Consider the following 72089-nt stretch of genomic DNA (forward strand, 5'->3'; position numbering starts at 1 on the left):
GAAGTGGACCCCAATGCCTAAAGACCACCTATGATTTATTGCTGTGGGTATCAAATTGCCTGTGCTATGTATCATATTAGATGTCCTTTGATTGCTGTGAAGAGTGACTTTTGACAATGGCCTGTGTGGGATATGGAATTCTTATAGAAGTACTCCCGATGAATATACATAGGCATACCTTCTGATGAAAATATAGAATTGTTATATAAACACATGTGTGTGTGTGCATGCACACACACACACACACACACACACACACATTCCTCATTATTTTTATTCTCTATGGATGGATGTTACAGTCTGGTTGAAAGGCTTTCCTATGCCCAGTACTTCTTTTGCGAGGAATATACTAACTGGACATTGTTCTTTGAATATTAAGTGAAACTTTGATAATTCCAAAATATGGAAACAAAACTAATTTTACATCTTTTCATGTCATCCCTTCATTTACATTTATATTCTTTTAAAGGTTTATCTATTTAGTCTTATAATGTTTACTGTACCATTTCTTTGATATTTTAAGCTGTATTTTTTTAGTTTCAATCATTATTCAGCAATAAAATTTATTTTTTTCCCAACATTATTCAAGAATTTCCAAGCATCATACATCTTTAAAAGATAAGTAAACTTTCACAGAACTGGACTCTGAAACTACCTGACCTGCAGCAGGTACTGCTTTGCCTCATGATTTACATTATCCAGGAATGTTCACATTTTATTTACAATGAAATGAACTCTAATGATGAGATTCATGATACATGCTACTACATTGGTTATGCACTATATCTATACATAATCATAACAATAAAATTGTGATTGTTTTGGATTGGGTGAGAGTAAGATTTGTAGATATGTCAGATACAAGTCATTGGGATGCAAGTGAGATGAAAAATTCCTTGATGGTGGGAACTGCCTTTAGAAATCCACACATTTATTTTATTTTCCTTCAATTAATTTTATGTTGGATTTTCAAAATATTCATTAATTTGAGGTTAATTTTAAAATTAAAATATCATAAATGACTTCATTTTCTTGTTCATGTGCAAATGAGTTCAAATATGCTGACCATGCATGCATTGGAATTATTCTTAGTCACGCCTTAAGGAAACCATTTGTCTCAATTTAATTTTTCTGAAGAAAATAGCAGTAATGTTAATTGCCATATATTGTAATTTGTATCATGCCACCATAAATCAAAGTTAACAATTTCTCTCATATAATATGTTTTCTGTTATTTCAAAGGGAACTGAGAAATATCTATGATATAGAAACCATCAATTATAGTTTATGGTTTAATTTTATTCATATATATACACATATGTGTATATATGTATATATGTGTGTATATATATGTATATAGATATACATATATATGTATATATGTGTGTATATATGTATATATATATACTAGAAGCTCATGTATACATGAAATTAATTTTGACAAACCTTATAATCTGATTTCCCTGTTCTAATATGCATAATATTATATTTTAATTTATTTTCAATTAAAATTATACCTTTTTATTGAATTGTTATAACCCTTAAGGACAAAATATAGCTTATGAGGTGTGAATTGCCATTGATTTACTTGGTAAATAAACTTGCTCTGAATGCAAATATCTTATATTCTCTATTTTACCTTACTGGAAATAGGCTTAATAAATAATTAAAGTATTAATTACTATAAGCCCTCACATTCCTAAATTTCTATTTTTGTCCACAAATTCTGTATTTATTGAATAGCTAGACTTTCTACTGGGATTGTTACTAATAGGTTGAAATAAAACCATTTACTTAAAAGAAATTGCATAATCTTTCATAGTAATATCAGATATAAAAATATTTGCTCTATAACTGAGAAAAATGTAAGCAGTTTATAGATCTTTGCTTATTTTGATGGAATGAAATATATCATCAGTGTAATCCTCTATTTCACATTATCAACATTTTTTTCATCCAAAATTGATAAATGATCTTCACAATTATGTACTAAATTTACCTTTAGCTCTCTGATAATATCTTGATTACTGCTGTATTCTAATCAATAATAATAAGCAAGAGTAACAGAAAACCCATTGGACTTGGTGTCAAAATATTCCATAGACTAATGTCAAATTGGACATATGGTAAAACATCGTTATAGTTAAGAGAAATCATCTTGATGCCTATTTTCATAATCCCTAGCATTAATCTTAAAATGTAAGTATAACAATGCCATAGATTGAAAGAGTTCTAAATAATAATTTGTATTTTAAAATAACTCTACACATACATTGAATATTTTTAAAAGAATTTGCATGGTTTTAATGTAGGCAAGAACGTTCAAGGATGCTATAAAAATAACAAGAGGGCAGAGCTGTATTTCTCATTCAGAAATCATTTATCAGACATTTACATTATGCTACTGTTGCAAACACTGTAGAATTAATAATGAATTATGGTCTCTGCCTTGAATCTGTTCAGTCAAGGGGGACAAGTAAGCAGAGTTTCAATTCAGCATGACAAGCGTTTTGATAGAGATTACTTTAGATATTGGCAAGGGAAAACTCCTTAGTGGGTTATCAAAAACTTCCTGGAGAATATAACTGACCATCAATTTTATAAATTAAAAATGTATCTTAATCTAACATTTTGGTTGTTCTCTGCAGAAGGATCTTTTAAGATAATCCTATTAGTCATATACTTTTGGAAAAAGAAGATTGATATTGGCCTTAACTCATCTTTTTTTTTTTTAATTAAAATAGCATATTCTTTTGTATTAAAATCAATACCCATCAATTTTTAACATACTTACTACATTCTGATTAGGATATTGAACAAATTAGAATCTGACATTTTGACCTGTAACTCTCAAACAGAATAATTTAGGTTACATTTCATTAGTTGTAACAAAACATTATATTTTTCTTATATTTTACAAATGAAGCTAATTTAGTTTTTTGTTTTTTTGTTTTTGTTTTTTAATTTTTTTTAATGTTTATTTATTTTTGAGACAGAGAGAGACAGAGCATGAACAGGGGAGGGGCAGAGAGAGAGGGAGACACAGAATCCAAAGCAGGCTCCAAGCTGTCAGCACAGAGCCCGATGCGGGGCTTGAACCCACAAACCACCTGAGCCGAAGTCGGACGCTTAACCGACTGAGTCACCCAGCGCCCGGCTAATTTAGTTTTTAAGGAAAAAAATGGTCAGTTCTTTTTATGAAATCAGTATTTTCACCATTTATCAAAATCTTAATGTTGACAATATTTTCTTGAGAACAAATCTATCTACTTTTTCTTACTGACATGGAAAATTCAAACTTTGTAGAGGTTTCCTATACTCCAACTCTGTATTTCTCCAGATAAATATTCAATTATTTTAATGTTCCCTCAAAGAACAGGGTTCAAATCCCTGAATTCCCTTACTCAGTTCTTTTGTAAGTTCCTTTAATTCAAGGAAACTTTTTTTTTGATGGCATGCATTTATATAACTCTTGAGATAATATCTCAATATCTTAGAGAATTTTGAAAACCTACTTGGAATATGTCATGTACTCATCTAAATACCTTTAATTATGGGTAGTTTAACTATAAATTAATCCACAATTTCCATACTAGTTACCATAGTAGGCTATTGTTCTATCAGTGTTTAATACACAATAGGTATACAATAAGTAATTATAAAATAAATTAATACACTATTGAATAAATCATTTGTAAAGCTAATCTTTTATCAAATTCATCTGCTTTGAAATTTTACAAATATATTTAGGAATAAATATTCAAGTATTTATATGCATTGCTTTTAAAATAAGTCTTATAAATTTATCCCATTATACAGATTAAATTTGATGCTAATTTAGCATCAAAATTGTTACCAGTTCTCATCATTAACACCTTTTTTTTTTTTTATTTTTTTTTAACGTTTATTTATTTTTGAGACAGAGAGAGACAGAGCATGAACGGGGGAGGGTCAGAGAGACAGGGAGACACAGAATCTGAAACAGGCTCCAGGCCCCGAGCTGTCAGCCCAGAGCCCAACACAGGGCTCGAACTCACCAACTGTGAGATTGTGACCTGAGCCAAAGTTGGACACTTAACCCACTGAGCCACCCAGGCGCCCCATCATTAACACCTTTTAAAAGTATATCAAATACAGTAATGTTCTTATTCAGGTAATTAATTAAAAATTTAGAATAGGTTAAGGCAGAGAATAAATCCTAATACTCTTTCTGGAAGAGAGTATTTATTCTTTAATCAACTCCCTTTAGTGGAGGTCATTTGATATGTTATTAATTTGGCTAATGGAATTGGCATCAAACTCATAATTCTTCATTTTTGCTATAAAAATGTGAAAGACTTGGGGTGCCTGGGTGGTTTAGTCGTTTGAGCATCTGACTTCAGCTCAGGTCATGATCTCATGATTTGTGGGTTTGAGTCCTGCCTCAGGCTCTGTGCCAATGGCTCAGAGCCTGGAGCCTGCTTTGGATTCTCTCTCTCTCTCTCTCTCTCTCTGCCTTTCCCCCACTCATGCTCTCTCTCTGTCTTTCAAAAATAAATAAATGTTAAATTTTTTTTAAATATGAAAGACTTAACATTACATTATCTGTAGATTTTCCAATGATATAACATTGCTATGTGTAAATTTTAGCTTTGAATAAACTAGAAATACAGGAAAATGTTTAGTGTTAACATGTCATAAATAAAATGAAATTTGTGTTAACTTTAGCATTTTGCTTGACCTATGTCTATTTGTCATCATCACTGACTTTTAGTGAATAATCAACCCATATATAACCATTAATAATTTTTGAATATATAAAATATTGGTTCTCTCAATAGCACTTAATAGCACTTAATCTTCAATGAAATTTTTCTGAGAATAATGTCTGATGTCAAAGAATCAGAAATGTGGAAAACCGTGGAATAGGTTTTCTCAGGAGTAGGATTACTAAGAGTTGATTTATGCTTTATAATTTGAATCATTTTTAATTTTTAACAGCAAACCCAATCCATTACATTAAAATTATTCTATGAATTTATATACTTTCATAACATTGGTTCATCAGAGTGGAATTGTAAGATGTCCAATGCCATGTTATTTCAGATATTAAAAAACAACTTAAATACCTAAGAAGAATAGATCAGTTAGGCTCATTTTGTTAAATTCATACAAATCAAAATATGTAACTAGTTTTAAATATGATATATTTACATACATTTTGACTCAATGATTCCACTAAAAGCTTCATAATCAAATAGAAAGGTAGGCAGATATACAGATAAACAGATACAAAAACAAGCATACAGAGAGATAATAGATAGATTAAACATATGATAGATGATAGATAGATAGATAGACACAAAAGACAGAGAGCTATATACACACAGGTACACACACACACACACATATAGTAAGAAGTACGTATATGGATGGAAAGAAATAGGTGATAGAAAATCATATAGGTAATCTTAATCATATAGACTTATGGTCAGACAGAAAGGAAGAGATCTACAGATAACTAAGACATACAGAGAGAGAGAGAGAGAGAGAAAGAGAGGTATGGATAGACAGAAAAATAAGCAGACAGATAAACAAAATGACATACACATATTCATATAGCCTGATAAATAGAGGTATAAGACCCAAATATAGAAAGAAAGAGAGCGAGAGAGAAAGGATGACTACGTATTATTCCAACACCTGGGGATAAGAATTTTTTTAGTAAGGCATGGTTATCTTTTAGGAGGAAATTCATTAGCACTTGATGTAGAAGTGAAAAATCTCAAAATGCATTTCACGGGAAGCATGACAAAATAACCATGGAGATAGCTAAATTGCTCACGTGAAAGAATGAAAATTTTTTTCACCAAAAAGTGAAAAGTAGGATGAAAACCCCAAGTGTGGAGTGAGATGGACGTATGTCGATTTATACTACCTATGTAAAGGTTCTGCTGACAAAAACGGTGAAAAAAAGGGAAGTTTGGTGTTAATTTTGAATTTATTTTCTACAATTAAAATTACCTCTTCAGCAAACAAATCTACAGTAAAGTCAATCAAGCTCAAAAGTCTTGGGAGTAATTTGTATTTAACTGATTATCTTTTATAAAGGTGTAACATTTGATTAAATATTATCAGCTTTTCTGGAATTGATTGACTTCCAATAGAGTGCTCAATGACTAAATGTTTATAGAGGATCATATCCTTCCAGGACTGATATGGATTCTTTGGATATATTAATAAAAAAAATCCTTGTCTCTATTGAACTTACTTTCTAATGGAAGTAGATAGATTATAAACAAATAAGAAAGTTAATATATAACCTATGATGAGTGTTAAGTGCTATGGGAAAAAATAAAAGTTGGATAGGAAACACTGATGTGTATAGGATGATTGAAAAGGCTTCATTTAAAGAGAGACTCGAAGAGGGAGTTAATTTGTTAACACGAAAAAATAAGTTTCTGGTGGAGAGAAGCATGCAAAAACCCTGAGCCAGATGGTTCCTGGCATGGTAGGGGAATATTAAGGAAACTTAGATTACAGAACAGTCTTCAAAAGCAGTAGGAGGGGGGAATAAAGGTAGGGTTAGCAGGAGGTGAAGTAAAGAGATAGCAGGGGGCTAGATCACAAGTATCTGTTAGGCTATTATGAGGATTTCAGGAGATACTTAGTCAAGGCTGATTATGCTATGGTTCTGTAACACATGTACTCGAATTATCAGTGACCTAGCTCACACAATATTTACTTGTTTGCTCACAGAAAACCTTATAGTTCAGATAATCATCATATAGGAAAATATAGCATGATTCTTGGTCCAGTATCCTATTGCAGATGAGATGAGGTAGGATCTAACACACAAGTAGAGGGTTGGCTTTATATAGAATCGGGGACAGTTTATGTGAAGAGAGAGGACAGAGAATATGGAGATGTATTTGGGGGTGTAGGTAGGGAGATATGGCACTCAGGGAATATGAAAATTCTTGTGATTGTTTCTATTTTCTCAGTGAGTTTGGATATACTTATCAGCTGATAGTATGAATCTGAAGACGTATTGGTGATTTCAGGAGAGAGAAACCGAGAAGGTGCCATTGAAAGAGATAGCAAGGAAATGGATTAGGGATACACAGGAGATTCCTATGCATGTTAGAGTGCCCATTTGAAGTTTATAGTCCAGAATTTAAGGCAAGGCCTGGCAGCAAACTTGTGTGATTTTCTCCAGCCACATTCATTTGCATATGGAAGGAGATAAACAAAGAATTGGGTTTTCTTTCCAGGTGAGTAAAATGAGGAGCAGACTGAGCATTAAATTGAGGGTTAATGCAAGTGAGTGGTTACAATAATGGTCATTGGAATCTCAGCTATGTTAACAGGGAAGTGAGCAAAGGGGGGGTGTGTGGAGGAATTGTTAAAAAGTGTATGTTCCATTGTATTACAGGTTGAGCTGAATTTGAAGACTTTCTTGGCAGGGTAATAAAATGAGTGAACTATATAGATCATGGGTGACACAATACTGATGCTTGAAATTGGGAGAAAAGATTCGTTGTATTTATTGAGACAGGTGGAAAAAGTGGATAAGTGATTTTATCAGTGAGAGGGCCAATAACAAACAGGAGAATGATGAAACAAATAGTTTGAGGTCTTGCTTGTAAAACTGTGATTATAGGGGAACCAGAAGGGATCGTGTCCTAATATGAGGATTAGAAGCAGCTCACTCTGAGATCCAGAGAGAAAGAGTTTATAAGAACGTGAAGGAAAAGAATCAAACAGAGTGAACATTTTTAAACTTGGACAGCAAACAGAAGGTATTTTTGCATTCAGATATAGACAATAAGTTTCTTTTTTAAATGAGCAAATGTACTGAGGGCACTCTGACTGAATATTGGAAGGATTATCTGTTTGGATATTGGGATTAGTTAAAAATATGACCGAAGTACATTTGAATAGTGTGACAGTTAGAGGAGAAGAAAATAGCGCTTACAGAATTAGGAAAAAGGTAAGTAAAGATTTAAGGGTTTAATGTACATTCCTTAGATAAAGAGCGTTTTTGTATAGTTAGAAAATAAAGCCCAGGGGCGCCTGGGTGGCGCAGTCGGTTAAGCATCCGACTTCAGCCAGGTCACGATCTCGCGGTCCGTGAGTTCGAGCCCCGCGTCAGGCTCTGGGCTGACAGCTCGGGGCCTGGAGCCTGTTTCCGATTCTGTGTCTCCCTCTCTCTCTGCCCCTCCCCCGTTCATGCTCTGTCTCTCTCTGTCCCAAAAATAAATAAAAAACGTTGAAAAAAAAAAATTTAAAAAAAAAAAAAAAAGAAAAAGAAAATAAAGCCCAAGAAGACTTGTTTGGGTACAAAACCGAATATCATGTTTTGGTTCTTAGTGGATTGATCCTTTTGCTATTATGTAATGTCCATCTAACTCCAATAATTTCTTTGCTATGAAATCTACTTTATCTGGTGTAAATACCCACTTCTGTTTTGCATTTTACCATGGTTTTTCTGATATATCGCTTTCCATCCTTTTACTTATTCATTTTTTAAGTTTTTTTTTAAATTTCAGTTAATTAAAATGCAGTGTAATATTAGTTTAATATACCTATATTGTGTTTTAAGTCAATTTCCTATAAATAGCGTAGTGTTGGGTTGTGTTTTTCAATTAGTTTTAGAATAGTTTTAGATTCATAGAAGAAGTGTTAAGACAGTATAAAGTTCCCACAGATCCCACACCCAGTTTCCCCTATTAAAATCTTACATTAATGTCACATTAGATATTTTGTAGATATCTTAAAATTGGGAGTTATCTCATTTGTTTTTATAATTAGGTTGGAACTATGTGTATTTGGGAGGAAGAACACAGAGGTAAAGTGCTATTTAAAACACAATATTTTGACAGTACCTATCATAACATGACTTACCAGTGTTATTATCCTTGATCCCCTGGCTGAAGTAATGTTTGTCTGGTTTCTCTATGGTAAACTTAATCTTTTTTTTTTCTCTTTTCATACCTCCCTCTTTGAGGAAGTGTGCAACCTACACGTAAAGAATGGGGAATTAGACATTATATTATTTCATTTATATGATATGTTCAGAACAGACAAATTTAAACAGAAACCAGCTCTGTGGTTACTTAGGACTGAGGGTAGGAGAGGGAATTAGCTGCAAACAGGCTCACTAGAATTGTTTTAGGATAATGAACATGTTTTAAAAGTGGACCATGATGATTATGGTTATGATTATGATTATTATGATTATTATCATATTAGTTATAAATAATTAAAATGCATTCAATTGAGAATCATTATGTGTGAATATCATGTATAAATTAGACCTCACTAAAGCTATTGATACTATCCCCAGAAAGTAAAAGTTGAAGAAAATCATAGAAATAAGTTTTACTCAGATAAATGTACTTTTCAGATCTTTTACAGTAGAATGCAGTTACAATATGGCTCACATTCTGTGTTTCTGTGCACTCAGTTTTATATGGCAACTACTGTTTATTCTTATGAATATTAGCATAATAAAAACTCAGCCATGAATTTTTCAATCATTTTATTTTGCATATGGCATACTTAAAAGGGAAAAAATAGGGGCGCCTGGGTGGCGCAGTCGGTTAAGCGTCCGACTTCAGCCAGGTCACGATCTCGCGGTCCGTGAGTTCGAGCCCCGCGTCAGGCTCTGGGCTGATGGCTCGGAGCCTGGAGCCTGTTTCCGATTCTGTGTCTCCCTCTCTCTCTGCCCCTCCCCCGTTCATGCTCTGTCTCTCTCTGTCCCAAAAATAAAATAAAAAATGTTGAAGAAAAAAAATTTAAAAAAAAAAAAAGGGAAAAAATAGTGTATATGGTGATATATTTATTGAATGATTACTTTATGGAACGATCACTTGCCAGAACTCTTAAAAATATATAAAATGAATGATGGCTGCTAGCCTATTTTCTGTTAGCCTATTTCCAGAATTCTAATATGTAATGTTAGTTCCAAAAACAATGCTTCAGAAATCCTTATTACCGGTCTATATTACTAATCTCAGCTATTATAATAAACAGCTTATTGTTAACATAATTTAGGAATTCATCATTTGCATTAACCTGTTCATTATCACTTCTTATTGATACAGGTTTTATATTGTTTCTATGTAGTTGTCCTTACATGCTTCGTTAATATTAGATGATAAAAATGAATTGAAGAAAAACTGATATGAAGTTTGAAGTAAAATTTTAATATTTAAGGCAAAAAAGGTGATAAGATATGGCATTCATTCCATTTTCCTCCTGAAGACAGAGAAAAACACATTTTTTACTATCTAGTTCTGGCCGATGTAATGTAACAAAAAGTGATATAAACCACCTCCAGTCTGGGTTTATAAACACATCCTACACAGAATCCCACCCCATTGTTTCCTTTTCTAGTGCAATCTTGGATGGGAATGTAAAGGATGGTGATAATCCAAGAGTGAATAAATTAAATCTCTTAATAATTTCATGGAGAAGAATCCTTACCATAACTTCCAATCTCATTGAGCTGTGAAGCAATTAGAAACAAATTATGTTAAGTCACTAAGATTGGTGAGGCAGATTTTCTATTAGCTTGTTTACAGAATTCAAGTTTATGTCATTAGTTCCAACCTAAAATAAAATATTACATCAGAAATACCTACACATGCCCATATTTCCTGGTTAATATTTTTACCATCCTTCTTTAGAGCTTTTTAAAAAAAAATTTTTTTAATGTTTATTTATTTTTGAGAGAGAGAGAGAGGGAGAGGGTGAGCAGGGGCAGGGGAGGAACAGAGAGAGAGGGAGAGAAATAGAACTTGAAGCAGGCTCCAGACCCTGAGCTGTCAGCACAGAGCCTATCAGGGGGCTTGAAGCACAGAGCCTGTCAGGGGGGCTTGAACTCACAAACTGTGAGATCGTGACCTGAGCTGAAATCAGTCGCTTAACCGACTGAGCCACCCAGGCTCCCCCTTCTTTAAAGCTTTTAAAATGCAGGGGTGCTTGGGTGGCTCAGTCGGTTAAGCTAAGCGTCCGACTTCGGCTCAGGTCACGATCTCGTGGTCCGTGAGTTCAAGCCCCGCGTCGGGCTGTGTGCTGACAGCTCAGAGCCTGGAGCCTGCTTCCGATTCTGTGTCTCCCTCTCTCTCTGACCCTCCCCCGTTCATGCTCTGTCTCTCTCTGTCTCAAAAATAAATAAATGTTAAAAAAAATCTTAAAAAAAATAAAATGCAGATGAGGATGCTGTGAAATATTATATAAATGCACACACACATTAGAAATTGATTTTAGTGTATCGAGCACTTGCTGTGTGCTAGATACCATTCTAAATATTTTATGTGTTCATTTATAAGATCTTATCAGCAACTAGTGAGATCAGTGCTATTATTATCATCACAGAACAGATGAGAAAATTCAGGGAGAGTGAACGTCTATGCTAATGTTAGAATATGTTTCTAGAAAGCGAAATTGCTAGCACTGGAACACAGTCAGACTTGAAAGCACGAGCTCCTAACTACAAACTAAGAAAAACCAGGGGATACAAATCTATACATGAAACTGGTTTTACATATTTTATCCTCTTGTAATTTTAGTGTAGTCTCATCATCTTACCACCCTCTAAATGTATATAGATTTATACATAATTCTTTTGGTATTAATGAGTCATAATAGCAATGGCAATAATAATCACAAAAATAGCAATAAGAGCAAAAAACCCTTGAATATAGTATGCCAATATATAAAAGATGTGCTCAGGGCTAATATTGACACAGGAGTTTCTGAGGTTAGTGCTAAGAGTAAAACTAAATCTGCAGACCAGGAAACCCAGATGACAGGACCCCATACCTTATGCTCTTAACCACTACAATATCTCTTCCTGGTTAATGCATCATCCGCCATCATCAAATGGGAGACACAACTGTGACTAAAATGGCAATCATGTGAACAAATCTTTTTGTAAGAGAATTATATTTTGTGTGGTAGGTACATACCTGTGCCTGTGTTTTACAATTACATCATTTCAAATTCCAGCCAAGATGACCAGTAACAGGCTTCCCGAATGGCAGTCACAATTCCTGTATTAATCAGCTGTATTCAGCATGGTGAAAACAGGTTTTACAACCCTAAACTATGAAGCAAAGTAACCCTTTAAGATTTTATGTATAAAACACTATGTTTTAAATTGGAATCTCAACTTGTAGATTTGACTAGGGAACTTGCTGACTCTGTAGGAATTTCCTGACATGTAGATCAGACCACATGATACACGTTGCCATTTAAGACTGCCAGGACTTTTCAGTTTCCAAATACTTTCTCATTGACTTAATGCATAAATGCCAGCCCTAAAGTTTTAAAGATGACAGTTAAAATTTAAGTATGTTTTCTGGGAATGATAACACTATAAGCCATTGTCAGCCACTTATCAATTCAATTATTAATAAATGCACTATATTATTTATAAAATGAACCCACATATTTAAAATATGATGGATAGAATCTTTCTTTTATCATAGCCTCTTTTGCGTTTTATTTCACAGTATCTACCAAAATAGATACTCCCCAAAACTGTAATAAAAATTTGCTTGCATAGAGCTTATTTAGAGCAAGTCACTTTTTTAAAAAAAATGTTTAACGTTTATTAATTTTTGAGAGACAGAGACAGAGCGTGAGTGGGGGATGGATAGAGAGAGGGAGACAGAAGCAGAAGCAGGCTCCAGGCTCCAAGCTGTCAGCACAGAGCCCTATTCAGGGCTCAAACTCACAAACCGTGAGATCGTGACCTGAGCCGAAGTCGGACGCTCAACCAACTCAGCCATCCCGGCGCCCCAGCAAGTCCCTTTTTTTTTTTTTTTTTTAAACATTTATTTATTTTTGAGACAGAGAGAGACAGAGCATGAACGGGGGAGGGACAGAGAGAGAGGGAGACACAGAATCTGAAACAGGCTCCAGGCTCTGAGCTGTCAGCACAGAGCCCGACGCAGGGCTCGAACTCACGGACCGTGAGATCATGACCTGAGCCGAAGTCCGACGCTTAACCGACCAAGCCACCCAGGCGCCCCAGCAAGTCACTTTTAATACAACCAGAACAGGTGTGCCTGGGTGGTTAGGTCAGTTAAGCGTCCAACTCTTGATTTTGGCTCAGGTCATGATCTCATGGTTCATGAGATCAAGCTCCTGGTTGGGCTCTGTGCTGAGCTTGCTTAGGGATTCTCTCTGCTTCTCTCTCTGCTCCTCCCCTTGTTCACACTCTTTATCTCTCAAAATAATTGAATAAACATTAAATAAAAAAGAGAACCAGAACATACCTGACACCAGAACACTTGTAAGAAAGGCAGGTTCAGGTTAAATATTACAGTAGGTTCCATGCAGGTGGAAAGACAGGAGGATACTGATCAGAAGAACCACAGGGGCGCCTGGGTGGCTCAGTCGGTTAAGCGTCCAACTTCAGCTCAGGTCACGATCTCACGATCTGTGAGTTCGAGCCCCGCGTCGGGCTCTGGGCTGATGGCTCAGAGCCTGGAGCCTGCTTCCGATTCTGTGTCTCCCTCTCTCTCTGCCCCTCCCCCATTCATGCTCTGTCTCTCTCTGTCTCAAAAAAAAAAAAAAAAAAAAAAAAGAACCACAAATTCCAATGTAGGGAATAATGTTAAAACTTAAAATTAAGCTAACTCAAGAATAAAAATGCATATGGTAATAAACTATATTTATATCCAAATTATGTATAGGAAATATTTTTATGGGGTCATTCTAATGAATTTTAGAAATGCAGATATTATACATATCATCCAAAAAATCTGACCCGGAGATTTTCGTCTGATCTTTACCAAATATTCGAAGAACGGATACATCCAATGTAGCACTTTTTTCCCCAGGAGAAAACAACAACAAAAACCACAATTTATTTCGTGAGGCTAGTGTAACATTGGTCACAAGAGCCTGACAGGCTAGGTAAAAGAAGGGTGTAATAGGCCAATCTCAATATTCAATATACAATTCTGATACAAGGTATTCACATATACTTTAAAAAAAATCTAGCATACAGAAATAAAATGCCACTTGCTTAACTTTGAAGAGGTAACTAAAATAAAATTAAAATACTAAAAAGTGGGGTGCCTGGCTGGCTCTGTCAGAGTGTGTGGCTCTCGATCTCAGGATCATGAATTCGAGCCCCGCATGAGATGTAGAGATTACTTAAAATAATTTTTAAAAACCTTTTAAAAACACTAATAAGTATTAGGCAGTAACAACAAATATATTTGATGACACTTTTTCTATTTAATATTACAGTTTTAGATACTGGCTATATGCACACAGTATTAAACATATGCAAGTAAAACAAACCAAAGAAAATGCAACAAAAATGTAAAATACTTCAAATGAATATAAAGCATGTTCATGATCTTATGAAGATAATTTCAAACATGTCTTGAAAGATATTTTTTAAAGATGAAAATAAATGAAGTGGCATACTGCATTTACAAAGGGAAATGTTAATATTCCCCAAATTCATCTATCGATACAATGCAATTCCAGATTCATAAATAAGAAGTTTCATGAAACTTAAGCTGATTCTAAAACTTATATGAATATCCAACAATCAAAAACAGCCAGGTTATTCTGGAGGGAGCAAGGAAGGGGAATTTGTCATAATTGCTTATGCTAATTATGAAACTGTCATATTTAAGATAATGTGCTCTTATGCAGGAATAGAAAATTAAGTGAATTAATAGAATAGAGAACCAAGAAAATGACCAAAATTTTCTATAAACTGAAGGAAATAGGTCACATTTCAGATCAGTGAGAAGTTAGAATATAAAGATATGGTCCTGGGAAAATTGATCCCCCATATGCTTACAAAAAGTAATTTGATCTCTTCCTGGCGTTTCACAAAAATTTAATTTCAGATTGATTATAGACTTACACTACTTAATTGTGGTTGGAGGATAATTTCTAAACAAAACATAAAATAAAACCACAAACCATAAAGCAGAAGATTGATATATTCAACTGCATTATACTGAAAATAGTAAGTATGGATGCCACAAACAGAGATATATTTATAATTCCCAAATAACATATATTTTACTCTTAATATAAAATATTTACTATAAACTAATAAAAATAATGTATTCAGTAAAAATGGGGAAAATGATAAGAATTGTCATTTCATAACATTGTTGCAAAAACATATGATAGAAATACTCACATTAGAAATGAGATGTGCAAAATAACATCATGGGATAAATTTTCAGACCTACCAGGCTGGCAAAAAAGAAAAAAAAAGATACCAAAAGTTAATGAAAATAATAGTGAAATTCTTTCACTGCTACCCATAGTTTAAATAGGTAAAAGTACATAGAAAACCAATTTTTTCTTTACTAAATATACTTAAAAATGCACATATCAAGTGATCTAAGAATTCCAAGAATAGTACATACTAGAAAAGCTTTCACAAGTGGTATAGGAGATATAGGCAAGATTACACATAGTAATTTATGTAGTAAAAATAAATCTGAACACAACCCAAATCTCCATCAACAAAATAAAGTGAATAAGTAAATTGTTGTTTATGTATTCAAGAGAATCTCACATAATTGTGGAAATAAAGGAGCTAAATTAATCTCAGAATATCAGTATGGGGTAAGCAAACCACAAAAGTCTCTTTACCACGTAATTCCATTTATATGTATATTTAAGTCCATGAATGAAAAAGAATACTCTTTTGCGTAAAATATCAGCTAGGAATTGTTAAATTCCTACTAATAGAGACCTTACTATAGTAGCTCAGATAATTTCAGATCTTATTTTTCAGTTGAAAGAAGCCTGGGAGGTGAGTAATTCAGGGACTGCATGCTTTTTTTTTTTTATGCTCCTCCTTACTACCCATTGTCTATGTTCAAGTTCAAAAGGTGATCATTGAAGCTTAGACATCAAGAACATATTATAGATAGTAATAAGGAGTAGAAAAAGAAAAATGGACAAATAGAGAAAGAGTTCTCCTGAGAGCCCAACTCGATGCCTTTCACTTGGGTCTTTCATCTCAGAGGTCACAGAAGCTAGAAAATGCAGTAGTTTAGCTGAGTAGACTGTCACCTTCAGCTCTGTTTGAAGAGATGGAAGGGGAAGGATATGGGATAAGTAACTGGCAATCTCTCGTTCATACAGTGCAATGGCAAGGAAAAACAAGATTAATACAGAAAGTATCTGTGGAGACTGGAAAAATGGATGCTTTGCACTTGGAGTGCACGTGGTTTGATAAATACATTGGTATCATTTTATATCTAAAACTTGATGGTAAGTGCATGGGTGTTTATTTCTAAACTTTATATATGTTACCTACATTCTTCTCTACTCTGATAAATAAGTAAAAATAAAATGAAACAAAAGAAAAAAACCTTTCCAGTTTGTCTTTCCATTCCAATGTGCGAAAAGCAAAATTATGATATCCTTTCTTTTAATGATTGCTGAAAAAAAAATACTACAATTTTTTTTTTTTTTTTTTTTAGAGAGAGAGCCTAGGTGTGAGTAGGGGGAGAGAGGCAGATGGAGAGAGAGAGAGAGAGAGAGAATCTTAAGCAGGCTCCATTCTCATGTGGTGGAGCCAGACACAGGGTTCAATCCACAACCCTCAGCTTATAACCTGAGCTGAAATCCAAAATTGTAGAGTGAAAAAAAACCCTAATATTTAAAGTTATGACTTTATAGATTATTTTCTTAAGTGTTAAAGGCTTTAATTTCTTCAAGGCCATGAGATTTCAATAATTCAACAGAAGTTAGTGTGTAGAAGGGCCCAAACTTAACCAAGCGCAGTTTTGTCTGCTATCTTCTGTCCACAGTACACAAGCACATATGAAATAGATCCAAAATCATAGTTAAGGGCCTATAGCCTAAATCTTCTCATAAAACTTATTGACTTGTGCTTGAGATAACACATTATATTACCAATAAAATAAATCCTACTTCAGATACATTTTATAGATTGCTTGAAATTTTTGAACCCCATCTTTCTTTGCCTTTGCTACAAAAGTTAATACATTTTTGCTTGTCAAAATTGTCCTCATCTCCGAGAAGGAACCTTTCATTGCCCTGGCTTAAACTTCTTTCTGTCAAGGTCCTAAAACTTAGAAAAGTAGTGGTGATCTTTTGAGAGAAGGAATTTATTATATTGTAAGCTGGCAAGTAAACCTACTAGATGGTAATTTATCCTGGAAACAACCCAATGAATTCAATCCGTCAAAACTGTGGTGGCAGACTTCACTAAGATATTAGTATGTTTTTTCCTCTTTGTTAGGAGAGTAAAACTAGAGGTTAAGCATTTATTCCTCTTCCCCTTCTAAGAAATCTGTACAATTTACCTCAAGTTACCTCTACGTGCTTCTTAAAAAACTGAATTATTTCCCAATTTATTCTCCCACATTCATAGAAACTTTTATATATTCACCTGGAAAAACCCTTTCCCCTATCACAGCCATGGATGAACCAGGTTCTTATATTACTGTGATTACTAGATGCAATCGAAGGTAACTTGAATATATCTTCCCCCCCCCCCCCCCCATATATACCCTACCACTTGTTTCTGTGCCCACTTGTTCTGGCCTTTTTTCTGTTACTAGGGCTCTAACATCTCTGCTTTGTTCTAAAACCAATTTCTCCCCCTTCTCACTATATCCCACCTCTTTCCTCCTACTCAAAGGCAGTGTCAGTAATTTGTTTTCACCTACATCAATGTTTTTTTCACGTACATTATGAACTCTTATCTCTCGACTGGATAATACCTTCAAGCCCACACATAAGCTGTATTTTTTCACATCTTGAAATTTTACACCTTCTCTTGGGACCTCTCTCCTCAACTGAACACATATATATTTAATTGCTTACTCTTTATTCGAACGTGCACTTCATACTTGACCTGTTCAAAACCTAAACCATGTTGCTCTTTTTTAAAGCACGTACATAGCACCACCTTTTCCTATGCCTGTTTTATTGCACTGGCTTCTAACAGGCCCCCTTGCCTCTGCTTTTTCTTCCTAAAATCCATTTTCACCCAATAGAGAAATCATTTCAGTGTCAAGAGAGACTATGTTACTCCTCAGCATCTCTAATGGCCTCCTCTCAAGCTTATAATGCAAGACAGAGTCTTTGCCATGGTCAATCCTGGTCCCACTATTTCTCTCTGGCTGTTTTCCACTGTACTTTTCCTTTGTTTTCTTTACTCCATTTGCTCTATCTTGGTGTTCTTAGAAAATGCCAAACATGCTCCCATTTTAGTATTTTCACAGTTATTCTTCTCTGTACTTGTAACACTTTTCTTCCATGTTTTTCAGGTGTCTACTCAAATGTCTCATTATCTGGGTCTTCCCTGACTTCTACATATAACAACACATGCACATTCAAAACACTTTATCCTCTTTGTATCACTTATATTTCTTCAAATCAAATGTTTTCTCTTTTCCCCTACAGAAATATATCTTCATGAGGGAAAGTACTTTTACTGTTTTGGTTTCTCATGTATTTCAAGTGCCTTGTTGGTGCTTGGCACATGATACATTCTCAACATATATTGTTAAATGGATGGATGCAATAATGTTGGTCTGTTTCAGATGTGCTATTCTTTATTTATCAGGTTCTAAGCCATGACTTTCTAAGATAGTTTTAAACTCTGAAATTAGGTAAAATCATTCAGCCCCAGTCAAAATGGCTAATGAAGCACATATAGTCTTTTTAGACACTACATATATATATATATATATATATATATATAGTGTATATATATATATATATGTGTGTGTGTGTGTGTGTGTATTTATATATATTACTGATTATATTCTCATCTTTCATAACATTTATAAACTGCAATGCCTAACAATAGAAATTATACACGGTACTCAGAAGGAGGAATAAAAATGGGAGCAGTGAAACAGGCTTATTAGAGGGTAAATGACGATGGAGAACAAAAGTGAGCACAAAGTAAAAGTCAAACAAATGAAATTCTCAGAAGTCTGAGTTTTTTGGTTGAGGGGTTTTTTGAGAATTATTACCTTAACATAACACAAGATACCTATTCACGAAGACATCTATAATACCATTTTATCAAAATGTAAGAGATAAAGTTATGAGAATCCATTCCATCAAGTCATTCACTGAAAGTTAGATTACATATTTTTAGAATTGCTTTAACATGGCCATGTTTTAATATAGTGTGCACTATATTTTAATGATTTTTTAAAACTTTATTTATTTTGAGAGAGAAAGAGAGTGCAAGCAGAGAAGGGGCAGAGAGAGAGAGAGAATCCCAAGCAGGCTCCAAACTGTCAGTGCGGAGCCCAGTTCAAAACTGGAACTCACGAACTGCAAAATCATGACCTGAGCCAAAATCAAGAATCAGACACTTAGTTGATTGACCCACTCAGGTGCCCTCACACTATATTTTAAAAGGTGTTTCAATTAAAAAATTTATTTAGACGCCTTTTCTGGATATGTGTTTTTATGTACTTATTTTCTGATATTACTGGGTGAGTGAGACATTATTGGATTTTACTTTATGCAAAGTTCTATTCATGGTTGTCTCAACAAAATGGAAATTATACATTTGTACTTTCGTAGCCAACACTGTACCTGAGCATTTTTATGTATAATTTTCATAATTGTGTTCACATAGATCTTTGTGAAATCTAAGATATGAAAAACTGGAGGTAAGCTATGTATAAATAAACTGGATTAAACATTTTGTCAGGAATATAATCATCTTTTAATCACCAAAATATTATTCAGCTACAAATTAAAAATAAGGAAAGATAAAAGAATTTGGAACACCAGAAGAGGGCAGTTTAAGAAAAAGAAACAACTAGGAGAAACTGTTGTAACTTTCCCCTAGTCTATATACTTTGGACTCTCCTTGACCCAAGGTATATAGCTTAGGTATAAATTTAACTGAACCTTTCCTTATATATCATAAAATCACCACCAATTTTCTTGCTCAGTTGGCTACCTTTATCTGCAGAGCAATTCCACGTATGAGTTATATGTGATGTTAGAAAATCAGAGTATCACTATTTCTCCCATTTGTAGTAGAGACAAATGGAGGCTTAGGTATCAGCAGCTGCTGATGTCTCTTCAAATAAAGTACCTCTGTTTATTAGATATCCTTTATTTAAGTCTTAAAAATCTTTTATTTTTCTTTCTTTCTCTGGGCTTAGAAACATCGTGAGAAAATATTCTGAGGGTTTTCTTTTATTTATTAAAAAGGTTCTTCTGTTTAATAATAGCATGATGATTTTACCTTCCAATCACTTATTTATTGAATAAATATTTATTAACTGTAAATATATATGCCTGATACTGTACTTGTTTGAGATAAAACAGTGAGCCAGAGGGAATGTGTTTTTGGGCCCATAGTGGTTAAATCCCAATGAGAAATAGGGTTAGCTGAAGCACTAAAACTGAAATGATAATATTAAATATATTGGGAAAGTAGCCACGGATAATAGGGTAATTAAATGAGCAGTTGGTGGAGAGTGTGAAATAAGAAAAAAAGATAAGTTGATAAATATTTATTGCCCAAAAGTGTTATTTAAAAAAGCCCAAATAATACGGGCTTACATTACCCTGAACAATGTTTCAGCTATTCCAGATTAAAGTAATTTACAGATTTTTACAGTAATTTACAGTATTTACAGATTAAAGTAATCAAAGAGAAAATGTTAATTGTATTTCCCTTAGAGTCCTTGCATGCTACTTATAACATTTAAGGAAATGAAACCTTGGTAATACCTATACCCAATGTATTAGTTGCTATGAAAAGATTTACCCAAAACATAGCAGCATCAAACATTAAATATTCATCATTTTAAATAACAATGAACATTCATTATTTTATAGTTTCTATGAGTAGGGAATTTGAAACAGTTTGGTTAGACGGTTCTGGTCTAAGGTCTCTCATGAAGTTGCAGTCAAGATGGCTGCTGAGGTGACAGTAATCTAAAGGCTTGATTGTGGCTGGAAGATGTACTTCAAAGGGGCTCTTATTGAGAGGTTATCAATTCCTTTCCTGAGGACTGCTAGAATGTCATTATGATGTATCTGCTGGTTTCCCCCAGGGTACATGATTCATGAGCAGAGCAAGGCAGAGGCCATAATGTCTTTTACAATCTAGCCTCAGAAGTCATACAACATCACTTCTGCAATATACTGTTGGTTACACAGCCCTACTGAATGTGAGAGAACACTACATAAAAGGGTGGATACCATGAAGTGGGCATCATTGGGGGCCATCTTGGAGGCTGGCTTCTATATCCAGGATCATTTCCTTTACTTTTTCTTTCAACTGTTTTCATTTAAAATCTGTCTTACTTAGAGTAAGTTGTGATCAGACTCAGCATATTTTCAAATCTGTGTGACAGATGCTATCTTGTCTGTAATTAGATAAGTTCTTCCAAAGCCCTAAGGCAAGGCCCTCAGAACTAAACACCTGTTGTACTTCCTTTATTTATTGGGTGATTTAAATTATGAAAAGGATGTATCTGTTTTGGAAATTCCTAGGATGTCTTTTGTCCCTGATGTTAACATGTTTCCATGCAATGCCTTTTAAGCTAAAAATAACATTTGTTATTTAGAGATTGTTTTCCCTGCCCTTTATTTTACATGTAAGGTTACTAATAATCAGAGAGGTCCAGTAACTAAGATTGTAAAATTTGGAATAGAATTCAGGTTGTGACTCTTAATCCTTTGTCTTTCCTTTACAACTTGCTAGCAGCTGAATAGTTTTCAATAATTTCATTCTAGTATAAGAAAGCATCCATAAATTTAGCAGTAGAGATTTGCAGGCTTGTTATAATGGAACACTTCAACAGTGCCAGCAGCTATAAACTTTTTCATGTATGATTTTCTTCTTTTCATTATGCTGGAATTTCTGCTTAGCATTTCAAAGACATAAAGCAATGAAATGGGACTTCCCTCAAAGAGAAAACAAAAACAGTGAAAATGTATAGGAAAATTGCAATTTTAGAAATGTGTTGGTTTCAAAGTTCTGACAACAAAAGAAAATTTTAGAAACATATCCGTGTAATTATATGTTGTTTTGACTGAACAAATAACAAGACTATGGAATCATTAAATTTGAACCCACACATAATGTGGTTCTCTCAACCATTGATATCTACTTAGCACATCTGTGTTTGAAAATATATTTCATTCCCTTCCAAATGAAAGTGATTTCCCCCTTTCCAAGCCAGATTATTGATGTTAGAGGCACCATGCCTAAGGGTTGAATCACTTCAAAGGTGTGAATCAACTGTAAAATGAAAATTAATTTATCCATGAACAAAAGTAATAAGGATAGAATAGTGGATCACCAACTATTAAACTCTATTATTTGCTTGGTATGTTAATGTCTGACATGATATTTTGTGATTCTTTACCACTTCTTCTGTTCTTGACATTTTATTCTTCATAATAAGATTTAAAAACAGAAGAAAATGCCACAAAGCTAAATAAAATACAATTATATGCTAGAATATTTTAGGCTTTGTTTTTAATTGATTTTCTCATTGGAATAACTGCTCTTAAGTGGCCCATTTGTAAAATTATCAGAAAGGAGGTAAGAAAGAAAGAACTGCCTTATAACTCCCAAATGTTTTGCAAAGAAACTTGTCATTATAGTCAGAATTAAGTTTTTAACATTTAATCTTTTATAACAAATATAATATTGCATAATGCAGCTCCATTTTAAAATAAACTTTTATTTAAATACTAGTTTTAAATTTAGATAAAATAATTGAGTAGTCAAAAGAGTTCCCATACACCACACACCCAGTTTTCCATATTTTTTACCAAACAAATATTGATATATTGCTATTAACAAAAGTCTATATTATATTCATATTTCCTTCATTTAATGTCCTCTTTCTACTTCTGGATCCCATTCCAAATATCATATTATATTTAGTTATCCTGTCTGCTTCTGACAGTCAGCCATGACAGTTTCTCTGACTCTCCTTGTTTTTGGTGACTTTCAGAGTTTTGGTGTGTACTGGGTAGATATTTGTAAAATGTGCCTCTATAAAAGTTTGAGGCTCTTCTTATGGTTAGATTGGGTTACATGTTTTGGGGGAGGAAGACCACAGAAGTAAAGAGTGACCCCTTTTTAAAGTACATATATAACTGACTATTCAACGCTGTTGTGATCTCTCATTCTATCCGATTATGTATTCAACTTTATGTTTTCATGAGCTTTTGGACCTGAATCCAGATAGTTTTATTACTCAAATGTGTGGGATTAACTTGATATTCTTGAGGTATTGATGCCTACAAACGAGTTTGACAAAGTCTGTAGACTTTCGTATATATGATAATAAAAATGTATGAATTAAATACTCAGCTTTCTTTATAAACTTTTGGAACCTGAAGCTCTGAAAATTATGCTCAACTTGATGACTGTAATATAAATGTCATCTTCACCTGTATTGTAAATCTATAAAAACTTTATGTTAGTTTTCATTGAGAATAAATTTCCCAAGGTAGATTTTCTATGAATTAGTTTAATGAAACCTCATGAATGGTATTCATTCAATTTTATCACTCCATCTATAAATTCTTCCCCTCATAACTAGTAAAGTTCAATTTTGATTAAGTAAGTTCTGAATATATTAACTATATTGTCTATTAATTTTGCATAATTATTTCCTGACAGTGGAATTTCAGAGGGCATGTATATCAAATATAGTATGTGTATATAAGTCAACTGCTATGGAAGTCCTAAGTAGATATATGGAACATAAGCATCTTTATGAAGTATAATAAAATTCTGAATTATACTTAACATTATATTTTATCTGTCACATGAATTAATAATATGAAAGGTAGGAAATTATGTTAAAATTTTCGGGCGTTGAAGCTAATATCAGAGTATTATTGATAAGGTTGATATAAACTATAAAATTCTATATTGAAGTGCTATGTATACACAATTGGTATGACAATAATCACGATAGCTGAATCATTCCTTTTAAAATCACATCCAAAGCATCTAATCTTCCTTTGCGAAAGAAAGTTTTGAGAATGAGTGCATTAACTAGTCACTATTGATAGTACTGCTGAGTTGAAACACCTGACCTTGGCTTAGTTAGACACAGCTTCTCAAAGTCACCAGATGTCAAAACACAGATTTCTGGGCCTTATCCCTAGAAATTCTCATTCACTTGTCTGACAAGGGGCCTGACAATTTACATTTTTAGCAAGTCTCATGTTGATATTGCTGTCTCCCATCCACTGGATACTTTAAGAACAAAAAAGCTAGTGTATGAGATGTTCTACTCATTTATGAGAGTAGTAACTTCCTTTTTAGGGACGGTATTCTGGGGAGGAAGTCAGAGAAGTCCATTAAAGAACAAATTCCACGGGGAAAATGAAGTTAATTCCTCCAAAATTCAACTTATTTTTTATATAAAAATCAACTGTCTTCACAAGTATATAATCTATTCTAAAATACCTTGTTCCAAAGGGCATAGTGGCTTTTATACCATTGTGGTTCTGGAAGGATTTTGCAAGCAGTTTTTAAAAATGTTTACATGCCCAGTCTATATTTGTCATGTGTATAGGTTGGTGTCCTAAGCGTAACAAAGATAGAATGTATTTAAGTAGAAAGAAGAATCAGATTAAAATTATATAGAAAAAAAATTTTAAGTGTTATGAATTTATTTTTCAATCTTTGCTTTTGTAAACAAGAAAAATTTAACTGAGTGATTAAAAGATCAAACTGACCTTCTTGAACAATTCATGAATCAGGCCACATCCCATCTAGCAGAAAGTAACTGTGTCCTTAGGAAAGGAAGGGTTTTTTTTGTTTTTTTTTTAAATGTTTATTTTATTTTTGAGAGAGAGAGAAAGCGCGTGAGCAGGGGAGGGGCAGAGAGAGAGGGAGACACAGAATCTGAAGCAGGCTCCAGGCTCTGAGCTGTCAGCACAGAGCCAGATTCTGGGCTCAAACTCATGAACCATGAGATCATGACCTGAGCTGAAGTCAGACACTTAACTGACTGAGCCATCCAGGCACCCCAGGAAAGGAAAGGTTTTTAAAGGTGGTGGGGGAGGGAGGATAATTATTAGGAAAGAATGCATTGTTTTAGGCAAGGTCACCCTCCTAAGGGGAATAAAAGTGTTCTATCAGTAAATGTCTCAGTACTGACTGAAAATTGCATGTTGACTCATTAAAAGTTACACTGGTATAGGGATTAGAACTATAGTTAGGTGTTAAATTTTGGTTTGCTGATGTGGGCTCTTAACATAGGTGACTCCATTTGGAGTCTGTTTTTTTTTTTTTTTTAACAGTTATTTTATATTTTATTTTATTTTATTTTATTTTATTTTATTTTATTTTATTTTTTTAATTTTTGAGACAGAGAGAGACAGAGCATGAGCAGGGGAGGGGCAGAGAGCGAGGGAGACACGGAATCCGAAGATGGCTCCAGGCTCTGAGGTGTCAGCACAGAGCCTGACGCGGGGCTCGAACTCTCAGACTGAGAGATCATGACCTGAGCTGAAGTTGGTCGCCCAACCGACTGAGCCACTCAGGCGCCCCTTTTTTTTAACAGTTTTTCAGGATTTCAATTATTTTCCATGAGACTAATGATTCTGTTAAAATTAGTATTTCTGACATGGTTTTCACATAATTTAAACAATCAAAATTTCCATTTCTAGAGAATTGAATAAGGCAATTGTGTATGTAACATTTCAAAAATAAAATATTGTAAGCCATTACCAAGCTATTATTTTAGTTGAAGCTGTCATGTAAAAGAGTTAAAAAGGGAAAATAAATATCATGTTGTAATAGAAATATTCATATGATCTTTGTATTTCACATATATTGAAATTACCTTCTGAATATTTAAATCAAAATAACAGTCAGATAATGTCTGCTATTTGAGCTAATACCATTATTTTAAATCATCACAAGTTTAGAAATAATATAAGTCATGCCAAACCCATATGCCTGTATGAAGTAGTGCCTTTCTCTGAAATCAATTCATAGCTTTCTACACTACTCTATGGTTTCCACAAAGATACTTACATTTGCAAGCTTATTTATAGTAAATTTTCCCTCACATCATAGTTGTAATTTTGCTCCAAAGCATGTCTCATCAAAAGGGAGAGGGTTTACAGGAATAATAAAAAAAATCCTTTGAAAGTTAACTTAGATGTTTCCATACACCAATGTCGCAAAAACAACAACAACGACAACAACAACAAAACATACCTTTGGGGATTTAGTAAATCTCTTATATTTTCATCATGTATTCATTTCAATTAGAGAATGATTACAAAGTAAATGAAGCTTTGGTGGGACAACAACCAAGATGAATGCTAATCTGTGATTTCCTCAGCTTTATGTCAGTTCTCATTAGATTTATACAACACTGCAGATATGAAATTACATGTAAAAATTGTTTAGCAATGCTTTAATGAAGTGTATATTCTTTTTTTTTTAAGTGTATTTATTTGTTTTGAGGGAGAGTGAGAGAGAGCAGGGGAGGGGTAGAGAGAGACAGAGAGAATCCCAAGCAGGTTCCTTACTGTCAACACAGAGGCCAATGTGGGCTCAATCCCACAAACCCTGAGATCATGGACTGAGCTGAAACCAAGAGTCAGATGCTTAACTGACTGAAGCACCCAGGTACCTGAACTTTCTATTATAGAATATATTATATATTGGTATAACTGCAAATCAGTGTTAGCATAAGATATAAACCATATTTTTCATCAATGAGTTAGTTATATGTATTGAAATGGTTGGCCCTTATGAAAACTATTTTTTCTTCCATACCACTGAATGATGTGTTTAAAAAATAATTATAAATTTAGTCTAAAGTTAATTCCAATTAATTTGGTATTCCAGGGGAAATGAAATGTCAATTTAAAAAAATCTTAACCCTACTTACACTTTATTATTTAACGTTAAACTTTCCAATACTACTTAAAACTCATTTCCAGAGCCATTTCTGAAGTAATATGAAAAAACTCTTCATCCATCTTGACAATTTAAAAAACTTACTGCACATTTTTTATTTGCTTTCACCTAAAATCAGTCAAAATTCCAAATTATAAAAATTATGAAGTATGGGGGTGCCTGGGTGGCGCAGTCGGTTAAGCGTCCGACTTCAGCCAGGTCACGATCTCGCGGTCGGTGAGTTCGAGCCCCGCGTCAGGCTCTGGGCTGATGGCTCGGAGCCTGGAGCCTGTTTCCGATTCTGTGTCTCCCTCTCTCTCTGTCCCTTCCCCCGTTCATGCTCTGTCTCTCTCTATCCCAAAAATAAATTTAAAAACGTTGAAAAAATTAAAAAAAAATTATGAACTATGGAAGGAATATACTGACTAATTCTTTCATAAAATGGAATAAAAATACAAGTAAAAATGGTTTAGCTCCAAACAGATGCATCAAAGCGAGGCATAATTTATATCTCCTTTATCTAACTTCCTTTCTTTGTTTGAAGAGGAGGAAGGGAAGCAAAATAGAGGTGGAGAGTTTGAGAACTCGAATTTTTTCTGTTGATGCCAACACAGGGATTTCAGGAGTCAGTCAGCAGTAGAGAAAAGGTACCTGTTTTCTGAAACTGTCCTAAAGAGATTATGCACCAAACATCCCATAAATTCCCACTATATCAACAGGAATGGCAGCTTCTTTTAATCATCTCCTGATTTGCTATATTAGCAGCTCTGATACACCCCTGGCACTTTTGTAGCTCTTTTGAGTCTGCCCTTCCAATGTTGTTTAAACTGATTTATTCTACATAATGTTATTGAAGAAAAGGGGTCCAAAAAGAGAGATTCTGTTCAACTTCGAATTGGACGTGAGTGTTTCCCAATGGGGATAATCCTTTATGCATGTGAAATTTTGATAATCGAATACAATTTTTTTGGTCATTTTTCTCGTGAAATTTCTTTCTAGCTTCTAATATTAATTATTTCTACTTAGCCTCTGATAGTAAATAATATCAGTCACTGATATTTTGTTGCATTTGGATCTCCTGATTCCAGAATATGAAACAATAGTACTTTATATTTATTTTAGTAAAAACAAAACAGTAGAACTATTTAAGCTCTTAAATAGAAGTTAGCTAATTTCCCTATGGATTTCCAGTTTGAAACATTTACATTTTATATTAATGAGAGTAACCACTCTGAAATCATGTGTGCAATATGAAATCACTACAGATTCATGAAGAACAATCAGCTCAGTCTAGAGTGTGGTCTATTAATATTCAAATTAATTAATTTTGTTAAGAAATGTCCCTAGTCAACTGAAAATAATATATCAGGTGTCCTGGCAAGAAAAATAATTTGACATCATTGATTCAAATGAAATTATTTTTTAAGCTTTTATTTAAATTCTAGCTGATTAGTGTACAGTGTAATATTAGTTTCAGGTGTATAATTTAGTGATTCAACACTTCCATACAATATCTGGTGCTCATCACAAATGCACTCCTTAATCCCCACCTTCCCACCCACCTCCCCTCTGTTTACCAGCAGTTTGTTCTCTATAGTTAAAGAGTCTGTTTCTTGGTTTGCCTCTCTATTTTTTTCCCCTATGATCATTTGTTTTGTTCCTTAAATTCCACATATGAATTAAATTATCTGACACTTGTCTTTCTCTGGCTGACTTATTTTGCTTAGCATAATACTCTCTAGCTCAATCCATGTCGTTGCATATGGTAAGATTTCATTCTTTTTTATGGCTGAGTAATATTCCATTGCATGTATATTTATACCACCTCTTCTTTATCCATTCATTAGTTGATGGATATTTGGGCTCTTTCCATAATTTTGCTATTGATAATGCTGCTGTGAACATCAGGGTGCACGTATCCCTTCAAATCAGTATATTTTACCCTTTGGGTAAATACCTAGTAGTGCAATTGCTGGATCCTAGGGTAGTTCTATTTTTAACTTTTTGAAGAAACTTCATATAGTTCTCCAGAGTGGCTGCATCAGTTTGCATGCTCACTAACACTGTAAGAGGGTCCCCCTTTCTCCACATCCTTGCCCACACTTGTTGTTTCTGGTGGTGTTAATTTTAGCCTTTCTGACAGGTGTGTGGTGATATCTCATTGTAGCTCAAATAAAATGCATTTAATAAAGGGACTACATAGAAGCAAAGATTAAAGAACAAACAGGGATGATAATGTGCCCCAAGACCTGAGATAGCAGGAAGCTCTTATTTTCACAGCTGAAGGGACGGAGGAAGACAATGTGTCTTGAGCACCAGGTGAGAGCTGCAGCTTAGGTAGGTGGGAGCGTTTTCCTGGAGCTGTGATCTTGAGGGCCACAGCTCAAATACTGATAAGAAGCTGACACAGAGAGTGGAAAGAAACATCCTGCTTGATCTCTGCCAGTGTTTCTCATGTGCCTAATCCGACCAAAGCCAGCAAAAAAAGAGAATCTGGGTGATACCTGCATGAGACTCAGCCTCTAGGGACACAGCAGAGGAGAGGAAACAGATATGGAGAGGAAAACAAAAAAACAGAACTGGAACATTCACTGACAAGGTTAGGGGAAAACACAATGAACCCCCACAGCCCAACTTGGGTTGTGCCATCAAGTGTTAGCTTCTTGACCTATTTTCTTCAGGGTTTACCATTAGCATTTTTGCATTTCTAGTTACTTCATGCTACCTTCAGGGCTTTCCTTTCAGCACTTCCCTCAAGTGTCATATAAGTCTTCCATGAATCACTCTTAGCAGACAAATTTAGCAACTTGTGGAGAGAAGAAGGAGGAGCAAGAGCAAAAGTGGGAGGTGGGGGAAGGAATAGGATGGGAGAGGAGGAGGGAGAAGACAGAAAGACAGAACAAATTATATGAATCCCTTCTTATTATGGCTTATGCTTATCTAGTCCTCTTTTTTAATATACTAGTGCTTCTCCATTTGTGAGTAGACAAGAATTAAATATCCAAGTAGATTTTCAGAAAGGCTTCAATTATTTTTGTTTCTTTTTCTCATTTTTCAAACTCCTTTTTTCACCTTTACCACTGAACACTACCTTGACTGAGTAAAGATTAAAAGTTTCATAAGCTTTCCTGTAACATTCCTTAGATCTTGTTGTAATGTCTGTTGGCATCTAATCTCATGGGGGAAGTCTGAGGCAAGCTTTCTTTCTTTGGATAATGACCTGCCATTATTCTGGATAAATTTTAAGATTTTTGTCTTTCCTTGAATTTATTAATTTCATAAAGGCTAAATTCAGTCTTTTCAAATATTTCTTTTTAATTTTCTTTAACTTTTTCACAATATATATTCTCAATTTCAGATGTTCCTTTATGTGTATATTTAGGATTTTTTTCCTAACAGATAACAAATATATTTTATTTCTTTATTTCTTCCTTCAAAAATAGTAAACATATGTGTATTAGATCTTTATTGTTTTTCTGTATGTGACTTCTTCTCTAAATCATGCCAATATTTCACCTCTTTTGAATCTTATAATTTGTTCCGGACACATCACTGATGCTCATGATGGTGAGAGGATGCCTAAAATGGGCTATTAGAACAGAGTAAGAAGGTTTGATTGGTGAAAAGCTGCATGCTGGTGTCTATCCGGACAAGGATGTATGAAAATGCCCTCCCCAAACCAAAGCAAACTAAAAAGCATTAAAAAAAATTGCACATGTGAGGTCCTCAGTCTTTTTTTTTCTAAACGCTTATTTTTGAGGGAGAGAGAGAGAGAGAGAAAGAGACAGCAGGAGTGGTAAAGGGAGAGTGAGGGAGAGAATCCAAGCAGGCTCTGTGCTGTCAGTGCAGACCCTGATGCAGGGCGATATCTCACAAACCATGAGATCATGACTTGATCTGAAATCAAGAGTTGGAAACTTAACATCTGAGCTACCTAGATACCCCTCTCAAAGCGAGTCTTAAAAGGGTGAGAGATAGACTCAAAAAAAAAAAAAAACCCATGAAAATACCAAGGAGAGAAAGATCAGGCTTTAACAGGTGCCAAAGTCAAGAAAGAGCAAAGCCAAATCAAGAGGGAAATTTTAGGTCTCTCCTACCTCTTTGTTTTAACCTGAATACTCTTTGCTCCAAACCTGGAGGTACTCAGACAATTTTATAATAACTTGATGAACACCTGTACTGTTTTGCTTTTAGATAATATTAAATTTTCTAGTGACTACTTAAAATAGCCTTTCTCAGGGTGCCTGGGTAGCTCATTCAGTTAAGCGTCTGACTCTTGATCTCAGGTCTTGATCTCAGGGTCTTGAATTCAAGCCCTGCATTGGGCTCTGTGCTGGATGTGAAGCCTACTTTAAAAATAAACAAATAAAATCAAATAAATAAAAAAATATCCTTTCTCAGGAAATCATTAAAAGTCCAGACAATTTAGTATTATGTCCTCTATTTAATATCACAGTTAAACATGTATTCTAAATTATCTCTGAATTTTACATCAAAATTGCTAGATTCTTCCTATTTGTTCATTATTCACACAATAGTTAGCTTGTAATACTGCTAATTAGGCTAATTATTGGGTCTAGTGCTCTGAATAATTCTTCTTGGTCTCTTAAACATACAAATGTTTTAAACACACAAATGTTTTAAAATTTATTGTTCTTTCTATAAACCAGGCCTACTATTCAACTCTTATCTATCTTCAATTAATAATAGATCTGACTGCTTTACAATTGTAACTAATATTTACATAATATTTACCGTATGCCAGGGACTCTTGAATGTTCCTTATGTTTAATCTTTATGACAGTCCTATGAAACAAGATCTAGGAACAGTTGCATTTTAATTTATTTTTAAAATGTTTCTAATGTTTATTTTTGAGAGAAAGAGTGCATGAGAGAGTGCAAGCTGGGTGGGGGTGTACAGAGTGGGTACAGATGCTTAACCAATTGAGCCACTCAGGTGCCTCGTTGTGTTTTATATGTGAGGATTTGAGGCCCAGCAAAATTTTTTAAGTTTATGTATTTATTTATTTATTTATTTGAGAGAGAGAGAGAGAGAGAGAGAGAGAGAGAGAGAGAAAGCATGCACATTAGTGGGGGAGGGGCAGAGACAGAGGGAGAGAATGAATCCCAAGCAGGCTCCTCACTGCCAGCATGGAGCCTGATGCAGGGCTCGAACCCATGAACTGTGAGTCATGACCTGAACCAAAACCAAGAGTCGGATGCTTTACTGACTGAGCCACCCAGGTGCACCCACAGAAATTTTTATAATTTGCTCCTGGCCACATAGCTCAAAAATAAACCCAGAATTTAAGCTCAGATAGTCTGATTCCAAAATTGGCCTTTAAGTAATATACGATCCCTCTTTAAAACATGGGAATAATGGAAAAGTGAGGTCCGTGAACAATCTACATTAAAATCACTTGTGTTCCTTGGTAAAATGTGCATTCCTGGGCTCGTCGGCTTCTGTATTGCTTAATAATTTAAACAGAAAGTGCAGGTGATTCTGAGACCCTACCATTTCAAAACCATTGAAATTATAGTTATTCTTATGTGTATTTTCTTTGACCATAAATTCAGAGCAGAGTAGATGATATCTTTGATTTTCAAACTTTTGATTAGACTCTAACTTTCTCTCTGCTTTGTCATAAATTTTATACTGATTGAGATGATTTCTGTTTTCACAAATCCTATTGGGTATTCTTATATTTTATCTACAAATTCCACAAATAGTCAAACAACTAATATATTAGCTGAGGAGACTGTATCAGTTAAAGATGCCTTTGAGGGGATGCAAATTGGTGCAGCCACTATGGAAAACAGTATGGAATTTCCTCAAAAAAATTAAATGTACAACTATCTTATGATCCAGGAATTATACTACTGGCTATTTACCAAAAAAAATACAAAAACACTAATTCAAAGGGATACATACAACCCTGTGTTTATTGCAGCATCATTTACAATAGCCAAACTATGGAAGCTGACTAAATGTCCATCTATAGAGGAATGGATAAAGAAAAGATAGTATGTATGTATATATGTGTGCATATATATAGATATATTTAATATTCTGATATAATATTCTGATATATTCTGATATATATATATATATATATATATATATATCAGAGTATTATTCATCCATGAAAAAAGAATGAAATCTTCCCATTTGCAATAACATGGATAGAGCTAGAGAGTATAATGCTAAGAAAATACATCAGTCAGAGAAAGACAAATATCATATGATCTCACTCATGTGTGAAATTTAAGAACAAAACAAAAGAAAAAAGAAAAAAAAAGAGTGAGAGATAAACCAAGAAACAAACTCTTAACAAACTGATGGTTACCATAGAGGAGGTGGGTGGGGGGATGGGGGAAATAGGGGATAGGGATTACCATCACTTACCATGATAAAAAAAAATCATAAAATATAATAACAAACAAAAAAAATTATTTGTCTACAACTAAAAGAAAACTTATCAATGGCTAAGATTAACAAATCTTTATTTATTTCAAATCAAATCCTTTGTCTCCCCTTGCCTTTCTTAACATGTTAATTTTGATGCTCATATTTTTCATTTCATGTATTTAAGATGGCAACTAGACCTTAAGACTCATAACTGAATTCCACACAGGAAAAGGGGAGAAATGGAAAGAAATACGTTTCATTTTAAAAATTAAAATTAAAAAAAATAACAATGGACACTTTTCCCAAGGACTCCCAACTGCTTTATATGGTCCTAAACTCTGTTACATGGACATCCTTTGGTGTTTGGCAACTATATTTAGGTGTTTAGTCAACCAAACAGTGCAGGCCAAAGGCACCCCTATAACTATGCATTGCCTACATTAATTTTTCCCCTATACACAACAACGTATCATCTCCTTATCCAGGTAAGATTGACTTGTCTCGTTCAGTTACTGCATCTGGCTTGAAATTGGAAACTTGGGGCACCTGGGTGGCTCAGTCAGTTAAGTGTCTGACTTCGGCTCAGATCATGATCTCACAGTTCGTGAGTTTGAGCCCCGCATCAGTCTCTCTGCTGACAGCTCAGAGCCTGGAGCCTGCTTTGGATTCTGTGTCTCCCTCTCTCTCTGCCGCTTCCCTGCTTGCATGCTGTCTCTCTCTCAAAAATAAATTAACATTAAAAAAATTTTTTTTTAATTGGAATCTCTTCATCATATGCGGATGTTGTGTCTTAGGGTCTGATAATCTGCCAATTAAAATGCAATCTGTCTTCAACTAACTCACATAACATATAGTAGTATCAAAGGAAGAGGAAGTAAGGGACTTTATTTCCAGGGGGTAAGGGGAAACTCTGAATAATCACTCATCTGTGAGGAAAACTTGCTCTTTTAGTCAATAGAAAAGCCCTGGTTTTACTTTTGGAAGAATCCTAATATGTTTTACTACACCTCAATGTAACTTCTGAGCAGATCCCATTGGGGAGGATACTTTTCTTGCAGGCTATGTAGATTTAGCAGCTAATTTTAAGTTGGTGGAATTTGGGGTCTTGTAAATTGCTTTAAGGATTGAACAATTGCAGGTTGTTCCAGGCCATATACAAGGTTCCATATTGGCAACAGTTCCCTCAAAACTTGCAAAGATAACCAATTAGTTTCCAGTAATGTGACTATGTCTCTAGACACAGCCAGGATCTTAGATCAACATAGTCTTTAAGTCTGAAGATTATAATATTTCATTTACTGAACTCTTTGTCTGTTAGCCCATAGCTTAATGGCTGCTACTTGACCACACCATTCCACTTTTCCAATATAAACAATAATTTTGTGGTTTCTCTCCACCATTTAATTTGGAAGAATAACCTTAGTGGATGGTGCTTTGAAAAGTGTGGGGTACTAGTTGCATATACTTTAAAGCTGCTGCTTGACATTCTCTACTTAGGATCTGTAAATACAGAGGAAAGTGGCTTTTTTAACCTGGCAAGGCTCCGAGCTGGGGAACTCTCAGACAAGTTTGATTTCAGGCTGTTAAGAAGAGGGTGCCTCACTGAATTCCCTGCCACCTTCCATGGAAGTCAGGTTAATTCTGGTTTCAGTTCATTCATCTCTCCTAGGACTTTTCCTGACAGCTGCACAAAATTAGCAGAAGTATCATAACACAGTGAATTTTGCTCAATTTCTTGTTGTTGTTTTGTTTTATACTACTTCCTCTAAATTATGGTGTCATTGAGTATGTGGTCTGCATCTCAATGAATACAGCAGGTGATCTTGAACAAGTATTTTGCCATCACATAACAGGGGGCTGAGTAATTTTCCAACCTGCAATAGTTATGTACTGATCTCCCACTGATTAATTACCAGAATAAACCAGTATCATACATTTGCCTCATTGCCCAGTACTTACTGAATATTTTTCTATAGTTTGGGAACTTTTCCACTTTATCTCTGCAAGGTAGAAATTCGAACATTTTCTTCCCCATGCTTCTTTGCAGCTTGTGCACTAGCAAGTGATGTAGACCCTACTACTCCCATGCTCTTGAGCAATATGAAGAAGCAAAAATGGTGTTGAAGGAAGGTGGAAACAGAAGCATCCCCGTTCTATAGTCATGAGTGATTGCAAGATTGCATTCACGATGCACAGTGGCTTTGTTGCTCCCAGCAATGGCAGCTGCTGAAGATTATGTTCATGGCAGGAATCTAGACACTTCCTGGCTACTGCATTCATGATGGCAAAGGTATTGGTGACCTCATGCCAATTATGTAAAGTAGATTAAGGGCATGATTTCTGGAAACCTGGCTTCAAGCGTGTTTCTCCAGGCCTCCTGATACTCCAGTATGATAACTCCCTTTCCTTTTACTGAACTCCATTTCTACTTTTTCCTCTGCCAGCCTCAGGTTTCCTTCAAATTAAGGACACTAACAGATAGAAGGGCATTACATTCTAATGAGATACATGCTTGGAAGCACCAAACATAACTAAAAAATATGAATGTGGGTATGAATTTATTAGATAATTGGAAAAAGTGTATGGGCACATGTTTGTGTATATACTGTGTGTTTATTCCTTTCATCACATATTGTAAATGCCATTTAATTTGTTTCATTATATCTACACAGAGATATAGATGTGTGCACCCCAACACATGTACACACTCTACGTACACACACACACACACACACACAGAGCATAAAGAAGTAATTATGAACTTGAAAGTAAATACTCCTAGGCAAATTGATTACAGAAATGGAGGCATTTTTTTTTCATTAAGATGGAACCCCTTGTTCAAAATAAAGGTAAACTTTTGCCTTAGGCAAAATTACTTAGTTTCATGCCCTTTCCTGCTTGAAAAATTCTGTAAAAGACATAAAATGTGCCTATGTTCTATATTTATGTCAAAGCAAAATATAACTAATAATGAAGATTATTGATTAAAGATGTTTTAAAAGAGTTGCTACAAATAAAAGTTCTTACTAAAATGGTTCATTTTAAATAGCTGAGCCCTATTTATCCATGTTCTCATTTTTTTAAAGATTTTATTTTTAAGTAATCTCTATAACCAACATGGGGCTTGAACCCACAGCTCCAATATCAAGAGTCACATGTTCCACTGACTGAGACAGCCCCGTGCCCCTCAGTGTTGTCATTTTTTTTAATAAGGAGAGCAAAATAGTTAAATAGAGATACAGATACACACACACACACACACATATATGTGTATACTATAACATGTACATATAATCATAAAGTAATTAAATTAATAAAGTAATTCGTGTGTGTGTGTGTGTGTGTGTGTGTGTGTGTGTGAATCAGAGGAATATGGAGACTTCAGGGGAATCTTTCACATAATTATCTTAAATTATATTTTATATAGCTTATTTGTCAGAATTGTGCCAATTCACCATTTACCCAACTGATAAGAGACCTAAGAAAAAAATACATGTATCTATAGGTATTTTACAAGAGTATATGGAAATTCTAAGACTATTTCTTTTCTTAAAATGAATTAAATATTACAAATACATTGTATTATTATTTTTTAATATTTATTTATTTTTAAGAGAGAGAGAGAGACAGAGCTCGAGTCAGGGAGGGGCAGAGAGAGAGAGGGAGACACAGAATCCAAAGCAGGCTCCAGGCTCCAAGCTGTCTGCAGAGACCCCTACCCGGGGCTCGAACCCACAAACCGTGAGATCATGACCTGAGCCCAAGTCAGACGTTTAACCAACTGAGCCACCCCAGTGCCCCAAATACATTTTATTTTTAAACATTGAGACCACAAAATCTTTGTAACTGTATACTACATTCACTTTAATCAGATTGCTTCTGTAGTGCCTACAAATTTCCCTCATATAAATATTAGATTTTTCTATAAATGTGAAATTATTAATATAACCAATCAAAAATATTTAAAATTGTGTATTAATTACTTTGTTAATGTTTGCTCCCTGTTACCGGTGCTGGATATCTCTACTTAGATGTGCTTCTGGCATCTTACCGCCAGCAAGTTGAAAAATGACCTCAATATGTTTTGTGTCCTGGCCTCCACTGATTTTTCCTATTTTGGCTAATAAATGTATTATTCACATAGTCATTCAAGCCAGATGCCTGGAAATTATCCCTTCTTTATCCCTTTTCCTCATAGTTCTATTTTCTTCGTGTAGGAAGAGATGGTATTCAAGGTAATTTATGAAGACTCCATTTAATTTTTGATAGATTCTGAGCAGTCTAGGACAATGAATCTGCATTATTCCTCTTTGTATTCACCAATGGGATCTATAAAACTAAACAATAAATGTTAGTGTTAAACTTTAATTTTTTTCAGGAAAAAATTTACTTGTCTATATATAGTGCACGTAAAATATTTACCTATATAGATATGCTATTTTCTTCATGGGCTTATGGGCTCTTTGTTTAGAGATCCTAATCCAACTTCTATAAGTTTTTTGTAGATAAATATGAGCGCATATATATATATATATATAGTTTATTTATTTTGTGAGAGAGAGCAGGGAAGGGGCAGAGGGAGAGGGAGAGAGAGAATTTGAAACAGGCCCCCTCACTCTCAGCATTGAACCCAATGTGGGGCTCGAGGTGGGGCTTGAATCCACGAACGTGAAATCATGACCTTAGCTGAAACTAAGAATCGAATGTTTAACCGACTGACCCACCCAGGCACCCCAGTATGCTCTATTTATTAACTGAATCAATAAGATTGAGCTCCTTCAATTTAGTAGCTTAGAACATTGTTATGCTGTCATGAATCAGGTCTTAAAGCCCTGGAGTTTTCCAGAACAATGCTGGAGGAAAATTGAATAGCACTTGATTATTTCTGATTCCATTATTGAAAAAATAGTACATGTTCACAATCTACCAAACCTATGGCCAAATATAATTTGATCCTTTTGATAGTTTCTATTTAAAATTTTTTTTAATGTTTTATTTATTTTTGACAGAGAGAGAGAGAGAGAGACAGAGCATGAGTGGGGGAGGAGCAGAGAGAGAGGGAGACACAGTCTGAAGCAGGCTCCAGGCTCTGAGCTGTCAGCACAGAGCCCGATGCGGGGCTCGAACTCACAGACCGCAAGATCATGACCTGAGCTGAAGTCAGACGCTCAAATGACTGAGCCACCCAGGTGCCCCTTGATCGTTTCTATTTTTATGTCTTTTGAATTCAACTAGTATAGTTAATTATATTGTTTTTGCTTACATTTTCAATCTACAAATTATTGTAGAAGACAGGCAATAACAATCTTCAAGTTAAGGTTATTTTTATTTGAAATAGACAATGCTAAACCAGATTATACTTATCTAAAGCTTGCGATAGCTATTAAAACCATTCTACTTTCTAGGGAAAAAAAAAACATTAAACTTCTCATAAGTATTAAATAGTTTTTGAAAATGTTAACAAGTAGGAGGAAAAATTACTAAAAAGGAAACTAATATTAAAATAGCATTCTATTTATCATCTTTTGATTAATTATTATAGAACTAACAAGAGGGGAAAACAACTTAAGCAGTGCCTTGTGTTAATTAAGAAATATGCATATTTATCATCTGTGTAAAATAACTTCTAAGATATTTGAAATGTTTGTAAAGCTATTATTTTAGAAAATTCTCACCTTTGTGTTTCCAAATTTGGGAACATTCAGAACAGAATTTTTCCTTCTTCAGTGCAGGCTTACTTTCTACCAGCTGAAAAATCATATTTCAGGACGTTTGGTTTTCATACACATAGGAAATATCTTTTCAGACACTCCTTCCCAAAGTATCACTATTGGAAGGGAATTGAATGGAATTTGAATTGATCAACTTTTTAAAAATACAGTCATAAAAAAAGGGGGGATGTTAATAACAGCTTAGCAGATAGGTATCTTCTCTATTTTACTCAAGAATATAAAAAGCTGCACTGATCCTCGGATTGCACTCCTTTGAATGCATTACTTATTCTGAAATCCAGCATAATGTTAAATTTAATCATAATTTTAAATCAGAATACTTTGTTAAGTATTTGTGGGTTTGGGGCTGCTATTATATATAATTTGGTTAGGTTACCCAGCGATGTTAAGTTCCACATTGCTAATCATCTCTCTTACCCTCAAGATTCTCAAGGAAGGATACTATGGCAGGGGGAGCTAAGGTGGCTACTAGTAGGAGCACCCTAGGCTTGCCTCATCCCTTGAACACAGACAGATAATTACTGAATCATTCCGAATACCCAAGGAATTGACCTGAGGACTGACAGAACAAACTGCATAACTAGAGGTAGAGAAGAGGCCACTTCGAGGAAGGTAGGAAGTACAGAGACTTGGTTTATGGGGGAAATGGATCGTGGGTGCTGTGGAAGGTAGGGATTCCTGGTTGCAGAGAAAGACAAGAGAAAACAGAATGAATGGAGATAAGCCCAAGAACACTTCCCCAAAGCCATTGGCTGGGAAAATTAGAGGGGCTGATTGTTGTGAGTTTTGCAACCAGCAGTGCTCCAAGACTGGAATTTCAGAGGTTCCCAGGTTTGACTATTATAGAAACCAGAGGACACTGCACTACTCCTGGAGCAGAGGCAGTCAGACAACCCTGAGGAAAACTGCAAGATCTGAGGATAGCATAAGTGGCACAGGGAGACGCTTTTTATTCTTTTTGGAGTACATTTATGAGAGATGGCATTGCACATCTAGGCACAAAAGAATTGGCATGTGCCATTTCCCTCCTCTGCCCCTCAACATAGGCATAGAGATACCTGCTGAGGGTAGCTCACTGGGACACTGTTTTGTCAGCTTGCTCCAAATCCCATGCTCCTGTGCTCTGGTGCAACTGCCATTCTGGGTTAAACCTGGACCAGTCCCAGGGCAGCAAGACCCTTTCCCACATGACCAGTGCAGGTCCCTGCCACAACAGGTCCCTGAAGTTTGGCATGTTGAAAGTCAGCAGCCTTGCTGGGGTAAAGCCCAGGGTTCCCTGTGCTGCTCTGCACGGCTCCAAGCAGGCAAGTGACCCAGAGACAGACAATGTGAAATAAGCAATCTGAAAAAGGCCTGTGACACATGTGGTGAAGTTCACTCCATTGAGAATGCTTCCCTGACAGCAACAGGCATGGATTCCCCTCTCCAGGGACAAAGGAGCGAGTCAGCACCATTTCCTTCCATGCCCCTCAGCATAAACCAACTTCAGTAAACAACACAGTGGCAACACTGGCTGCCTAAACTGCTTACACCAAATCCCTCCCTCTGTGCTCCACCGAGAGTGCTTTTCTAGGGCAAGTGTGCCTAACAACCAGTACGGTAGGCCCCTTCCCCAGAAGACCAGCACAAACCCTGCACACACCATGTCTACTAATGATAGAGGACTGCAGATCTTCAATTCTAGTGCAAATAGCCTTAGGTCTTTATTAGCAAGCAAACCAGAACACGTCTAGTTAAAACTCACCACACTTTGGCCAAGATCCAAATACTCCTCACTGCAGGCAAGGAGAAATTCTGCAGAGGACTGACCTGAGGGATAGAGTAGCCATAACACAGCAGCAGAGTGCGCACAGCACACAGCAGCAATGCTTCCTGAAATGCTAATCCCTGGACATTATCTGACCTCTTCTTCATAAAGACATTACTCTCAGGAGCAGAAAACATAATAGGCTTCCCTCACACATGTGGGAAGACAGAGATCTAGACAAAATGCCAAGATGGAAGAATTCATTCCAAAAGAAAGAACAAGAAGAGGACACGGGCCAGGGATCTAAGTGAAACAAATATAAATAATATGCCTGTTGCGGAATTTAAAGCAAAAATCACAAAGATACTGGTTGGTCTTTAGAAAGCATGGAAGACACCAGGCAGTCCCTTACTGCACAGATGAAAGACGTGAAAACTAGTCAAGCCAAAATGAAAAGTTCAATAACTGAGATTCAAACAAACTGTATGTAATGACTACAGAGATAGAAGGAACAGAGGAACAAATAAGTAGTATAAAATATAGAATTATGGAAAATAATGAGCTGGTTAAAAGAGGGAAAGAAAAACCTTAGATTATGAAAGTAGAGTTAGGGAACTCAGTGACTACATCAAGCATAATGACATTCGTATCATAGGAGTCCCAGGAGACGAAGAGAGAGAAAAGGGGGCGGAAGGTTTATTTGAGAAAATTATAGCTGAAAACTTCCCAAATCTGGGGAAGGAAACAGACAACCAAGTCCAGGAGGCACAGAGAACTTTCGTCAAAATCAACAAAAGCAGGCCAACACCAAGACCTATTCTAGTTAAATCTGCAAAATACAGAGATAAAGAAAAAATTCTAAAAGCAGAAAGAGAAAAGAAGTCCCTAAGTTACATGGGAAGACCATTAAGGTTAGCAGCAGATCTCTCCACAGAAACTTGGCAGGCCAGAAGGGAATGAAATGATATTTAGAATGTGCTGAATGGGAAAAATCTTCCGCCAAGAATACTCTATCTAGCAAGCCTATCATTCAGAACAATGGAGAGATAAGGAGTTTCCCAGATGAACAAAAACTAAAGGAGTTCATGACCATTAAACCAGCCCTGCAGGAAATATTAAAGGGGACTCTTTGAGTGGGGAAAGAAAACTAAAAGCGACAAAGACTAGAAAGGAACAGAGAAAATCTCCAGAAATAATGACAAAACAAGTAATAAAATGGCACTAAATTCATATCTGTCAATAATTACTCTGAATGTAAATAGACTAAATGCTCCAATCAAAAGACACAGGGTGTTAGAATATATATATATTCTGTAATCTATATTATATATATAATATATATATTCTGTATAATATATATATTCTGTAATATATATTATATATATAAAATTTTATATATATAAAATTAATCTCTTGTAGTCAGCATATACATGGGTCTTGTTTTATATATATATACATATTACATATGTAATATGTATATACATATATGTATATGTATATACATGTATATATATACACACATATACATATGTATACATGTATACATGTAATATGTATATACATATGTATATGTATATATATAAAATAAGACCCATGTATATGCTGCCTACAAGAGATTAATTTTATACCTAAAGTTACCTGTAGATTGAAAGTGAGGGGATGGATAAACATTTACCATGCAAATGGACACCAAAAGAGAGCTGTAGTAATTTATACCACAGAAACTATATTTTAAGCCGAAGATTGTAACAGGAGATAAAAAGGGCACTATATCATAATAAAGAGGATTATCCAGCAAGTAACTCTAACACTTTTAAATATGCCCCAACTTGGAAATACCCAAATATATAAAACAATGAATAACAAACACAAAGGAACTCATAAATAATAATGCAATAATATTAACACCCCACTTACAGCAATGGACAGATCATCTAAGCAGAAAATTAACAAAGAAACAATCGCTTTGAATGATACACGGGACTAGATGGACCTAACCGATATATTTAATACATTTCATCCTAAAGCAACAGAATGTACATTCTTTTCAAGTATACATAGGACATTGTCAAGAATAGATCACATACTGGGTTCCATTCAGGCCTCAACAAGTACAAAAATACTGATAATACTATGCATCTTTTCTGATCGCAATGCTATGAAATATGAAGTCAATCACAAGCAAAAATTTGGAAAGACCACAAATACCTAGAGGATAAAGAACATCCTTGTAAAAAGAATGAATGGGTCAACCAGGATATTCAAGAAGAAATTTCAAAATGCATGAAACAAATGAAAATGAAAACATGATGGCCCACAAACTTTGGGATGCAGCAAAAGCAGATATAAGAGGGAAGTATATAGCAATATAGGCCCACATCAAGAAGCAAGAAAAATCTAAAATAAACAACCTAATCTCACACCTAAAGGAGCTAGAAAAAGAATAATTAGTGAGCACTTAAGCCGGCATATTAAGGGAAATAATAAAGATTAAAGCAGAAATAAATGATACAGAAACTAAAAACAATCAGTGGAACAGATAAATGAAACCAGGAGCTGGTTCTTTGAAAGAAATAATAAAAATGGCTTATCAAAAAGAAAATAAAAGACCCAAATAAATAAAATCACAAATGAGAGAGGAGAAATAACAACCAACACCACAGAAATAAAAAAAGAAAACTATAAGAGAATATTATGAAAAATTAAATGCTGACAAATTGGACAATTTTGAAGAAATGGATAAATTCCTCGAAACATATAAATTACCAAAAGTGAATTAGGAAGAAATAGAAAACTTGAACAGACAAAAAAACAGCAAATAAATTGAATCAGTAATCAAAAATCCCCCAACAAATAAAAGTCCAGGACCAATGGCTTCCAGGGGAGTTCTGCCAAACATTTAGAGACGAGTTAATACCTATTGTCAAACTATTCCAAAAAAAAAAAAAATTTAAGGAAAACTTCCAAATATATTCTATGAGGCTAGCATTACCTTGATTCCAAAACCAGGCAAAGACTACTGAAAAAGAGATCGATTGGCCAATATCCCTGATGAACATGGATGCAAAAATTCTCAGCAATATACTAGCAAATTGAAACCAGCAGTGCATTTAAAGAATCATTCACCACAATCAAGTGGGATTTATTCCTGGGTTGTAAGTGTGGTTTAATTTTCACAAATCAATCAACATGATGCACCACATTAATAAAAGAAATGATAAAAACTATATGATCCTCTCAATAGATGCTGAAAAAGCACTTGACAAAGTACAGCATCCATTCTTGATAAAAACCATAAACAAAGTAGGGATAGATGGAACACACCTTAACATCATAAAGGCCTTATATGAAAGATCCATAGCTAATGACCTTAATGGGGAAAACCTGAGAGTATTTCCTCTACAGTTAGGAACAATACAGAGGGGGTTAGGTTTACCACTGTTATTTAACATAGAACTGGAAGTCCTATCCTCAGCAATCAGACAACAAAAAGAATAAAAGACATTCAAATTGGCAAGGAAGAAGTCAAACTTTCACTATTTGTCGCGAACATAATACTCTATATAGAAAACCCAAACGACTCCATCAAAAATCACCAGAATTGATATGTGAATTCAATAAAGTCACAGGATACAAAATTAATGTACAAAAATCTGTTGCATTTCTATAAATCAATAATGAAACAGCAGAAAGAGTAATGAAGGAATTGATCCTATTTACAATTGCACTATAAAACCTAAGATACCTAGGAATAAACCTAACCAAATAGGTAAAAGATCTGTACTCTGATAACTGTAGAACACTGATGAAAAAAATGGCAGATGACACTAAGAAATGTAAAAACATTCCATGCTCATGGATTGGAAGAAAAAACATTGTTAAAAGGTTTCTACCACCCAAAGAAATCAACATATTTAATGCAGTATCCATTAAAATACCACCAGCATTTTACACAAAGGTGGAACAAAGAATCCTAAAATTTTTATTGCACCACAGAAGACCCCAAATAGTTAAAGCAATCTTGATATAGAAAGGTAAAGTGGAGGCATCACAATTCTGGAGTTCAAGCTATATTACAAAGCTGTAATCATCAAGACAGTATGGTACTGTCACAAACACAGACACATAGATCAGTGGAACAGAATAGAAAACCCAGAAATTGTCCCACAACCCTATGGTCAAGTAATCTTTGACACAGCAGGAAAGAATATCCAATGAATAAAAGACAATCTCTTTAACAAATGGTGTAGGAAAAACTGGACAGCAACATGCAGAAAAATGAAAGTGGATCACTTTCTTACACCATACACACAAATAAATTCAAAATGAATGAAAGACCTAAATGTGAGTCAGGAAACCATCAAAATCCTAGAGGAGAACACAGGCAATAACTTCTTTGACCTCACCTGTAACAACTTCTTACTAGATATGTCTCCTGAGATAAGGGAAACAAAAGCAAAAATGAACTATTGGGACCTCATCAAATTAAAAAGCTTCTGCACAGCGAAGGAAGCAATCAACAAAACTAAAAGGCAGCCTATGAAACTGGAGATACTTGCAAATGACATATATGGTAAAGGGTTAGTATCCAAAATATATAAAGAACTTTTGAAACTCATGAACCAAAAAGCAAATAATCCAGTTAAAAAAATGGACAGAAGGGGCGCCTGGGTGGCGCAGTCGGTTAAGCGTCCGACTTCAGCCAGGTCACGATCTCACGATCCGTGAGTTCGAGCCCCGCGTCAGGCTCTGGGCTGATGGCTCGGAGCCTGGAGCCTGCTTCCGGTTCTGTGTCTCCCTCTCTCTCTGCCCCTCCCCCGTTCATGCTCTGTCTCTCTCTGTCCCAAAAATAAATAAAAAACGTTGAAAAAAAAAATTTAAAAAAAATAAATAAATAAAAATAAAAAAATAAAAAAAAAAAAATGGACAGAAGATGAATAGACATTTTTTCCAAAGAAGATATCCAGATGGCTAACAGACACAAAAAGATGCTCAACATCACTCATCATCAGGGAAATACAAATCAAAACTACAATGAGATACCACCTCACACCTGTCAGAATGGCTAAAATTAACAACACAGGAAACAACAGATGCTGGCAAGGATGTAGAGGAAGGGGAATTCGCTTGCGCTGTTGGTAGGAAAGCAAACTGGTGCAGCCATTTGGAAAACAGTATGGAGGTTCCTCATAAGTTAAAAATGGAGCTACTCTAGGATCCAGCAATTGCATTACTAGGTATTTATCCAGAGGATACAAAAATACAGATTTGAAGGGGCATATGTACCCCAACATTTACAGAAGCATAATCAATAAGAGCCAAATTATGGTAAGAGTCCAAATGTCCATCATCTGTTGAATGCACAAAGAAGAGATTTGGGGGCATTAGGAGGCTGAATATCTGACTTCGGCTCAGGTCATGATCTCTGGGTCTGTGAGTTTGAGCCCTGTATTGGACTCTGTGCTAACAGCTCCGACCCTGGATCCTGCTTCGGATTTTGTGTCTCCCTCTTTTTCTGCCCCTCCCCTGGCTGTGCTCTGTCACTCTCACTCTCTCAAAAATAATTAACATTTTTTTTAACAATTTTGAATAGAGATTATATGTGTGTGTGTGTGTGTGTGTGTGTGTGTGTGTATCTATGTATATCATGTGCTTATGTAGTAAAATCTTTAGCACATTCAGTATGAAGTGTTCCATCTCTGCTACAACTGGGGTCGATGTTCATTTTACAAGCCAATGTTGAGTGGAAAAAGGGAGACCCTGGTATCTTGACCACATCACTTGCATTTTACCTGCTACAACATGAAGCTGGAGATTTGGTAGGTGAGGAATTGTGGCCACTTGCCTTTCTTAAGAAGATATCAGATATCCCAAATAACTGGGAGCTGAGCGAAGAGGAACACCTGTTTTCTTGGGCATATCTACCTGGTGGAGCTTCTATCACATGGAGCTGGAGGATGTTAAAGAGACCATGGATTGTGATTTAGCTGCTACAGGCTCTTGATATTCTTACTAGGATTTAGTAGATCGTCCTGAGTAATATTTCTTTATTGCTCTATGTCCCTTGGACAATTTCCAGAGGTTTTAACTTTTTAATAATTAAAAACATTTTTTTAAATGTTTCATCAGTTAGGGTATTTTCACTGAGAAGTGTTTTGGTGGCATCCCTTATACCACAATTATGGAAGTCATCTTTATCCTATGCTTTATTTTTGTTTCCATTTATATTTCTTTTTGGATAATTTCTATTGAGTGATGTTCAAATTTAATTATATTCTTGTCTGTGTTGAATTTCCTCAAGAGCCTGTTGGAAACATTCTCCGTTTTTATAATTGTCTTTGTTTTGATATTTATAATACATTATTCCTTAGAGTTTCCATTTCTCTGCTGAAATCACCCATCAGATCTTGCATGTGGTTCACATTTTCCATTAAAAAGCAACTTAACTTTAGATATTTTAAATTCCCTTTGTCATATTTGAGTCTGTTTATTGCTTTGTCTATTGAGTGTCATGTTTTTTCTGCAATTTTGTGTGTGTGTGTGTGTGTGTGTGTGTGTGTGTTTGAGAGAGAGCCTGTGAGCAGGGGAGGGTCAGATAGAGGGGAGAGAGAGAATTCCAAACATGATCCTCATGGTCAGCACAGAGCCAGACTTGGGGCTCTATCCCACGAGTGGTGAGTTCATGACCTGAGCTGAAATCAAGAATTGGATGCTCAACTGACTGAGCCACCCAGGGCCCTGGTGTGTGTGGTTTTTTTGTTTGTTTGTTTTGTTTTGTTTTGTTTTGTTTATGCTTTGTATATTTTAAATGTCAGACATCTAGTGTAAGACAGTAGACATTGAGGTAAGTGGTGAATAGGGCACATTTTTCTTTTTATTAGACCTTAAGGCAGTGGATTGAGTTAATCTAGTTAAGAGTCAGGGTTAAATTCTGTTACTGCTATGACTTACCTCAGTGAATCACACACTTCAGATTTCTCTAATAATATCCATGCTACAAAAAGAACAACAAATGTAGCCTAAGCTAGGAGAAGAAGGGAAATAATAAAGATTAGAGCAGAAATAAATGATACAGTGTTGTGGATTGATTTGTAAGTTTTTTTCCCTTGGTGTATAGTCTACTTCTAGCTTATATCTTTGTAGTGTTAAAATCACCTAACTTGTATTGGTTATTGAATTAATATTTTATGATAAAGAAAGAAAGATGAAAAAGAAAGGAAAAATGAGTCTTCTATTCACTGGCTTTGGAAAAATTGTCAGTTTTATAACTAAGAAACAGGAAATAACTGTTTTTTTTCCTTCCCTCTCTTTCTTCTTCTTCTTTTTTTTTTTTCTTCCTTTTTTTCCTTACCTCTGAGTTGGTAACAGGATAGACATCTCAGATTAAAAATTGGCAAGTTCTGGGGGCTGGGTAGCTCAGTAGTTTGAGTATCTGACTCTTGACTTCAGCCCAGGTCATGATCTCATGGGTCCTGGGATGGAGCCCCATGTTAGACTCTGTGCTGACAGTGTGGAGCCAGCTTGGGATTTTCTCTCTCCCTCTTTCTCTGCCCCTCCCCTGCTCACATGTGCTCTCTCTTCTCTCTCTCTCTTTCTCTCTCTCTCTCTCTCTCTCTTTCTCTCTCAAAATAAATAAGCATTAAAAAATAGCAGGTACGGGGCGCCTGGGTGGCGCAGTCGGTTAAGCGTCCGACTTCAGCCAGGTCACGATCTCGCGGTCCGTGAGTTTGAGCCCCGCGTCAGGCTCTGGGCTGATGGCTCGGAGCCTGGAGCCTGTTTCCGATTCTGTGTCTCCCTCTCTCTCTCTGCCCCTCCCCCGTTCATGCTCTGTCTCTCTCTGTCCCAAAAATAAATAAAAAACATTGAAAAAAAAATTAAAAAAAAATAGCAGGTACCTTTTCTATTTACATGTATAAATTTAGGGGCTTTCTTGGTCTCCAGTACAATTCTTTTCTTTTAACCTTTCAATGTGAAATATTTTCAACCTTCAAAAAGTTGTAAGTGCAAAAAAGAGTGCAAAAAGAGTATATCATATATGTGCTCTCAAATTTCCTAATTTTTTACATTTACCACATTCAACTTATCATTCCCTATCAATCCACTATTATAGAAATATCTACCTACCCACCTACCTATCTATCTATATAAATGTATATATACATACAAAATATTTTTTGAAACATGTTTCAAGTATGATAACAAATTATAGGTTACTATTTTAGTGTGTATTTCCTAAAAATACCAATGTTTCCTTTTATCACAACAGTACAACCATCAAATCAGGACATTTTCACTGGTAAAATTCTATTATCTATTCCAGGGATGTTAAAGTATTGCTGATAATTCTAATATTTGTTTTTATAGGTTCATAATCCAATTTGAAATCATGCATTGCATCTAGTTAACAAGTCTCTTTAGTATTCTTCAGTCTGGAGCACTTCCTAAATTTTCCTTTGTCTTTTAGTACTCTGGCATTTTTGACACAAACAGATATTTAATTTGTAGAATGTCCCTCAACTCAAAGGTTTGTCTGATCAGTCTTATTTGATTCAGTATATGCATTATATTTTTTAAAAGGCCATGCCATATATAATTATATTATCTACAAAATTATCATATTGTTTTAAAGATATATCAAATGAAGAAAATAGATAAAAGATATATACAGAAGAGAGATATTTGTTTCATATAATAATTACATACTATTTGTTATTATTTGTGGAATGCTTATAAATCTGTTCAAGTCAAGCAACTAATCCTAATGGTGATGACCTGACTTATAACATCTTGTTTAGAGATAACAATCTTTTTCTTCCTCCAAATTTTCATATACATCAGGAGAACAGGATGAGTTTATCCCCTGAAATTGTGAGAATAAAGTACCAATTCCCAGCACGTAGTTTTGTATAGAAGCTCTCATTCCTGCCTAGATGATGCTTTTCTCCTGACATAGTTTTCTTAATTACTCTGAATATAAGCTGGCTGTTTATATTTGGTAATCATTCAAAAGAAGCTCTTTAATCAAATAGCTCTTCCTTTATGCAAAGATTGTAATAGTTTGTTATTTGCTGTACTGGGAACTTTGAGATCTTTAGGTTTCTTTTGATCACTATGCCAATTACTTTGTTGTAATTAAAGATAATGGAACTTTGATAATGATTTTGCCACCTATGATACTCAAGATAATAGGCTGGTAGAAAAATATCAATAGTTACCCGACGTTGTTTTGAATGGCAATTGATATAACTGTGGCATGCTAATATAAGCATAGCAGCTGTCTACTTCTTCAAGTGTGTGTGAACCCTAACCCATGACAGCTGTGCTGGTAAGATGCTGAACACTAGTCTGACTCAAATAAAAATTACTTCAAAAACAGCTTGGGTTGTATATGACCTCAGAATTTAGACAGAGAAAGGATTCAATAAAGACATGATAAATCAATAAGTTTTTTTTTTCTATTGTCCACTAGTACTCTCTAATTTGGTACATTAAAAAGGAGGGTAAAATATCATTCTGATAATATGAATCACTTTTGCATTGTATTTTGGCTTTGCTTTTCATCTTCATGGATAAACGGAATTTTCAAAAACTGTTCCACGTATTCTGAAGTCTCAATTATTCCTCCGATGCTTTTTATTTTTTAATTGAAAAAAAAGCTAGATCCCAACAACGTCTTTGTACAAAACCTGGAAAATCTACGAGATAGGGTTAAGAATGAGTGTTGGAAGATAGGTAAATTTTAAGAAGCTGTCAGTGAGGTACAGGGGCACCTGGGTGGCTCAGTTGGTTAAGCATTCAACTTCGGCTCATGTCATGATCTCGGTTTGTGGGTTCCACTGCATGTCAGACTCTGTGCTGACACCTCAGAGCCTGGAGTCTGCTTTGGATTCTGTGTTGCCCTTTCTCTCTGCCCCTCCCACACTCGTGCTCTGTCTCTCTCTGTCTCTCGAAAAAATAAATAAACATTTTTTTTTTTAAAGCTGTCAGTGAGGTACAATTTACAACCAGGAATCAGTGATTTTGGAGATCATTTCTTTTTATTTTTCAACTTGCATATACTCTTTCATGCAAGCCACCTCTTTGACACATTATGTCTGCAAAGACATATTCTTGCAAAGAGAGGCATTATTTTGGGATCACCTCCTGTCTCATATAACAAAGGCATTTCCTTTTGTAATCCTTTTGGAAATATCTTTATAATGAACTTTTCACCTCTAGATTAGCCTTATTGTTTATCCCTGTTTCCACGACATACTATTTTTGGATATATTTATATTTTCAATATATTTATATATTTTTATATTTATATATATTTATTTATATTATATTATATTTATATTATTTTTATATTTGTATTTTCAAGTATCTATTGCAATCTTTTCTTTTGATAACCTTGTAAAAATATGGAAGGACTAATATACACCTACTTACTTTCTACCATTTGTAGTACAGTAACTTCAATTTGTAAGTTTCTTCTATAGTCTTCTTCACGTCTACATCCCTCAACTTCTTGGCTTCTCTCATCTGTACTCTTATGATATTAAGGTGGAAAACATTAATAAACATTCTATGATTATGAATAGATACACAAATCTTTGTCTAAAAGCTGGCTTTAAAGGCTAAAAAGGAATATACAGTATTTACCTTATATTGATATGAATATAATGTTCACTGTTGTATCAGACAGTTATGATATATGGCAAGCAAACACAAAATATCAATGGAATAGACAATAAGCATTTATTCCTCGCTCACTCATCTACATGTTAACTGGAGTTCCATTGATCATAGGTGGGCTCACTTTTCTCCAGGTCTCAAGCTCATATTGGGCCCATTTCACATATCCTAATATAGCAAGGCAGTCTAAAGAAGGCTCCTCTCATTGAAGCGGGGGGAAATGTGAGAGGAAAACCTCAGACAGGAAAGCATGTTTTAAAGATTTTTCTTTGTTATATCTGCTAATATTGCATTAAACAAAGCAAATCACTTGGCCAAGTCCAAAGTAAAAGGGTGGTGAAACACATTCTGACCTTGATAAAGCAATAACAGTATGTTAATGTGTACTCTAAAATTGTGGTAAAAACACAGATCAATAATTCAATGTAACAAAATTGCATAATTGCATTTTCAAATGAAATCCTACAAGTCTATTTCCTTTCTACACAACAATTTATCTTTTCATTTTTTTCTTTTGCTATGCAATTTCATCCTTAAGTAGTTGTAGCTATTCTAGTGTAATGTCTACTCTGTAGAATTTTTTGCCTTGAATAAATCCAGTCTGAGATGGCTCTATTCTCATCTTTCTCTTATTTTTAATTACTTTTCTCTAGCTGTGCACTGAAGCTATTGTTTTCAGAAATTCTGCTTTTTTAAAAAAATATTTTTATTTATTTTTGAGAGAGAGACTGAGCGTGAGTTGGGGAGGGGTAGAGAGAGAGGGAGACACAGAATCCAAAACAGGCTCCAGGCTTCGAGCTGTCAGCACAGAGGCGAACGTGGGGCTTGAACTCAGGAATGGCGAGATCATGACCTGAGCCAAAGTCAGTTGCCCAGCCAACTGAGGCACCCAGGTGCCACCTGCTTTTTTTTTTTTTTTTTTTTTGAGATTAGACATAACATTTCTTGGTCCCCTGTCTTTATCTTTATTAGGTGCCACCTTGATTTTCTGAAGCTCATTCTCAAGTAAACTCTTAAGAGTTGAGGTAAACTCACTGAAATCTGCTAATATGACCTGTCCTTTAATCTACTTTTATGTTTGATTATGAGAGTTTAACTGGACATCTAAGTTTAGACAAAAAAATTGAAATCTTTATTAAAAATTAACTGATGAGAATTATGATGCTCTATGTGACTTTTGTTGTTTGTATTTGACCTATATTTTCATTTGTGAAAAATTTAAATTTCTTCTTATAATCAAATCTTTCAGAGTTCACAATGTTAAGTTTCTAAATATGATAATGGGGTAATATTAAAGTCATATCTTTGATCATTTTTATCCTAAAAAGGTATACTTCTTTCCTCATGTGCCTAAAAAACAAATGAACAAACAAACATCCTTATGCTATAGGCATAGTACTCCACAGAAAGTTTTTGGGGCACCTGGGTAGCTTAGTTGGTTGGGGATCCAACTTCGGCTCAGGTCATGATCTCACCATCCGTGGGTTTGAGCCCCGCGTCGGGCTCTGTGTAATAGCTCAGAGCCTGGAATCTGCTTCAGATTCTGTTCTCTCTGCTCCATCCCCATTCATGCTCTATCTCTCTGTCTCTCAAAAGTAAATAAACTTAAAAAAAAAAAAAAAAGAAAGCTTTCTTTCTGTGTCTATTACCAAGTTGGTCTGTTTTCAACCTGCTCAGTGGCTTTCTTCCTGCTTTTTAAGTAAGTGTGTAGGATTCTATATTGTTCTGGATCTTGGTGAGAAGACAAATACACCAGTTGTAAAAAAGCATTAATGTCATTATGGATGTTATTCAACACTATTTATGCTTAGTCTAGCATTTCAGCTACTTGAATTTCTCAGTAATTTACTCTTACTATTGGGTAGGTTGCACATAAAAATGTTTGGCATTTTCTGTACTTGTTACCTTTGTTTAAATATATATAATTGCATTTAAATGGGTTTATATGTAATATTATTGGTGCATATATATTCACATTAAATATTTGTTTTCTGGGGTGAAAATTCTCCAGCCCTGCTCACCTCCCACTTATTCTCTGAGCTGTAGCTAGTGTGATCTTTTGAGAAGCAGTTATATAATATTACTGCAGGTCGCCGAACCTTTAGTATGGCTCTGTTGCCTTAAAACTAACATTGAAATCCAATATTAAGATGTACAAACCCTTCCATGACCCAGTCTCTGCTAATCAAAGTACCTCATCTCTATTCAGTCTCCTCATAAAAATCTGATTCGTCTCTAACCCGCCTACTGTACCCCCACTATCACTGCCCAGCTGTATCTAACATCCAAATAATTCGATATCTTCTTCCCTTTTTTTGGAAAAAAATGTTCCATGACACTACTTTCAGTGCCAGCAGCCTCGTTTCCCTGACTCCCCTGCTGCCCCAATTATCCCTTTCAATTCATTAAATGGTCTCACCTTGGCCTTTTATATTTAAAGTTGTCTCTTTCCTGACAGTCATACTAAGCTGCATCTTTCTCTTTTATATTCCAAACATGAATTTATGTCTCTGAGGTAAGACCAATGACTTTTAGATTCTGAAATTTTCAATTTTCAAAATTAAAAATTTTGACCACTTTATCACGATGTTGATGCCACAGCTACTTTTTTCTAGTTTTTTTCACTTATCATTTTCATCTGTGAATAGTCCATACCAAAAGTAATCCTCACCTTCTAGAAAATAATTATGCTTCTTTTTATTTCTATTTCTTTTTTTCCCCAGCTTTATTGAGGTATAGCTGACATAAAATGATAATATCTTTAAAGTATATACAATAATATAGGTATACATTTGATAGAGGTATGCATTATAAAATGATTTAACACATCCATGCCCTCACATAGATAACATTTTTTGTTGTTGGTCATGGTGAGAATACTTAAGATCTACCCTGGTAGCAAATTTCAAGTATATGATATGGTAGTACTATAGTTACCATGCTGTACGTTAGATCCTCAGGTCTTACTACTCATCTTGTAACTAAAAATTATGCATATTGGCCTTCAAACTGATTTCTAAATATAGTTGATGGGGAAATCATGGTGACTACTAATATCTTGATACAGAAAAATAAAACTGGAAGACATAAGAAATCAATGTGATCTATTTAAACATGAGGAATATTAAGTAAATGTTTTACACATACTGCTTTATTTATCCCTATCTTAACTTATTTTTAAAGTCTATTTTGAATGGATAAAGAAGATATATATATATATATATATATATATATATGTATACATGTATGTACATGTATACGTATATATATATGTATATATACATACATATACATGTATATACATGTATATGTATATACACACACTTATATATGGTATATATCAAATGGAATGTTACTCAGCCATAAAAAATAAAATGTTGCCATTCATGACAACATGGATGAACCTAGAGAATATTATGCTAAGTGAAATAAGTTAGACAGGAAAAGTCAAATACTATATCATTTCACTTATATGTGCAATCTAAAATACAAAACAAATGAATAAACAAACAAAACCAGAAATAGACCCACAAAAACAGAAAACAAATTGGTGGTTGCCAGAAGGGAAGAGATGGGGGATGGGTGAAATAAGTGAAGAGTATAAAGAGATACAGACGTCAAGTTACAAAATAGGGGTACCTGGGTGGCTCATTCAGTCAAGCGTCTGACTTCAGCTCAGGTCATGATCTCGCAGTTTGTGGGTCAGAGCCCCTCATCTCGGGCTCTGTGCTGACAGCTCAGAGCCTAGAGCCTGCTTCGGGTTCTGTTTCTCCCTCTCTCTCTGCCCCTCCCCCACTCGAGCTCTGTCTCTATCTCTCTCTCTCAAAAAAAATGAATAAACATTAAAAAAATTTTTAAAAAACACAAATTTCCATTTATAAAATAAGTCATAGGGATGAAACGTACAGCATAGGGAATACAGTCAAAAATAGGGTGATGATTTTGTGTGATAACAGATATCTATCTTTTTCATGGTGAGCATTTCATTGTGTATATAATTGCTGAGTCATTATGTTGTATGCCTGAAACTATTATAATATGGTATATCAACTAGACCTCAATACATTTTTTAATTAAAAAAAAACGAAAAAAGACTTTTTCAGAGAAGTTTTGGATTTACAGCAAACTTGAGAGGAAGGAATAAAGATTTCCCATATATTGCCTGCATAGGTATAGATACACATGCACAGACCCCACCTCCCCCATTATCAATATCCCCCCCAGCAGAGTGCCACTTTTGTTACAACTGATCTACATGGATGCATCATAATCACCCCTATCTATAGTTTACATTAGAGTTTTCTTTTTATGTTTGACATTCTATGGGTTTGTATAAAAATATGTATCCATTATTATAGTGTCATAAGAGTATTTTCAATGCCTTAAAATTCTTGTGTGTCCCACTAATTCATCTCCTACCTCCCTGAACTCCTGTCAACCATTGATCTTAATGTCTGCAGTTTTGCCTTTTTCAAAATATTATATAGTTGGAATCATACCGTGTGTAGTCTTTTCAGACAGGCTTCTATCACTTAATAATATGCATTTAAGGTTCTGTATCTTTTCATGGTTTGATAGCTCATTTTTTTCAGCATTGAATAATATTCAATTGTCTAGATGTACCATAGTTTATCCATTCATGTACTGAATGACATTTTGGCTGCTTCTGAGTTTTGACAATAATGAATAAAGCTACTGTAAACATCCATACTCAGCCTTTTGTGGGATATAAGTTTCAACCCCTTTGAATTTTTTTTTTCAATGTTTTTAATTTATTTTTTGGACAGAGAGAGACAGAGCATGAACGGGGGAGGGGCAGAGAGAGAGGGAGACACAGAATCGGAAACAGGCTCCAGGCTCCGAGCCATCAGCCCAGAGCCTGACGCGGAGCTCGAACCCACGGACCGCGAGATCGTGACCTGGCTGAAGTCCGACGCTTAACCGACTGCGCCACCCAGGCGCCCCTCAACCCCTTTGGATAAAAACTAGGGGTGGGCAATTGCTAGATTGTATGCTAAGAGTGTGTTCAGTATTAAGAAACTGTCAAACTGTCTTCCAAAGTAAGTGTACCATTTTGCATTCACGCCAGCAATAAAAGAATTGTGGTTGCTCCACATTCTTGTCAACATTTGACATTGTTGACTTTAGATTAGATAGTACTTTAGATTGATAGATAGATAGATAGATAGATAGTACTTTAGGTAGATAGTACTTTAGATTGTTCCATTTTAATGGGTATGTTGTGGTATCCCAAATTTATTTTAATTTGCATTTTCTTAATGATGTGTGATGTGGGGCATCTTTTCGTATGCTTATTTGTCATCTGATATCATCTTTAGTGAAATGTTTTAGTCACTTTGGGCTACCTAACAATTAGCATAGCTTGGGTAGCATATAAACACCAAAAATTAATTTTTCACTATTATGGGTTTGGAAGTCCGAGATCATCCCGTGAGTTTTGTCTCCATAAAATAGAATTCAACCAGAGAAAATGGATAAGACCAAAAAAGTATTTTATAATTTTGAGAAGAATCTGGATATTTTGCTAAATGGGCAATTAAGGAAGGGGAGAATATGATCTATAATTACCTGTGTAAAGAGTTATTCCACAGTATATATATGCAGAATGTATGTAATTGGTTTTAACATAGGAAGCAGTGTGAGCTCTAGCCTCATTAAAGTGTCAAGGTCTTGATCAAGTCCCGCATTGGGTTCTGTGCTGACAGCACAGAGCCTGCTTGGGATTCTCTTCACCCTCTCTCTCTGCCCCTCCCCTGCTCTTGCATGCACATGCTATGCTTTCTCTTTCTCTCAAAATAAATAAATAAACATTTAAAAAAGATTAGAGAATAATTCTTAAAGTAGTAACCTAAGAGAAAGTGAGAATAAATTCACTTTGAACTAGCAAAATAATTAAAAGCGCTCAAAATCATCTAAGACTGAGAATGAGGATCCTGAGAAACTTAGAAGACCATGGGTGAGGGGAAGGAAAAAAAAAAGTTAGAGAGGGAGGGAGGCAAACCATAAGAGACTCTTAAAAACTGAGAATAAACTGAGGGTTGATGAGGGGGTGGGTGATGGGCATTGAGGAGAGCACCTGTTGGGATGAGCACTGTGTGTTGTATGGAAACCAATTTGACAATAAATTTCGTGTTAAAAAAATGCGTTTTGTTGTTTGACATATTCATATTAAACAACATCGAAATTTAAAGTAGTACCAACATTAAAGTGAAGCTGGGTCAGGAATTCTTCATGGAAAACATATTAGGGTTTATTTTTTAACAACTCTATCCATTTTATACTATTTTTGACTTTCCATAAGAATCGAAACTGATGCACTTCTGTAACATTTGCTTTTAGTTTTGATTAAAAACAAATTCCTTGGTCTTCCTTCCTTCCTTCCTTCCTTTCTTTCTTTCGTCCTTCCTTTCTTCCTTCCTTCCTTCCTTCCTTCCTTCCTTCCTTCCTAAATGTTTATGTATTTATTTTTGGCAGACAGCACAAACAGGGGAGGGGCAGAGAGAGAGGGAAACGCAGAACCGGAAGCAGGCTCTGGGCTTCGAGATAGTTTTTCAGCCTTTCTCTGTCATATGAAGAGAGCCTTTCTCTATCATATGCACTTATCTGTGCATTTCTCTGAATCTTTTTGGTTGTTGAACCTGTTTTCTCTCACTTAAACCCCTGATAAACATCTAATTTATGCTTCATTAAATACTATAGAGAGCAAATTCTATACAACAGATTTCTGTGTGTGTGTGTGTGTGTGTGTGTGTGTGTGTACTTGAATTATTCTCACATATTAACTCCAACTTTCAATCTTGTAATAATTGGATCCTCACCGCAAATCACCAGAATGCTTCTGTATAAAGAATTCCACCCTGTGGACATAGCTGAGCTCACCAGGGAGAACACTGATACAGGAGCTATTCTCACCACAGTAGCCAGTCTGTTCTTTTCAGAGATTCTCCAGCCTGCTTCTCAGGAATTATTCGTTTCTACTAAGAGAATCTACTAATCTTGAGGATGGATAATTGGCTTATCCCTGATGTGAAAAATTGTACAATATGTTCCTCACCAGGGTATTAATTCTTAAGTGGAAAGCAGACTTTCAATTGACTACTATGGCACGCAACCTGCCTTGTGTTTACGCTACAGTTATTAGAGATTTCCATATGTGAAAAATCCCTACCTCTCCAGGGGACCATGTTTCCCTGGGAATTACACCTGGAAATCTCCAAACTAAGGTAAGCACAGAGTACTCAGGATTACTACCTAGAGGGATAGGAAACTTTTTTCATGTGCACAATTTGGGCTGCTCTTCCAACAGCAAGAATACAAGCAACCAGAAAAATTCAACCAGAATTTATTATTATCCTGGCAGAAGTAAAAAAAACAAAAAAAAGACTAATATTATTCTAGAGGCCTAGGTTACATTTATTAACCAGCGTTCAAGCACTGCTCTGAATTATTTTTGCTGAGACAAAAGAATTAATAGTTAATGGATCATGCTGCATCAATATAAATAGCATTGGTTAGGTGAAACAATATGCACTATACATCAGGAAAAGGCCACCTGATTTCCTAAGATTAAACTCAACTGCTCATTAAGACATGTTACTATGGCCTAGGCTTACCAGTTAGATATGTGTACTCATTTAAATTTAGAGGGACTCATAATGAATTTGCTTCTAATTATTTCTCTTATTATTTCTCTTATTTCTTAGTTGATTTTCATATCCATTCAGTCCTACATATTAGTAATGAGCTATTTCACATCAGATGATAAGAGCTCTTGCTACAAGAAAATAATAAAGGAATGCTAACGATTTATTTTAGTCCAAGTTAAGATAATATTTGTATAATCTTCTAATAATAAGACCAGAATTTTTTTATTAATATGTAATTAAATACCATAGTATTCAACTTTTCAAGTACAAAGCAGTGTTTATTTAGTGTATTCACAAAGATGTACAACCATGACCACTATCTATTTTCAAAACATTTTATATTTAATTTTTTTAATGTTTATTTTAATTTTTGAGAGAGAGAGATCGCAAGGTGGGCAAGGGCAGAGAGAGGGGGAAGAAAGTTGGTCCCTCAACCAACTGAGCCACCAAGTGCCCCGAATATTTTCTGCTTGTATAAATTTTTGTGTATATTCTTTGGAGGAATAGCTATTCAGATTTTTGCCCATTTTAAAATTTGGTTATTGGTCTTTTCATTGTAGAGTTGTAGGAATTCTTTCTTTTTTAAAAATTTTATTTGTTTATTTTGAGAGAGAGAGAGAAGAGCAGGAGCAGGGGAGGGGCGCAGGGGAGGGGCAGAGACAAAGGGAAAGAGAGTTCTAAGCAGGCTCCGTGCTGCCAGTTTGAACTCACAAACCGTGAAATCATGACCTGCGCTGAAACCAAGAGTTGAAAGCTTAACCGTCTGAGCCACCCAGGCACCCTGAGATCTCTTTTTTCTTGATGTGACATGTAACTTGAAGTCTGGATCCACTGAAACCATTTGCTTCTTTCAGGGAGGCCAGTTGGAGGAGGAAGCTGACATGGAGAGGAAAGAATAGTTGATATAAGCAAAAAGTGATTGAACAAGAAACCTTGATGTCAGGAATAAAAAAAAAAGTCTTTGGCTATCCTTTGCTCTTTTAGCTGGTTTTAGTTGCATTATCATGTAACCAACTTTTGAAGGTAGCAGATACATAAATCACACAGGATTGTTATTTTTTATATAAACAACATATGTATACTTAAGAACATAGCATATATCCATTATCTGCATAAAACCTCTACCTTGACTGACAAACTTTGGCTAGGTTAAGAAGAAGAGTTCCATATCAAATTTATAGTTGAGTTTCACACATCTTTAATTCTAATATAGATCAAGTTTCCACCAATAAAAAATAACATGCACTTGTATTAGTCAGTCAACAACACTCTAAATAAATGATTTAGAGTTGCATGGCACTTATCTAGCTTCAAGGACTATTAATCTGGTTGAAGAAATATCTAAGAATTTTTGTTCGAGGGCAAATATTTTTTATACTTATGTAACTAATATATAAATACTATTTCATACTAGCATATCTGTGACCAAGACCCAATTCACAAATTCTTTGTTGTTTTTCTTTCATGTATCAATGTGTTTACACTGATTTATAGGTATTTTGATATAAATATCAATGTGTCTTATAAAATCATAATTATATTAAATGAGATACATATGTCATTATTTGCTTTTACTCAAAATACACACATAGACACTGATTCGTTAGTATCTTCTGTTTTTTTAAAAGTAAGCTAAAAGAAATACAATATGGTACAGTCATTTAAACTGAATATTCTTTTATTATACTGTAAGTGAAGCTTCTCTCTATCAGTATCTCTCAAGCTAGAGAGAAAAGAAAAATATGAAATGTTTACAGGTTTCCAGTTTATAAAGAAGTCTACATAAAAATTGAGTTTAAGTGCTACTTAACTAAAATGATTTGAAGTGTTGGTGAGATTACAAATCATTCTCTGCTTTGGAGGATTTTCATTTGTTTGCTTGAACTATGTAATTGTTCAATGTCATTTACTTATTGGTTTAACAAAAATTTATATCACATTTACTCTGTAAAGATCGCAGACGTAGAAATTGGAAGTGCAGAGTGACCTAGGACAGGAGTCCCTACTTTCAAAGGACTTATATTCTCCCCTTGCTGGAATGCTGTGAACTTTCCCAAGTTTATGATTATCAGTCACCACACTACTGCTTTATTTCTAAATGCTAATTTTTCCTTCTACCCTCTGGTCTTTTAGCCTGTGGTCAAATTGTCTACCATCTGTACAACTGTCTCTGATTACATCTTTCTTGCATTATAGAAATTATAACCATATTAGTGGAAGTTAAAATGTATTAAATTTTTAAAAATTATGCACATTTTAATATTATGATTGCACATGACATGGCTTTACTTACAAGGTAGAAAAATACATCTCTCACTAATTTTGGAGATTTAGCTAAATTTTTTATAATGACATTAATTTATATATTTACTGATATAATACATATTAAAGAGCTACTATGTGATAAGCACTGCTAACTTTAAGCAAGTCTATTGACTATTGAGAATTTTCTTTAAAAATCTAATCAAAGAGGAAAATACATAATTTTGGAAATGAAATAGTACAAAGATAATGACTTGCCCAAAGGAAGAGTCAGTTTGCATTGTACCAATATTTCACACAGGGCTAGAAAGTCTTATCTTGGTAAAACCACATGCATTGTGCATTTTTTTCCTCTGGCTTAAATGTATTCTTTGATATTTTATGAATTAGTTTAGAAGGGCTTTGAAAAGATGCATTTTAGAAAACATATTTTCCCTCTGTGGTTTCTCAAGATTTTGTTTTTTTATATTAAAAAAATATAGTTTCTAAACACATGTCAAGGAAATGCTGTTCATTGTTCTATTTTATATATGTAAATATTATCAGCATGAATGTATTGATGATAATAGGTATCCAGAATATAATGCTTTATACACAATTCAGGTCATTTGAATATTTATATTATTACTGGAAACATTTTAGCTAATAGTTTTAGTTTTAAGTTATGATTATGGTTTGGTGTATGGAAGCCAATATGTACTTATAATTGACATTAAATTTGGACTGACTAAAATAGTACAAAAAATAATGAAAATTTTGAATCACACTACTTACAGAAAAGCGTTCACCATATAGATATAAAGTACACATATTCATAATCTCACCACCTTGACACTAATGTTTGAAATTTTCATGGACCTTCCCTCTTCTTATAAAAATGAAATATATAATACATAGTGCTATATCTTCTGTTTATTTATTACAGTTTGATGACTGAAGAGTTATTCTTCAGTGCTCCAAGACATGGTTTTCTTGGCTGCAGAAGATTATTTTATATGGATACATTGTAATTTTGATATTATTGTCAAATTTAGGACAATTATGTTGTTTCCAACTTATTCTCCAAGGTAAAGAGCTATGTTGTGAACAATCTATATGTCAGCCCTTAGAGAATGACTATATTTTGCTTTTACGTAAAAGAAATTAGAAATAAATATACCTATGTATTGATCATGAAACATATTAACAAATTACTCACCAGAAAGTTGTACTAATTTACAAATGGCACTCACCATATCAATGTATTAGTTGGGAAAAACTAAAGACGTATAAAAATATAACCTGAAATTTTTCTCGTGCAAAAAATTAAACATTTATTTATGAGTATTCATTTCTGTGGGGCCACTTTCATTCAATCAATCATTAAGGACTGAGTTCCTTCCTCTTTGGCATCTGTATCAAGAAAGCTGGGGGTGTCTGGGGGTGTCGGTTAAATATCCGACTTCAGCTCAGGTCATGATCTCATGGTTCGGTTCGTGGGTTTGAGCCCCATGTCAGGCTCTGTGCTGACTGCTCAGAGCCTGGAGCCTGCTTTGGATTCTGTGTCTCCCTCTCTCTCTGCTCCTCCCCCACCCATGCTGTCTCTCTCTCTTTCTATCTCAAAATAAATATTAAAAAAAAATTAAAAAAAAAAACCAGAAAGCTGGAGCTAGAAGAAACAATGACTGCTTCAAAAGCCTTAGTCTAGAAGACATCATTTCCACTCACATTCCTTTTCCATGAATCAAACATACGGTTACAAGAGGTCTGGGACATTTTGTTTCAAGCTGCTTCCAACCTACAAACTGCATACCATGGAAGGGAAAAGCTAATCGTTTTGCTCTGGTCCATCTCTGGGCACCATTTGACCTACAGAGGACATACCTACATGCTTTCCACCTGTTGCCCAGGGAAAACAACCTAAATTTACATCCTCGTATTTCATCAAGCTCAAAATCCAGGTTTACTGCCTGATGCACAGCCCTCTGCACATGGGTACATATGGTTCCTTTGGTCTAGCAGTTCTTCCAAGTTGGAGGTTACATTCACTTCAAGGGGTCATTCAGTTTTTCACTCTGACCCTTAAATACCTGTGCATTTTCTGCCACAAAATGAGTGCCTTTTTTTTAACACTAACCATGCTAACACTAGGTTAAACTATGAATTCATTAATGCATTAGCTTATTTAATTATCAAAATATAATTCCTGTGGGGTGCCTGGATGGCTCAGTCGGTTAAGCTTTTGACTCTTGATTTTGGATCAGGCCATGATCTCAGGGTTCATGAGATTGAGCCCCATGCCAGACTCTGTGCTGACAGTGTAGAGCCTGCTTGGGATTCTTTCTCTCTCTGCAAGTCCCTGCTTTCTCCCTCTTTCTCTCTCTCTCTCCAAATAAGTAAATAAACTTAAAAAAAAAAATTCTGGCATATTTCAATTTATGGTTATTTGTTTTTAAGTGAATATATTAGGATATTGGTCAATTTTTATTTTTAACATTTTTTAAGAATTTTATTAATCCTGGTCTTTATTAATTCTAAAGGCAGAACTTTCATAATCCTTCTTATAATAACTGTCACTTAGATTTCCATCCATTGTTTTTTTCAAAAATATATTTTAATATTTTTATTGTTTTTTATAAAAATAAACTCAGCAGAAACAACTAATTAGCTTTATGCTATGACATCAGAACTCTTACTGTTATCCCCTTCCCCTGGGGACTATGGGCTACCCAAATGGATATTGGAAAATTTTAACTTGCCCCTGTAGTCTATTAGTCTTGTAGTTTCTGATGACTTACCTGAATCCACAGAATACTTTTCTAAATATGTCAGAATTATTTCCCAAATTCTAACCATATAATCTCCTATTTATTTTATATTTTAACATGTATTTTGACGTTGCAACATTCATTATGAAAATGCAGTGTACTTGAGGTAGTTAAGACAGGAGAAAATGCCCTCCTCAAAGTCCTCCATTAGCTTGCCATTGCAAAATCAATGTGTTAGGAATAATCTGGACACCCTCTGCCTTATATCACAATGCCACTTGTCTTGGTCCATTGAGGCTGGTATAACAGAATACCATAGACTGGGTGGCTTATAAACAACAAGAATTTATTTCTCATAGTTCTGGAGGCTGGAAGTCTAAGATCAGATTGCCAGCATGGTTTGGTGTTGGTGACAACCTTGTTTAGGTGCACCCTGCTGTCATCTTGAAGTGTCCTTACCTGGTGAAAGTGGTAACAGAGCTCTCTGTGATCTCCTTTAAAAGAGCATTAATCTCATTCTTGAGGACTCCACCCTCAGGATCTAGTCACCCTCCAAAGGTCCCACCTCCGAATACCATAACATTGGGGATTAAGATTTCAGCATATGAATTTTGTGGGGGGACACAAACATTCAGGCCATAGCACCATTCATACCTAACTATACTGTAACCACATGGACTTTCCTATACTTCCTCACATACAATGATTTCTTCATCTCTGCCCCTGTTTATACACTTCCATTTGCCTGGAATATTCCTCTTGCTTGTTATTGCTTGAAGAGGCCTTTTGCGATCCGCAGACCCCATAGATTTCCCTTGTACCCTTGTACTTTTTCTCCATATCACTTACAAAAGTATGTATTGGTTTTCTACACTGTCAATTACTGGGTGCCTCAAAACAACAAATTTATTATCTCACAGTTCTCAAGCCTAGAGTTCTGAAGTTAATGTGTCTGCAGGATGGAGCTTCCTCGGAAACTTTGAGAGAAGGAGAATCCATGATTGTCTCTTGTAGCTTCTGGTATTTTCCAGCAATCCTTGGTGTTTTTTGGAGTGTAGATGCATCACTCCAAATTCTAAGTCAGCGGTTATGTGGCCATCCTCTCTTGTGTGTCTCTACCTCTGTCTCTTCTCTTCTAAGGGACCAAGTCATTTTGGATTAGGGCTCACTCTAATTCAGTATGGCTTCATCTTAATTATATCTGCAATGACTCTATCTCCAAATAATCTCACATTCACAGGTACAGGGGATTAGGATTTCAACATATTTTGCGGAAGGATACAATTTAACCCATGACAGTGTGTAATTATATTTTTCAAGGCTGACAATTTTCCTTTTTTAAAAAAATATTTTTAATGTTTATTTATTTTTGAGAGAGACAGAGACGGAGGGTGAGTGGGGGAGGGGCAGAGAGAGAAGGAGACACAGCATCCAAAGCAGGCTCCAGGCTCCAGGTCTGAGCTGTCAGCACAGAGCCTGCTGCAGGGCTCAGACCCACAAACCATGACATCATAACCTGAGCCAAAGTCAGACACTTAACCGACTGAGCCATCCAGGCACCCCAAGGCTGACAGTTTTTCTAATAGTTGGCTCCTTAATGGGCGGGAAGGTCTGTTCTATTCTCATTCCATCTCCCATGCCCAGAACAAGTTCCCATGCTTAGCATGCAGCCTTGCACATAAGAGATGTTCAATAGATGGTTAAATAAATGAATGTTATTTTTACTTTCCACCAACCTTGGAAAATCTCCCTAGAATTATATTCTAAGGCCAAGGTTAAAACTTCTGTCCATAGTTTATCACCTCTTACCTTCTAAGAATTCCTTTTTTGCAATTCTTCTTTTTTTTTTTTTTCTTCTATATAATGACTTTCTTTTCCTCTATTAAGTTCTTCCCCTGGAATACAAATATAGCCTAAAATTTATTATATTTTAAAATAATTTATAATTACTCTGATCAGTTTCATTCCAATGGGAAGGATAATCTTTTTTTCGTTGTAGCTCAGTAAATCAAATATAGGAAAACTCTATTCATAGATATCTTCCTTTCTTAGATGATATAAAGCACTTGGTTGCCATTTTGTAAGAGAATAGGGAATTTTCAATACTTCTCCAGTAATTACTTGCTTCAGTATTATAAATTTTACACCTCATGCTTGGATTTTATACATACATGTATATATACACAATGAATATCTGTTGCAATGCTGAATCTACAGTGATCTGTTTGGCAGATTATGTGACAATTCAACCTAATGTTTTAGTCTCAAAACTGCAATTGTGAGGCAAAATTATGACAACATGATCAACTTTTGCATGCACAGAAGCAAAGACAACTATGGCATGACAGCCATTCAAGCTGCAATAATTGTAAGATGACATCACTTAAAACCACAACTCAACTTCAGAAGCATTAAAATGTAGATAGCATGCCTCTTAAAATTGATTAAATGCAGTCAAGTATAGATAGATGAAATATAATGGATTTCTAGAGAGAAAGGTATAAAGAATAGAGAAGTACATTTTAAATTCATGATTTGAAAATTTGGCTTACTTTAGGAGAGAGAATACTTTAATATCCTCCAACTAGTTACTTGGGTGTGGTGCAATTTTTTTTGAGAGATAGTGAAAGTGGGGGAAAGGAGCAGAGGGAGAGAGAGAGAGAGAGAGAGAGGGAGGGAGGGAATCTTAAGCAGGCTACACACTCAGTGCAGAGTCCAACACAGGGCCCAATCCCACAATTCTGAGATCATGACCTGAGCCAAAATCAAGAGTCTGATGCTCAACTCACTGAGACACCCAGCCACCCCTTGCTGTGGTAAAATTTAGAATGTAGTATAAAGAGAAGACTAAAACATGTATAAAAAAATGCATATGTCACTTTGAAATTGAGGCACAATAAATATAAAGCTCATAAATTACAACTTGAAAGTTTAAAAATGGAAAATAAAAATATACAATTAGAAGAAATATGAGGAAAATATGTGAAGTGGGTTAAATTCGAGTAGCTTTCAAATTGTAAATGTCAAGATCTCAAGGCCATGGAACACTTGGGTGTCTGCCATTATGACCTAAAAATTAAGTGTGTAATTCATTTTTGGTCAGCAGGAATTCATAAAAGGAGGATTGTAGTAAGTACAATCAAATTTCTTTTAGGAGCAGCAATACAAAATTGACAGAAGGTGGTTCTTGATATAATTTTATGACCTTTAAAAAGGCCTTTGTTGCTATGTTTTACAAAGGACTATAGCATAATGGAAGAAAGTATGGTCTTGAAGACAAGCCACTTGAATCCATAAAAAAGATGGTTTTTCTATCAAAGGAAATGGTACTAATTGAAAAGGTTTGGGACTGAAGAGAATATTTGGGAACTTAAAAAAAAAATCAAAACCCTAATTATTGCCTTTGCTTTAACTGGACAATAATTTAAGAGAAATATCATACAAGAAATGTAGGACATGTATGTCCCTTACAGGCCTTGCATGCTGGGTCAAATGCAATTTAAGCATTCATAAAATGTTGTAATTCATTAAAGTTTCAATTAAGTTAAATTCATTAAATTAAGAACTAAATGATGTAACTGACATGACATATACAAGCATTCCATATTGGAAATGCGTATTTTATTTTCATAGATATATGCTCTTGACACATAGGATACACCATTATAAGAATGACACATAAACTATTTGTCAATTCACAACAAATAATCAAATTTATGGGGAAATTTGGCTGAACAAATATATCTGTGTATACATAAAAATGATTTTCAGCTCTGCTCATAAGAAAACAACAAAAGAAAAATAAAAACTCATAAAGAGCCATTTTGAAATCAAATTATCCATCTGAGCTAAAGCAGTAACCCTCCTCCTACCCCCAGAAGCTGTTGGACTTAGTGTTCTACCAGGTCATTTTCATGTGTTAATTAATTGATTTTAATGTTCTGTAATTTATATATGGTAAAAGCACAGATCTGAAGTGTACAGTTTTATGAGTTTGGTATATTAGAAAAATGGCTGCAAATTATTCCTCTCCCTGTAACCAAGCCTTTTGCAAATATGGTCTTACATTGACGCTGGGCTGGCCTTGGGATATTGCAACATGAGATGCAAGTAGAGCTTTGAAAAGTGCTTTCACCTGGGATTTGCTTGTTTGCTGCCTGTGGGAATCTTCAAACCACAACTGTGAGAGTTGTGACTTTTGTTAAATTAACATTTGTTAAGTAGAGCCCCAGGTGTCAGATGGTGAACCCGGGATCAACAAAGACCACAAGGAAAAATTAAATAGAGAAGTATATTACTTACAGGTCCTGGTTGAAGCACGTGGATGCCTGCAGGGGCCACTTAGAAGTTCAAGGCAGGGTGCAGGCAGAGAGTGAACAGCATGACCTGGGACATATGTCTTTATTAGCATCTGAGAGTGGAATGCTTTCAGCTTTTGTGGGTGGACTAAGGCCAGATTGTCAATTCCAACCAAAAAGAGTGGAGTTTGGCAAGTTCCAAGAGGGTCCTATTTAAAGGACGAACAAAGAGAAGGTGCTGGGGTGTGGTCATCACTAGGGAATTAGAGAAGTCACATCAGGAAGTGACTTGTAACTTTGTAGGCTGTTATCAGAGGCAGCAATATAATGGAATAGTTTAGTTAAACTCTTAGCAATGAGTCTAGCCTGTTGGATGATGATCAACATGTGGTCAAGCCATCTCCTTTGCTCTGGTTGAAACCTAACCAACCACCACATATGTGAATGTTGTCATCTTAGACATTCAGTTTGAGCCAGGACTCCAGCTGACCTCAAGTACTGGTTGATCCATATGATAACTTCATGGTGACATACAGATAGATGGCTTCATAAGTGTGTCATTGTACAGGTCTCTGTGATGGTAAAAGCTTAAGAATCTTATACTTGGAGTTTAATATTTTGTCATTGCTATCTTGAAATTCCTAATAATTGTATCTTTGAATTTGTGTTTTGTAAGTAAATTCCCATGGGACGATGGAGCAGGCAAGAGGGCTTGGATTCTTGGTTCACACAGAGTCCTGCCATCCACAGCCTCCTTGCCTTTCTGAGACAGATTGTCAGCAGGTTTTCTTCTTTCCCTTAGTGCTTGCGGCTCCCTCTGGCAGCCCTTCCCTGGCCTCTCCCTGCCCCTGCCCATTGACTACTGCTTCCTCCAGTGGTCTGGGTGCAAGCACTGGATCTGGTGTGTACAATACCTCAGTACCTCAGGGTGGGGCATGGTGGCTTCTGTTCCTGCTCCTGGATGTAATGCCATGTAATTTCTAGGTGGGCAAGACTCTGGCTCACCCTTGATCCAAGTTGCAAACCTTTGGGAGTCATCTGTCTGCCAGGGATAGGGGCAGCAAGCTCACTGTATGGGGAGATAGGTTTTCTTATCTTTAGTAGGAACACAAAGTATTTCTATGGTAGTTGACAGGAGAAGGAATCTTGAAGCCCATGAGCCACGCCCTTGTACCACATAATGGGCTGTGTCTCCCAGCACCTGTGAGGTTCATACTTGCCAGGAGCATCCACAGCTAACAGAGGAATGACATTAAATTAAAAAAAAAAAAAATTTAAAAACCACCATGACAGGTCATGAGAGAGGTCATCTAGGAAGAAAGAAAAAAAAGTTTTACATTTAGATCTTTAACAATTTCCCCACCCCCTCAGGTTTTTGAAGAAGAGGATCCCCATTTTTCCTTTGCACTAAACCCTGAAAATTATGTAGTCAGCCTTGCCTAGGGAATCATGAAGAATAATAAGTGGTTTGTGCTTTAAGCCACTAAATTTAGATATAGTTGGTGTGTTATGTAGCAAAAGCTGCAGATGAGTTTTGACAAATATATAAACCCCATGCAATTAACACCCCAATAATTATATAGAATGTTTCTACCATCACCAAAAAGTCCTCGTGCCCACCTCCAGTCTGTCTCTTGTCATATATACACACATATTTATGTATTCAAGGTCATCAAATTGATGACTTGTTTAATGGATCACTTTTTTTTTTTGAGATTCACCCATGCTTTTGAGTAGATTTAACAATATCTCCCATCCTACATGTTCTTTTGCACTATTATTTTGCCACTACCTCATCAAGAGATGGAATTTAGTCCTACGTATTCTTGAATCCTGGATGGCCCTGTGACTATTTTGACCAATAGAATAAAGTGACAATGTGCCATTTCTAGGTGTGACTCTTAACTGGCTTGAAGTTTTTGCTTTTTGCCATCTAGAAAGCTGGATATCTGCCTGCAGATGAACAGAATTATAAGATACAAAAAATTATTTAATCTTAGCTCATTGATCATGTATTTGTGAGAAAATTTCTCTGTTTCTTTCATTTCTTGTCTGTATCTGGGCACTTAATTTTTCCCAATACCTGTTTGCCTATCCTTATGGCAGTAATACACTGACTGTCTCAGTTACTGTCATGTTATTAAAATTATTCAAACCAACTTAGATAAGTTTTCCTTGTTCTTTTATTTTCAGAATATTTATACATTATAGCTCCTTTGTGTTTAACTTTAATTTTAAAATTAGATTGTTGATTTATAAAAAGGAAAAGACTTTGAAGATTTGTATTGGATTGTGTTCAAATCTATAGATTGCTTAGGTGAGAGCTGACACTTTAAAAATACTGAGTCTTGTAATCAGTGAATATGACATTCTCCACTTATTTACATCATTTAGATCTTTTTAATTTCTCTTGACAATGTGTTTTAATTTTTAGAGTATAGATCTCCTCACATTAAAAATATATATATATTCCTAGATTAGGTATTTAATTTTTTTGTTAAATAATTTATTTTTGTTTCAGTTTCCAATTCTTTGTTGTATTATATAGAAATTCAAACTATCTAGTATAGTGCCCTCTGCCCTGTGACTTTATTCCATTAACTTTATAATTCTAACATAAATTCCTCAGGAATTTCTGCATATAAAATCATGGCATCTGAAAATGTATATATTTAAGGTTTTTTTTTACCCTAAACTTTAAGCTTTTTATACAAGTAGGATTAGAACTCTGAGAATTTAAGATATTAAGTATATAAGTAGGTATCATAAAAATGATGCTTTACATTTAAAATTTATAGAATGAGAAAATAAGTGAATAGAAATGAAAAATGGTACAGACTTAACTGAAAAATTATCAAATAAAAATTCAAGGAAGAAAACCAAATAGTCATTACAATTAAAAATTAAATGATGGGTGAAATGAAAGATAGAGCTGAATAAATTACTGGGCAACTAGCACAGAGAAGACATTGAAAAAGTTGAAGAACATAAATGATTAAATGGAATAATTGGAGCTATCTCTAAGAGACTGGACAGAAGAGGGAAAAGAGAAGCAATATTTTTCCATGTTTTATTGAGAAACTAAAGTAGAAAAAAAGTTCAAAAACTTATACAGCAAATGCATTCATATGGACATACAGTTTCAACAATTATTTAACATATTCCATAAGTTAATTTCCATGTCTGTGTGTCTCTCTCAATCTTTCTCTCTTTCTATAGGTAAAAAAATTTCAACATAACTTGAATAACAATGACACTTCATAATTCAAGATTCATCTTCTAAGAGTTATTCATTATAAATTAGAAAATATAAGATCATTCCCTGAAATTTCAGATCCAGTGCATATTTAAACTTCCCTATTCCTTCCCTACCAAATATATTTAAATATATTTATAGCTGCTTCTTCATTAAATGATCATATCAAGTTTCAAGAATTACATTGGGATTTTGTGACTCCTTGGTCTCTTTCAATTTAGAATAGTTCTATGATATTCATCCTTCCCCTATGACTTTTTTGACAGAAAGAGGTCAGTGGAGTTTTACAGTATACATTTCACAATCTGGATTTGCCTGTTTATACTTTTATACTTTTATCTGCTTTTTAACTTTTTCTATTAATTATTATTTTCTTTATGCTGGTCATT

The 72089-nt window shown here is 35.0% G+C and overlaps 1 long non-coding RNA gene across 1 annotated transcript; it reads right to left on the minus strand.

Moving 5' to 3' along the window:
- Positions 1-9796: 9796 nt before the first annotated feature.
- LOC131518238 (uncharacterized) lies at positions 9797-13556 on the minus strand. Its single transcript, XR_009264968.1, has 4 exons — positions 13272-13556; positions 11958-12041; positions 10471-10492; positions 9797-10242 (listed from the first exon to the last, which is right to left on the minus strand). It is a non-coding gene; the product is annotated as an uncharacterized LOC131518238 (long non-coding RNA).
- Between the last annotated feature and the right edge of the window lie 58533 nt (positions 13557-72089).

The sequence above is a fragment of the Neofelis nebulosa genome, chromosome 7, assembly GCF_028018385.1.
Source record: "Neofelis nebulosa isolate mNeoNeb1 chromosome 7, mNeoNeb1.pri, whole genome shotgun sequence".
NCBI lineage: Eukaryota > Metazoa > Chordata > Mammalia > Carnivora > Felidae > Neofelis > Neofelis nebulosa.